The following is a 63,763-nucleotide window of genomic DNA, read 5'->3' on the forward strand; positions in this document are numbered from 1 at the left end:
TCCTCCTGCTTTAGCTTCCCAAGCCACTGGGATTACAGGCATGCGCAACTGCATCTGGCCTGTGAGTCTTTTTATAAAATCCACTGTGGGGAGTTTTAGAAAGTAACTGCCTCTTTAACTTCCTATCTCCCTCAGCAGAAGCTCTGTATTATACATTATGTGATCATAGGCTCACTTATTTTATATAAGCTGGTTTGTCCACTTCCATGTCCTTGGCACCTACAGTGTACCAATGGCATCTGGTACATAGCAAAGAGATGCAGGTATTTATGAAGTAAGAGGAAATCTTAAACCTTGAAAATTGAACAGAGGTTGTACACATAAAAAGCCTCCAATGTTCCTCCAATGTTTACTTCAGAGGGAGAAGTTGTCAAAATGCAAGGGGACAGTACAAGGGACATTGTGTACATCTTATTTACATTGGACTGGAAAGACCTCTCCTTGTCCAAGGATGAGACAGGATGAAATCAACATGATACCGCCAAAAAGACTCTACAAAACCAAAGAAACTTCTGAATAACTTCTGTTAGGTGTCCTAAACAGATGTATATGGAAATACAATCACTATGAAATAAGATGAAAGAAATCCAAGAATGAGTAGATTAAGAGGAAAGGAGAAAAAAAAACACTCAGTGACTGGAATAAGAAAAAAATGCAAAGAAACTCAAAATGTCACACCAGAATTAAAGTACTCCATTGAAGCAGTAAAGATCATAATTAGCTCTGCAGAAAATCAATTGTGATGTAGATGAAACTTGAGTATCTCTTCTAAAATGTAGCATAAAGGTGAAAAAATGCATAAACAAGACTAAAAGAAATTTTCCAATCAATAGATTAACAATATTAGTATCTTCAGTGATTTTTTTCTCTTGTTCTCATATATTTTTTTCTCTATGTACTTGTAAAATCATAATAAGTGGGGAAAAGGAAAGTTAAAACTTTAAATACACACCTTAAGCTGGGTGTTCATATTCTCCATATACCTCTTTCTCTCTGCCCATCAGTCCCCAAACTGTTGTCCCCCTGTAGTCCAGTAATGCTATTCCTCCCCTAAGTACATATCTAACTAATTCAGAAATTCCCAAGGACTATTTTTTTCTTATTTTTTATTAAAGCTTCAAGGTTATACATAGTAGTTGAGTTCATCCTGACAAACTCATACATGAATGGAAACCTATTTCAGTTCCACAAGACTCATTTCATTAGAATTTATTGAAAGATTTGGCCTTTTTAATATGACTAGATTTAAGGAAACCCTCACAACTTTGGGTAAAATTAGGAGCACTGAGAAACAAGCATGAAACCAAGGACACTATTTTCTTCATACTTCTGTACTTCACACAGTGATGAAACACAAATGTTTTTGTCTAAATGCCTGTTAATATGGAAAGTGATCATTTCCACTTAAAAGTTTGCACTTCAAGTAAGGGATAAGAAAACGTTCTTAGGTTGCTGAGCCTATGTGAACATTGAAAGTTCTGGTGGGAAATCTGCCTCACAATCCTAAGCCCTAATGCAGTGGTCTTGCCTGCTTTGGGCATGCTTCCAAGATTATAGTTAGGACTTGTAAACTTCAGTCAGCTTTGCTGGAATATATTGCTTTTTCTTTTCTTCTTTCCACAAATTTGCAAGCTTGTTTCTTCTTAAATCCTCCATGAGATGATGCATGAATGCATTTTATTTCCTCAATGGAAATATAGATGCTGTACAGCTGGAAGACTTGAAATCACCAGGTGGTACTTGGAAGCAGAAACTAAGATGCTGTTGCCGGGGTAACCACACATTCTTCCAGCAGTGAGAAGAGTTGCCATGTTTTCTATGCTCTAGGGAATATATGTTATAAAAGGGTTGGCTTAGTACATATGAATATTTACTATTTAAAAAGACTATACATTTCTTTATAAACCTGTGAAATATATTTTGATTACTCAGAGCCCGTCAAATACATTTTATCTTCTCAGGGCATCAAGTCTCATCTTTCTTTGCCAATAGAATTGTAAATATCCAGTAATAACTATATTTTATGCTACACATAATATGCTGGTACATCTCATTTTACACAGTAGATTCATTTTAAATATGCAATTAGAGCTTACTGTCTAAAGGACCGTTGTGAATTCTGTAAGGAAATACATTTATAGAATGTATTCAATTCATCAGCTATGAAAATCCTCACTTTCATTTCCATGTAAATTTATATGTAAAGGATAATCTTCTGAGAGTCCCAAAGTTGCACTGGAGTTGAGAGATCTTTGGGGTGATTCGGGACTGCACTGGCAAGGAAGAAACAGTCCCACAACACCCAGAACAAAGCAAAAGGACAACGATCACAAATAGCCCTTCCTCCCTTGTTCCTTTTCCTCTTTCTTTCCTTCTTTCATTATCTATTTACTGATCTCTTTCTCTGCCCTAGGAACTATGGCAGCTGCTAAGAGAGTTTCTGTAGGAATTAGACCCAGCAGTAGAGATGCAGGTTACACAGTAGGTTCATCTTCAACTGTACTAAGTTTCATTAAACTGTTTTCCAAAATGGTAGTGCCAGTGGAATTCTCCTATGAGCCATGCATTAAGATTACTTCCTGCTCTATACATCGTCACCAGCACTTGGGTTTTGGTGGACATAAAATCCTACTTTATGACAGTTTTAATTTTGCATTTCCCTAATCATAATGGTCACATGGTTACTGACCATCCAGCTTTTCTTTTCTATCCACTGCCTATTCAAAAATTTCACCTATTTTTCCAATTGTGTTTTCTTTTATTATTGCTTTATATAGATTCTTTATATACTGTGTTGAAATTTTTGTATGTTTATGCTTCTTATTCATGCATCTGTTCAGTTGTTTGGGTGCCTTTTAATTACAGATATTTCTAATTTGAATGTAGTCAAGTGTATTAATCCACCTTTTATAGTTTATGTTTCTTGAGTATTATCTAAGAAATTCCTACCTATCCCAAGGTCATAAAATATTTTCTTTTAGATGTTTAAAAGCTGTGTTTTCATATTTAGATCTTCACTCTACTTACAACTGATTTTTATGTGTGGTAAAATATAAGGATATGCTTTTGCTTTTATCCCATATAAAATAACTCATTGTACCAGAATCCATTATTGAGTCACCAAACTTTCCCCCTATATTACCCGTCATGTATATCAAGTTTTCATACATTATGAATCTTCTTCCTAACTTCTTTTCTGCTCCATCAGCATATATCTCTGCCTTTGCCATTTCTACACTGCCTCAATTACTACAACTTCATAATACGTCGTATTTTTTACCCTGCACAAAAGTTGACTCAAAATGGATCAAAGACCTAGTTAGACCAGGAAACTATGCAGAAGAAAACACAGGGTCAACACTCTACCATATAGGCACAGATGGCAACATCCTCACTGTGATACCTAAAGCTCAGGAAATAATGCCAATTTAATAAATGAGATGACATCAAATTAAAAAGCTTCTGCACAACAAAATAAACAATTAAGAATGTGAAGACAGAACCTGCATGACGGAAGAAAATCTTTGCTAACCATTCTTCTGACAGATAATTAATATCTAGAATATATAAAGAACTCAAAAAAACTTTTAACAACAGAAAGATGAATAACCAAATTAATAAATGGGCAAATGAACTAAAAGATGCTTCTCAAAAGCAGAAATACAAATATTCAACAAATATATGGGAAAAAAATGGTCAACATCATTAGGGAAACAAAAATCAAAACTACACTGAGATTTCATCTCACTCCAGTCAGAATAGCAGGCATCAAGAACACAAACAAGCTCTTAGTTTTTTTGTTGTTTGTTTGTTTTTTGCCATTGTGGTAAATGTACTTGATTCAGTTCTTTACAATGTTTTTTCACAAGACTTTGATGATCAAGAAATTCCTGGCCAAGAAACAAAAACATTCCCATTCCCCAATGAATTTGAATGAAAACTGGCAATAAAATCAGGTACAACTCCAAGAGGAGACATTAGAGGAGAATCAAGCTGGGTCTATAAGGAATTATACATGAAATGGCACACACATTTATTCTGTTCAAAGTTATGATCACCTTGTCACATCAAGATGAAAATGTCACCACTATCTGGACAGTTGAGAATATTTAATTGAGAATGTGATATTTCCTTAGCCATGAAGATACTATAGTACTCATTTGGGTTGGTTCAATAATAAATTTGTGAAACTTTCGAACTACTTTAAAAAAAAACATACAAACAATAATAAATGCTGGAGAGGATGTGGAGAAAAAGGAACTTTACACTGTTGATGAAATTATAAATTAATAAAACCTCTATGGGAATCAGTGTGGAGGTTCCTCAAAAGACTAGGGATGGAATCACTATGACCCAGGTATACCACTCCTCAGTATTTATCCTGAAAAATTAAAGTCTTACTACAGTGATACATGCACACCCTTTTTATAACAGCAAAATCCATAATACCCAAACAATGGAACCAGACTAAGGTGTCCATCAACAGATGAATGGATAAAGAAAATGCAGTCTATCTACACAATGGAGTTTTATTCAGCCATTTAAAAAAAATATGTCACTTAAAAAAAAATGGTTGTAAGTTGAGAACATTATGTTAGGCAAAATAAGCCAAACTTAGAAGGTCAAAGGTCATATGTGACAGCTAGAGAGGAAAAAAGGAAAGAAAGGTGAGGGTTGGCTCATAAATCCAAATATATATTCAAGTAAAAAGCTATACTTGTCCTTCAAATTATATTTATTTTTGGTCCTTCATTTTTCTAAGTAAAATTTACAATAGGCTTGTTGAACTGTCACTATCATCATGAGTATTTTATACGATAGGTTATGCATCTGGATTTTATACACAAATGTTAATCAGAAAACCTAAAACATTTCCAATTGAGAGCTTGTCTAGTAAGTTGTCTACACAAATAAATTCTAAAAATGCCATATCTTCAAATCATATCAACAATGATTGCTATATGACTTTGGTCGATTATGAACATGGGCAGACTTTGAGTCTTCCCTTGAAGAGAGTTGACCATCTCCCTTTGCTTTGTACAATTCTACCATCAGCAACCAATGGCTAATAATTCTTCACCCTCCTGATCAGTGTCAACAGTTGGCAGCAGCTTCTGAAGTTCCTAAAGACACATGAGGAAGCCCTAACACTAGATAACTGGCTGGTGAGATGCAAAAATGTTCAGCCTCATCTACACTGCTTGCCTAACACCTCCAAGCTGCCAGCCCCTCAGAGTCAACAATAGCCACACTTCTCTGATGGAATTTAAATTAGTCTTTGTTTATCTTCAGGAACTTTAAGGCTGTCACTGCCTCAATAGCAAATGTAACGCTCTTGCAGAGCTGTGATGTTATATACATTTTTGCATTCATCTCACATGCTTACTACATAACAACAATCAAAAGTAGCTTTTTTAAAATTACAATAATTTCAATCCAAAAAAAGCTATTTCTGTCTTCTTCAAATTCTGAACATGAACTTTGAGCATATTTTATGTGTCGAGCATTGTACAAGTTACTTTGCATACATTATTTGAGATGATTCTATGGCAATATGGCAAAGTAGACAACGTAACACCAAACTTGAAGGTGATGAGAACAAAGACCAGGGAAGTTTTGTAGATTTCCTAAGGAAGGTGTACAACCATCAGGAAGTGGTAGAGTGAAGAAGATTCAAGCCTAGATCTTTTCAGATTCCAAAGTCCTTGCTCCATCTATAATACCATGTGGATGACTATGTACAAATTGCCTTTGTCCATACAGTGAAAAATTCAGTCATTTATTTGAAATGTATTAAATGCATGTGATATTCCAGGTGCTAGATATTGTTTTGGGGGAGATTGGGGGATACCAGAGATTGAACTCAGGGGCACTCAGTCACTGAGCCACATCCTCAGCCCTATTTTGTATTTTATTTAGAGACAGGGTCTCACTGAATTGCTTAGCACCTCACTTTTGCTGAGGCTAGCTTTGAACTCATGATTCTGTGCCTCAGCCTCCCAGGCTAGATATTCTTAAAAGCAGCTTGAAATTAAACTGAGTGTCAACATCCACTGGGGGAAAAACAAAATGTTTTTAGAAAAAGTTAAAACATCAGATTAACTGGGGCTCATGAGAAGTAAAACCAGAAATTCAAGGTTCTCTGACTACTTTGAAACGTTGCATATATGCTAACTACCCCAAGTTTTGCCCAAGGATTGTTAATTCTATATCTGTGTGTATGTGTGTATGTGTGCCTGTCTAGTAAGCTGAAATCATTCCAAAAGAGGCTCTACGTTAGTTAAGACAAATTCACAGGTAGATAATAATACAGCTAATTTCCTAAGTTAGGCCATACCACTATGCTACACATAATTGAGCAAAAGATATTTTAAGATTTTAGCAATGGTTAACCCCATGGAAAATGCAGGAACATCTCTCTTTATTTTAATCAACACAGGATGAAAAATCCAGTTCTCTTCCAATTATATCCTTTGGGTAGAACAACATATGAATTTCTGAGCTTTAATTTTCCAATTTGTAAAAACAAAAAGTTTTTAACAGCCATCTTAAAATATTTTGATGATGAAATGTAATAATACATTTGAAAAAGTGTTTTAGAAACTAATGTGTTAAGTGTGTGTTTCTGGAGATATGCTTACGCCATAAGTAAAATGAGAAACAGGGTTCCTACCCATTTCAGAATGGAGAAGACTCAGGGCAGGAGATGGGAATCAAAATGAAAGTTTTCTAAATGAAAAGGGATAAAAATAGAACAGTAGAATAGATCATTTCAGTGTCCCTAGGAATGAAAGCACGTGTATTTAAAACAAGTCCTTCTCTGTATCTTCCTACAGGTAGCATTCTTTCTGTGTGGGACGATTCCCTGACCTGCATCTTCCAAAGTTCAGGAGCACTGACACTCTAATAGAAGAACCTTGGGAGGTAATATCAAAGAATCAAGACTTTCTGCTATGCTTGGTTGAAGCCCAAACTTTAATGTGATTTTAATCTATTGCATGTCCAATGAAGAATTTAACTGTGATAATACTGAAAAGAAATGTTTGATGAGAAACAAGAGAAGCCAAAACCCACAAATCTCATGAGGACACTCCTAACATGATTCTGTCAATAGACTGACTGGTGTTTAGCCAGGGCCTTTTCCAGAGCCCTCATTCTTTCAGTTACAGCTTACAAACCATTGGAAATAAAATGCACCATTTTAAATCATTAAGAGTGTGTAGGAAAAAAAGCAGTAATGGCTTTGCAAAAAAATATGACCTATAGCTATAAGGATCTAATATTCTGGTGTCTTTCTCCTTGATTGTAGACTTAAATAAGATTCAGCAGGACCTTAACCCTAAATTAAGTGATTGAATAAAACCTCCCATAGAAAACTATCTTGGGCTGTCAACAAAATGCTTGGGGATTGTTTTAAGTAATAATGAGTAATAACCATGGGGTTCAATGATAAAATACTCAACAATCTCTTCACCCTATTGAGCTATTTAAGCAGACTAAGATTGAACAGAAGGAACAACATAACTTTCTAGCTGAATCATATGAAGCAAAATACAAAAGCCTCTTTTCATGGCTACCACATTCAAAGTGTGGTTTGTTTACTGAACTAAGTCCTCCATGGAGAGGTGGTGAGGCTGAAATCTAACCTGTACCCCACTCGTCAAGCCTGGTTCTAGGATGGGGCTGTGGGAACCAGGAGGGAGGTGGGCCTTCTAAGCAAAGTCCACATAAGCCTGAAGGGCTGCAAGAGCACCAGGCTGACTGTCACCAAACTTGTATACTCTAGTGGGTTAGACCTGGCTGGCTCAGGGGTGACTTTCTAAATCACTCAAAGAAAATCACTGTTTTCGGTCCCTCCAAAGAAAGCCCTTCACCCTGTTAAACTACAAATGCTTGACAATCTACACACAGATTATAGTCCATCTCATGCTGATCAGTAGCACCAAGGGTCTCCATCTCCCATCATGAATAATGAAGAAATTGTTATACAGCAAGGTCCAGTCCCAGTTTGGATTCAGTGGCATTCGCACATCCCCATACTTTCTTCACTCTCTTCTCTTCCAGCCTTACCCCAGTTGGACTAAAACACCTACAAAACGTTCCCCAAGAGTGGATTAATCCCAAAGATGTTTTTTCTTTCACTGGGTACATATTGCTTAAGCTGCCACTCATTGTTCGCAAGTTTCTGATATGGAAAAGACAAAATTGGAGATTTTTTGCTTATGTAAGCTAAGACTTATATGGTGCTAAATGCATGCCAGGAATGGATCTAAGTGCTTTCTTTTCAAGTATGGATTCATTAAACCCTCGGAGTTATTATCCATCCTTTACAGTGGTGACACTAAAGCACACAGCTAGTCAAACACAGAGGCAGGCATCAAGCTGGGCAGTCCACAGCTAGCATTCCGCACACCTAGACTGCCTTGCTATAGGGGCTCTTCCATTTGCAACATAACAGGTACCACTGAAGAATGTTTTCTAATATTCCCACCCAGCATCCCTGAAGCTAGATATAAAATCAAAATCTTTCTCCTATTTTAACATTATATCAAAGAGCTTACTAAAATACAATATTCTCAACTAAGTAAAGAATAGCTAAGATGTTTTCCATTGTGTTCATCATTGTGAAACAATGTAATTTCAGCAGACAACTCTGATATACTTGGAAGCAAATGAAATGTTCGCCCTCAATTGCTCATCTTTAGGGGCCAAGTGATGCAAACAGCCCATATTCTTAATAATACAAATGATCAGAAAAGGCATTTATCACCTTTTCTCTTCAACTCCTTTTTGTATATTTGGATTACAAAGCTTATGGTGTAGAAAAAAAGTTGAATCTTGGTTTACAAAAGAGCAAGGGAGGTCCTTACCCAGGACTTACCTATGAAGTTTACTCTTAGGAATCACAATGAGTAGTGTTGTAGCTTGAATGCTCAGAGGAAGGAAATTAGACTACTACCTGTTAGAAACATTTTTCTAAATGAAATTTCCAGGACAAAGGAAAACTTAATGATCACTAAAACAGTACTACAAATTAAAACCTAATTATCATCAAAGATATATGTGTAGAATATTTATATACATGTATATATATATATATATTTATATTTATATACATGTTTTATATGGTTATAATCATTACCATCTAACTTGAAGTATATATACAAATTATATATACTGCAAATTATAGTCAACTTAGAATCAACTTTATGAAGTAACTAGGGATGACTAGCTAATTAACTAACTTCTGACTTCCCCAAAATTCTGAAAGTGGATTTTGGCCTAATGGGTTAAAAATGTTAAGTACTAGTTACTTGCTGATAGCACATCTGGAATCACTTTATCCTGGAACTGTTGTATAATGAGGTGCTAACATAGCCAACTACAGCTCGCCCCCCACTGAATGTGTGTGTGTGTGTGTCCTGGACTTCACCCCCTTTCAGTAGCAATTTTAAATACCAGAACAGCTTGTCCAGGGATCATGTTGGCAGGAATGTGCTTGTCTTGGAAACTTAGGGACCAAAATATGCTCATCTTTAAGAAAAGCAGATCCTGCAGATAACAGGAACTGGCCAATCAGTTTTCTCGCAGGTCACAGGACTGCTCATTCTCATATTCTTAACCTCTTTCCAATATCAAGTTCATCCTCTCTTCTGCACTGCCTGTGAAGCAAAAGGCAACAAGCAAGAAGTTGTAACAAATCCTAACAAAACAGAAACAGACCAAGAATTTTGGGGGAAAGGCAATCTAGGAAGCAGAGAGGTGATTTTTCACCATGGCATTGAGGAAGTATATGAATTTATCACAAACCGTATGGGTTTTGACTCACAAGTTTTAGGGTGAAAATAGATATCTCTAATGGTTGAGTAATTTGGTTTACTAATTTCCATAACATGACAGGAGTGGGAATGAGGAGATGGGAGACCGGGGTTCTCTACCACCACTCCTGCCACTAACCAGCAATTCAACCAACAATGAATCATCTGCCTGCCTAGCCTCAGATATGGCCATCCCTAATGAAGTATACTCAGATAATCTCCAAAAACACTTCCAATCTTGAATTCTTAACTCAAAATTGTCACAGTTTTGCAAATTTCTACACTGATTATATCTCTTTCGGTGTGACAGTGGTCAAGAAGAAGAGAGAAAATGAGAGACTAGAGGGTATATGAGATGGGAACTCAGGCCTGTCTTCAGTGAGTATCCCATGTGGCCTGTTTGAGTCAATTTTTTTAACTGATCTCAAATGAATGTATATGTGGCAGAGGGTAGGGGGCAGGGGGTGTAATTAGGTAGACAGGTAATGAGAAAGAGAGAACCCAAACAACCTTCTACAGTTTAAAATAAGCATGAAAATCCAGATGCCATTCTATCTTCTTTAGTTTCCACTTCTTCGTTAGATAGACCACATGGGGCACTCCCCGAAGACACATCTGAATTTCCATTACTTATACCTTGTAGTCCTCTCCTCTTAGCCACTGTCATGGCCAAAGAAGTACAGGACAGTGCAGAGATTTGTAAAACTTCAAAATGATGCCATTCTTGAGTCTTCATTCTTTGATGACATTCTCAGTTTTAAGAAATATAATCGTGTGTGTGTGTGTGTGTGTGTCTTTGTTTTCAGGGGATCAAACTGGGGTCATGTGCATGTTAGGCAAGCGGTCTACCACTGAGCTACATCCCCAGCACTATTTTCATTTTAAAGTATTATTCATGTGAACATATTATCAGTTTATTACTCTTTTAAATGAATCAATGATTTTTTAAAATTTCTCAGTCTTAATTTCTAACATAGTAAATATCAGTAGACACAAAACTTTTTGTGCTCAATAATTTTTTTTAAGAGTACATGAAAGCCAGTCATGGTGGCAAATGCCTATAATCCCAGTGACTCTGCAGGTTGAAGCAGAAGGATCAAAAGAGTGAGGCCAGCCTCAGCAACTTAGTGAGACTCTGTCTAAAAATGTTTAAAAGGGGGAAAAGGCTGGTGATACTGCTCAGTGGTAGAGTGCCCATAGATTCAATTCCCAGTACAAAAAAAAAAAGTGTACAAAGGGTCCTGAGACCAGAGAATTGGAGAGTTAGTAATAGAGTGGTTAGAGGACAAACACTAGAGCCAACTGCCTAAGTTTAATCCTCACTAAATTTAATCCCACTTCAGAGTTGTGTGACATTAGGTACAGTCACTCTGTGCCTCATTTGGGGATAATAACAATAATGTACTTGTCATGAGGCTTAAATGATTGACACAGGTACCGTGCTTAGAACTATTTGCATGTAGCTACCATTCTTTTGGTGTCCCTCCCCCTGATGTCGCTGCCTCCTCCACCTTCACCTCCTTCCACTCCTGTGTGTAAGTGTGTATTTCTCTCTCTCTCTCTCTCTCTCTCTCTCTCTCTCTCTCTCTCTCTCTCTCTCTCTCCTTGTATTTGTTTGGTTTTATTTTATTTGGTATGGTCTAATTACTGCTGTCTGTGTCTTAGACCAGCATTTGCTGACTGACATTGTTTCTAGGGAAGCTACCAAGGTTCCCCTGTAACCAGGACCACCACTTCCCTACCACAGCCCTGTGGCAGCTAGCTGAACTTTGAATTTGCCCTTCACAGAAACTCCATCAGCAAAAGACAACTGGAAAATCAAAGTAAGCAACACTGTTTTTTGAAAAAAACAAGCTATGTCAGAAGAATTCGAATGTGAAGTAGAAACTTTAGCCTTAGGAATAATCAATGAAACAGAAGATGGAAGTACAGAGAAAATGCAAGCAATTACATTCGTTCCTTAAAGGAAAAGGTGGCATTTACCTAGGTGCCCTCCAATTTCAACTGTTTTCTTTCAGTCTTTCATCTCCTTTTTTTAAATCTCTCTCCACCTCCCAGGGCACCCTAGAAACTTCAAGCCATCAACCTTCACTATGTGTATGTGTGTATATGTATATACACACACACATACATATATATGCATATGTATATATATATATATATATATATATATATATATATATATATATATATGCATGTGTGTATCTGTGTGTGTGTGTGTGTGTGTATTGTTTTTAGTGCTGGAGATTGAATCCAGAGCCTCACACATGCTAGACAATCACTCCATCACTAAACTACATCCCTAGCCCCTTCTAAAAATTTTGATGGAACAGATTCTCATCACGTGCATATACTGATAGCCACTTTGACCTTGGTGGGGGAGTGTCTTGGAGTTTTACAATTACTTATAATCATAATCCTTTGAGTCTATATGACTTCTCTAATCTATATCTTCATATAAATTTTTCTTTAATTCTTAGCACTTGGCAGGTGATTACTTCTATTTTATAGTTTAGGAAACTGGGGCTTCAGAGAAGCTACTAAACCTGCCCAAAGTCACAAAACTTAAAAATGACAGAACTGAAACTGGAGAATTTGAAGAGCCTTAGTGGGGAAATGCACTGCCCACAGGGGTGTAGCATGGGAGACTGGAGATGCAAGGAGACTATTTTTGTCAGGGAGTTACCACTTAAGCAAATGTGCTCTACTGTGGAAATAACCTCCACAAACTCCCCGAGTTTCTTGCAGTCTCTTCATTGCTGCCAAAACTCAAGCTACACATTCTCTGTGAATCCCAACATGTGTTTTTAATTTACTTTTCATTTACTAATTTGTTTGTTTATACAATGACTACCTTGGTGATTCTGTGCTATAGAGAATTTTAAAGAAGGTATATGCAGTATGTTTTATATTTGGCCTGCTTCTGAATAGAATGTTTGTAAATTGAGAACTGTCTGTATTGTATGTGTGATGTCATTAAATATATATCTGGTCTGCCCAAAACTATCTGGCATTTGTCCTTTACCAACATTACTGAGTATTTTAGTTTCTCAATCATGCAAGCTTAAAAAGCACAGCCAAATCCAGTGAATGTTAAACTTATGCAATGACTCAAGTCGATTAAAATATTTATTTATTTATTTATTTATTTATTTATTTATTTATTTATTGGTACTGGGGATTGAACTCAAGGGTGCTTAACCAATGAACCACCTCCCAGCCCTTTTTATTTCTTTATTTTGAGGCGGTCTGGCAAAGTGCTGAGGCTGGCTTTGAACTTGTGATCCTCCTGCCTCAATGTCTTGAGCTGCTAAGAAATCACAGGCACCACAGCACCTGGCTAAGTACAGTATTTTTAAAGAGAAAAATTAAGATCCACAAAGGGTCATCTGGGATGAATAGTTACTTTAAAGGAAAATAAATGGGAATCCTTTTGAACCACTGGTTCTGCTAAATATGTTTAAACATGATTTAATTTAAACACCACTGTTAAGGAAGAAAATGTTTATCCTATATGAAACAACAGACATCTGAAATAGAAATTTGATGTTCTTAAAAATGCTACTACTAAGCATTCTCAACTATTTTCAGTAATAATAACATACTTAAACTAACAAAACAATACTTTTACCTATTTTTTGTAACTTATCAGTTCTGTCCAATAAAACTTTTTCCCTTAATGAAAATATCTGTACCAGTGCTATCCAATATAATAGCCACTTGTGACATGATATTGAGCTCTTAAAATGTAGCTAATGCTAGTGAAGAACTTAATCTTTAATTTTATTTAGTTTTTATCCACTTATAGCCATGTGTGGCTATTAATTACATATTGGACACAGCAGTTATAAGGTCTCTGTCAGCAATGAAAAAAATAAAGTCCTGTGATTCTATCATTGTAAAGACCCTAATTTGTAAGACCAGGATTAAGGCTATAGCTAAACCTCTGACCATTCACTGGGTGCTGAAATATAGTTAGCTAACCAGACACAAAAGTTTCAAAGGTTGTTTTTGTTACATAATAAACACCCAAAATTATCATGTGTAAAATATATGGGCAGTGGGATAGATACAGAAGAGACAAATAAAATACATATACCTGATCACAGGCAGTTTATATCTAGCGGTAAAGATGGACAGATGGACAATGGATGAAAAAGTACAAGGAAATGTGAGAAAGAAGTGCTGGTGGAGGTTGTTCAGTATGGACTCTAAGACTGAAGAGGAACAATGTTCATAAGTATATTAGTCTTGCTTTCTGTTAGATCCCAATTCAGTACACCTAACAAGACAAGGCTGACCAATCATGTAAACTGATCCTGTGAACAAGTACTGCTGTTCTCCAAAACTCCCATCACTCTAGGACACATAACCATGCTGAGCTCTAGGGACACACCATGGAGCAGGACAAGAAGCCTGCCCTTCAGGCAAGTACTGCTAGGCAATGAGGAAAATGTGGGAGATAGCACCACAGTAGTAGATCCTGGATATCAGTACACAGGAGAGGCTCCTAATCCAATTTTGGCCTGTTAGGGAAAGTCCCAGAAAGAAAAAAAACAGTAGTATCTTCCAAGTGAATCTCTCTAATATTTATGTGTCTTATGGAAATTTCCTCTCATTTGCCATTACATCATCTATCTACCCTTTCAAGGGTGTTCACTTCCCAAGTACATTCCAATCAATATGTATTTATTGAACACTGAAGATCAAAGAACCTCACTGTCATTCTTCTGTAGTTCACCATGTGCTATGGGCTAACATTATATGAAGCCAAGCACTTCTCCTAAAGAAAACAAATTCCTAGGTCAAATATTTCAATGATCTTCCAAGTAAGAAAAATGCAATATTGCCTTGGAATGCATGATTTCTTCATAGGAGTTCTTTTTTTAAAATTGTGTGGTTTCCTATACAAACTAAATTTAAACAGCTCTCCAAAATAAACTTCATGAAGGTTAAATAAATAAAAGGAAAAAAATCTACCAAAATGTAACTTTAAAATTTCAATATAATTAAATTCAGTAATAGGAAATTCCTATAGCATAGCAACCATTGCATGGGATTCATCTGTCTGGGTTCAAACTCCAGTTCCTCCATTTACAGGCTGGATGGCTTTGGGCAAGTTACCTAACTGTCCTAGTCCTCAATTTCCTCTTTTGTAAAAGGCAGATAACAGGATATGAGTAGATCCTACCTCACAGAGTCTATGAAAGAATAGGCACGTTTTAGGGATTGTAAAACAGTGTCATCCGGAAGCGATATCTAATTGCTATTCTTATTACAGTTTAGCGATATATAATTGCATTCTTATTACTGCTAATTCTAATTACAAAGAAACTATGAGAAAATACACATAGTTTCAGAGAATTTAAAAGAAATGTAGAAAATAGGGGACCCCCAGAAGGTTCAGGGGCTTTCTCCTCTCAGTTCTTTGCCTCAATGTGAAAGGTGGAGGGAGAAAAGAGAAACCTGCCCCCAGGCAAGGCTACGAGGAAAAAAGAACAGAGCAGACCCACAACTCTGTCTTCCTCCCAGGAAAGGGTGTCCATAAACAAAGATTTTAACTTCCAATTCAGGCCAGTGTGTCTTGTCTTTTCTTTTTTTTTTTTTTTTTTTGGGGGGGGGAGTGATGGGTGGGGCGGTGGGAGGGAGGTAATTTGCTTCCAAGACTTTGACGAACAGCTTAAAAGAAAAAAAGGTCAAAATTACTAGAAAGAATCTAAAAGGATATGAGATGAAACGGTTGCAGTATTTTTGCAATAAATGTTTCCTTACAAGAGCTGAGATATGGGCGGGGTGTCTGTGTAATATCCACTGAACAGAGCGGAGAGATAAGAGGAAATCTTTGGTATGCTGATTTCAAAAAGTCTTTATGGGGAATCTTCTAGAAGCAGCTGCCCTCCCAATTCCACGCCTTAGGGATTTCCTCGTGGGTCTGGGGATTTAACCTGACAACTACGAGAGGCTGGGGATTCCTGGACACAGATAATGAGCCAAGGCTGCACCCCTTCCTTCGGGTGCACGCTCCCCACTGTCACACTTCTCCACGTCACCACAATTACCGACAGAGGCCAGCATGGCCTAACCATTTCCCAGACTGCAGTCTCCCAGGCAGGGCATCCCTACACGGCCCGGCCCGTTTGTGAAAACTTAGCCGGACCTGAAGGCCTCCAGGAGGCTTTCCTCAAAGCACCCCAGATTAGCCCTGACGTTTTAGGGCTCTCTAGGTTTTTCGTGTCGTGCTCGTGCAAGCGTGCAAGCAACGCGCCAGCGGTGTGGCTGGCCCGCACTAGGCAGCCTCCTCGCTCACGGAGGCGGGACGGATGGGGAGTGGTGGTCCCCTCCACCGCCACCCCCACCTGCGCGCAGCAGGCTCGAAGCACCCGCCGGGCCACCGCGCTTCGCTTGTCCCCGGGCTCCCACACCTCTCTCCCCATCCTTTCCCCACCCCCTTCTCCTCAGCACCCTCCTCTCTGCCCCCTCCTCCTCCGCTTTTCGGTTCTGGGCTCGGGAGGCGGCGTCTGGTGAATCACTGTCACGTGGCTCCTGGGTGCGCTAGGGCGGGCTGCACCTCGGCGGCGCTGGCGCTCCGAGCCTGAGTGGAAAATTTCCGGAGCCCTACTGGGGCTGCGCGCAGGAGGCCCCGCCCGCCTCCCTCCTTACTCCCCCACCCCGCCTTCCGGCCGCGGCCCCGGCCGCCCCACCACTGCGGAGGCTCCTTTCTCCCCAGAGGATGTGCTGCGCACGCCCCGCCCGCTGCAGCCCCCAGGCTGGCGCCGCCCGCGCCGTTTGCCCTCGGGCCGCCACCCCCCCCCCCGCTTCCTTCTCGCCCCTCCTCGTGGCTCCGACGCGCGAGGCGGCCTTGCCCCCGACCTTGCGTGTAGCCGCCTGGTATCCTGAGAGGCGAGGAGCGGCGTCCTGGCGCCTCCGCCTTGGCCTCTGGGGCGCCGCGGCCCCTCCAGCCCCGCCACCCCAGATCCGCATTGCGCGGGTCCCCCACACCTCCAGGGTAGACGGTAGGACAAAGGGAGGTGGCTGTTGGGTTGGGCATCTCGTAGGCTCCTGAATGCACTGCATCGTCGTTTTAAACAAAGCACATCCACGGCCCAACTGTTTTTTATCCACCCCCACTTAACCACCAGGAGAATAAACAAGTTATTTTCCCCTATCCCATAACATTCCCCACTTGGTTTTCCCAGCCACAAACAAAATTTATTCCTGAGACAGCAATTTTGAGGAGTTTGTTGACCTCATTCATCCCGGGATTACAATATTATTTCACTCAAAAGGGGTGCGTTGGACGCGTAGTTCACCTGAAGAAAACACTTAATAGTTTCAGCAACTGGTTGGTTCTGGGCGGTTGTTTCAGATAGGTGTTGGTGAACATGGAGAGGGCTTGAGAATGGCAGCAGCACCAGGTGTCCCAAAAAGAGATTACTTGGAACCGGATGCCGGCGTCTAGGACACAAACTGCCAAAGATCTCAGCCAAAACAGTGGGAGTAAAGATCTCAAAACCAAGCCCATATATTAAGTACTTTCCCTCTAAGAACCAGAATTGCAGGTATGCTAATTTTAATAAATCCTTACTTCAGTATCTTGGCCCAGAGCAAAGAAAGATCCGGAAATTGAGAGAAGGCCAGGAATGTGGGTCCATTATGGCCAAAGAGTGTTTGGGCAGAATACATTGACTTAGTTGCTATCATTTGTCTCTGGACAAGATAGGATTGCTAACGATTAAGTTGTAAAAATAAAGATATTTTTAAGTTGTCCTATTTTGAAAAATTGTAAGGATCTAGGATTTTAATTTTCAAAACTATGGAACATAATGTAATATTCTATAAAACATATACATCTTTCTTTGAAAAGCTTATACACACCTTGTTTTCTGATCTAATCCTTGATTATCAGTGCAACCTTAGTGCATTCTGAATAATCTGAAAGCATGTATGTGAACTCACACCTGGGATTTTGCTTTCAAATTTCACTTTCCAACCGATTTGCTGCTAATTAGCAGGTGTGTGTTCATTCAGTGAAAGAGCCTGGTCAATAAATCCTTCATCTCTCTACTACTGTTTTTTGTTACATTCATTAACACATACTACACCTAGTGGAATGAACCTTTTCAGGGTCTCATGAGAAGGCCAATGGCATCACAGAAAAGCTTTAAGAGTCAAGCCATTCCTACTCCACTTTGATTTGGGGAGGACACAAAGGAAACAGAGTTCTTATACCAGGTCCCTGGAAAGTTTTTCTGTTTAAACAATATTAGTTATATTCATACTAAAAGATCTGTAATACTATCCAAATATTTTCAGAAAAATTTTAAGACTGAGTTTCTATGGGCACTATAATTTTCTTAATTTTGCTGAAAAATGAACAAGCACTCACAAAACACTAGTGCTTACAAATATATAGATTCGCAATATAATGTATTTTTTACACATGACTACATTACCAGATCCTGGCTAGTGTGATACAAGACATTGATAATAGCACTTCCAGTAAATGTTATCTTTCATAATAAAATTGACTCACAGATTTACATATACTCCCCCCACCCCATGAATGCAGCCCTGTCTGCCAATCCTCTGTAGCCAACATATGACCATGATGGGAGACATCCCCAGCATGTTAAAGTTGTCAGAGCTCCTACTCATGGAGGAGACTATCAAAGCCAAGAATTAACCCCAGATCTATCTGCAGACATCCTATTATATGCAATATTGAGTGTAATTATTTAAGCCACTTTTCATTGCATAGCATGTTTACTAAATAAAAAGTTCCTGCTGCTGACAACCTTTCTGGGGAGCCAGACTCCAAGAGGTCTCCCAGGGATTCTAGCTTGCTGGTATTCATGTCTTTGTAGAGTCCCCTTCTATGCTGAATCAGAGCTTGCCTTTATGACTAATAGAATATAGCAGAAGTGATAAAGGGTAACTTTGAAGCCAAGTTCATAAAGGCATTGCAGCTTTTCTGGATCCCTCTTGGATCACTTGCTCTAGGACAAGCCAGCTGCCATGTCATGAGGATGCTCAATCATATTTGTGGATGAGCTTTCCTGAAGAAGAACAGCTGGTCAGCACCAACTTGCCAGCATGTGGAGTGAGTGACACTGGGAAGTGTCAGGTGACTACAGCCCAGCTTACAGCTGGCTGAAACCTCATAAAAGACTCCCAGCCTGAAACCCAACTGAGCAACTCTTGAATTTCTGATTCATAGAAACTTTGAGAGAAAATTAGTTATTGTTGTTTTTTAAATTTTGGAATAATTTGTTACACCGATTCAATTGGTATTAAATAACATATCCTTCAATATCAGAATGGCATACCAAAGTCAGCCAAGTGCTCACAGAAGTACTATTACTTTAGGCTTGGGAGCTGTCTTATAAAGATTAGATACAACTTTTCCTTTATTGAACACCTTTTAAACACGATGTGGGGGAGGGGTGTAGAAAACAATAAGACTGAAAAAGAGTTGAGAGAAGAACTTACTGGCTCCTGGGAAAGATTAACATTAAAAAAAATACAAGGGCTGAGGACTCAGTAGTACAGCACTTGCCCAATGTGTGAGGCCCCCAGTGAGTCCCACCCAAAACAAAACAAAACAAAAAAGAAAGGAAGAAAATATGGAATAGGATAACATGGATAAACCTGGAGGATATTATGCTAAGTAAATTAAGTTAGGCACAGAAAGACAACACCTCATGATCCAACCAACATGATCCAACAAGAACTTACTTGCCAGCACCAACTTGCCAGCATGTAAGTAAATGACCCTGGAAGCAGATCTCCCAGCCCCAGCCCTCGTCAAACCACTTCCCTGTGGAATCTGAAATGATTTAAATTCATAGAAGTAGAGAATGGATTGGTGGGTACCAGAGCCTGGGAAAGCAGGGGTCTGAGGAAATGATAGTTAAAGAATATAAAATTCAGTCAGATGGAAGGAAAAAGTTCAAGATATAGTGTATGTACATCATGGGGACTATAATTTATAACAACATATTGTGTTTTGAAAATTCAAAGAGAATAGATTTTAAGTATTCTTATCACAAAAATAAGTATGTAAAGTAATGCATATGTTAGGTCAACTAAGCTATTTCACAACGTGTACGCAGTGTACGTATTTCAAAATATCACACATTTTTATTTGTTAATTTTAAAATTAAATTAAAAAGAAGGTATGGAACTCATGAGAATAAGGAGAAGTGTATGGTATGGAGGAAACAGGAGGAAAAGTAATTTTATTATTTCTCTATAATGCCAGTGTTCAAGCTTGAATTTTGAATGACACCTTCTTGGAACAGGAGAATCTGGCTGTTTGCATAGCAAAGGGTCATTTGATTAGGTGGAACAAAGTCATTAGAAAGCAAATCTAGGGATTCTTTCTTATCCTATGGCTTACAGAGGACTGAGTTTAAGAGGAGGAAAAAAAAAAAACTGTTCCACCATCAAACTTTTGCAATGGACATTTTTTTCAGTTTATTTTCTAGGCACTAAGAAAGAAAGTTAAATATGTTAATTCAACAAACAAGTTGTCATTGTCCTATGTATCAGGCGTGTTCTAGGCACTGAAGATTCAATGATAAGCAAAACAAGAGTCTTTTCCTCAGAGTTAATTGTAGAAAGGGATTTTGGAGGAAAGATGCAGAAAGAAAAGATCATAAACAATTAAACAATATGTTTTGATTTCATGTAGTCATGCGATAAAAATTAAATGGGACAGTGGGGAACTAGAGTTTGAGTACAAGTGTTAACTTTTGCCAGAATAGTCAAGGAAGATTTTTTTGAGGCAGTGACATTGAAGCTGAGATTTAAATAATGAGAAAGTAGGTAGAAGGAACAACAAATGCAAAGCTCCAAAAGGAAATAACTTAGTGTATTTTAGGGAGAGAGAGAAAATCAATGTGGCTTATACATAGTGAAAAGGGAAAAGGAATGGTAGGAGATGAGGTTGAGGATGCATTCAAGGGCATAACCAGGTAAGGCCCCGCTGAGTGAGGAACATAGATCTTATTTTGATTGCAATTAGAACTCACTGGAAGGTTTTAAGTAAGAGAAATGATCTATCCCTTTATACAACAAATTTATGTTGTGAGAAGATCTTTCTGACTCTGCCACTGGGTAGAGAATGGACGAGGAGCACCAAGAATGGAAACCCACAAAAGTGAGTCGGCTGTGATCCCAAAGAGAAGGGATGGTCACTGAGACTAGGACCAGAGCAATGCAACTGGTAAGAAGAGGAAGGATTCTGCATATACCTAGAGAAGGAGCCCTGAGACTTGCTGATGGATCTGATATTTGAAAGAAAGTAGGATTCAGGATGAGAATTCAAGATGACTCCATGGTTTGGACCTGAGCTCCCTTATGAATCATGGTCTTATTCTTCCACATTAGAAAGATTAGAAAAGAAACAGTTTTGATAGAGAAATCAAGGGTTCTATTTGGCCAGTAAAAAATAAGATAGGTGCCTTTCAGGTGTATTTGATAATAGGTTTCTCTTGATTCTAGAGAAACTCAAAACCATTTACTCTCTCATTTATTCATCAGAAAAAAATCTGTTATCTGCAGTGCCTGACTGTGATCAAAACAGACTGAATCCCTGCTCTTCTGGGCTTACATTCTAGTGAAGATATAAATAATAAACAAGTAAATAAATAAATAAATTTTAATGACTTTAGGTAGTGATGGGTACTAAAAAAAAAAAAAAAAAAAAGCATATTTAATTCATCCATATACACAAAAAGGACCTTCTTTTTACAAGTGACCTAGCTGGGTGTGCCAGAGTCTACTAATACAAACAAAGATACTAATAAAACTTCAGTGCATAAACAACACAAAAAGGTGTGTCATAAAAAAAGATATTTGTAAAGCCTTAAGTTGAAAGAAGAATGGGATCAGTTTCAAATGGGCTCATCAATTTAAAAGTTAATAAAAGGATTGGGCTGGAGATGTGGCTCAAGCCGTAGCGCGTTTGCCTGGCATGCGTGCGGCCCGGGTTCAATCCTCAGCACCACATACAAACAAAGATGTTGTGTCTGCTGAATACTAAAAAATAAATACTAAAAAAAAAAAAATTAAAAAAAAAAAGTTAATAAAAGGAGTGGAATTTAAGTTTGGTCTCAAAGGAAAGAGAATTTAGATATAAAGGAACTGTGGGGAAATGGAGGCATAAAGAATATTTCAAGCAGTTGGAATGATTAAAATGAAAAATGGTTTGCATTGAGAACACTGAACAATATATTTTGGCAAAAATATTGAGTATACAAAGGGAAAAAAGTTAATAATGTATTGATAAATAATAAACTGTGACAAAACTTAGTAACTTAAAACAATAAACAAATGAGCACGGTGGTACACTGCTGTAATCCCAACAACTCCGGAGGCTGAGGCATAAGGATTGCAAATTTGAGGCCAGCTTCAACAACTTAGTGAGACTCTAAGCAATTTAGCAAGACCTTGTCTCAAAATAAAAAATGGTAGGAATGTGGCTCAGTGGTTAAAATCCCCTGGGTTCAATCCTCAGTACCAAAAGAACAAAATAAAATACACATTTATCATCATGTGTTTAAGTGGGTCAGGAATCCAGGTGGGGCTTACCCCAGTCCCTGTTAAAGGTACTACTTGGGACTTCAGTCATCTAAAGGTTCAACTGGGCAGGATCTTCTTCAAAGCTTCCTCATGTGACAATTGGCAGGCCTCCCTAATTGTTGCCAGAGACATCAGCTCCTTGCCACGTGGGCCTCTCATAGGACAATTCACAAGATAGTAGCCAGTTGCTCTCAAAGCAGATGCAGGAGAGAGCAAGAAAGAGAGGACCAGAGAGAACAAGATGGAAGACACAGTCTTTTTGTGACCTAGTCTTAGAAGTGACATGCCATCGTTTCTGCCAAATGGAAGGCCAACCCATATTCAAGAGAGGGGATTATAAAAAATGATATGAATAGGTGGGATTCACAGGGGTTATCTTAGAAGCTGCCTACACAGGAATAAGGGAAGATAAGGTTGGAATTACACGTGGAACTAGATTTCAAAGAAAGCCATGGAAATGAACCAGAGAGGGAAACCATTCAATTGGAAAGTACATTTAACATTTAAGCCATTTTAGTCAAACTGAAGTGTTGGATAAATAGAAATCTGAGTGCCATCCTAAAAGCCAGCTGTTTAACAAGTTGGAAGGATTAACTAATTATAGTGCCAAAAAAAAAAAGCTCTCTATTTTATCAGGTAATGATGATCAAATAATTATATAGAAGATAGCTATCTGCCCTAACAACCTATCTTTTTTTTTTTTTAAAGAGAGAGTGAGAGAGGAGAGAGAGAGAGAGAGAGAGAGAGAATTTTTAATATTTATTTTTTAGTTCTCGGCGGACACAACATCTTCGTTGGTATGTGGTGCTGAGGAACGAACCCGGGCCGCACGCATGCCAGGCGAGCGCGCTATCGCTTGAGCCACATCCCCAGCCCTAACAACCTATCTTGACAATGCACTCATGAAAATCCAGAATGGCCAACTAATATTTGCGACTGGTTGTCTGTCTTAGGATAGGCTATAAGATACACTTTCAGTAGCTTTCAAAACTCTTTTGTCCCAAACCCACAGCAAGAAATACATTTTACATCACAAATTAGAAGAATACATATACACATTTATACATAATCAAAATAGAAGTTTAATAGAATATAGTGCTACTATATATGGCACATTGATTTTTTTCCATATCCTATTTCATTAAAGAAGAAAATAAACTGGTAATAATTCACTGAATTCTTCACTTTCCACCACTTGGTTACATTATGGAACAACTTGAAAAATACTGCTGTTCTAGAACATTAGCTTAGAAATCAAACAATATGGTAATGTTTTGAACATTAGGTATTTAGGAATATAGTTTTCCCAGTAATTGAACTAGAACAGTGTCCTATGCATTCTAATCAAAGCATAACAACAAAATCTCAAAGCACATCAGGCCTTGTGTTAGCATATGTTCCTCGGATTGACTCTTGAGAAAATGAATTAAATTAGTAATTGAAAAGCACCTTTTTGTTTTTGTTTTTTATTTGCTATTCAGAGCCTGACTATATATACAGCCATCAAATCAAAATTACACACTCCCAACAACACACCCTACCACACACAATTTGTTCTGCATTTTACACAAGTATTGCACTTATCTTAAATATATATTGTAATAGGAACCATCAAACATTAGAACATCCAAAGGATAAGAGTTCTGGTTGTGGCCACAAATCACCAACCATAATCATTAACCCTGAGGATTTCCTTAACACCTCAGTCTAGGCAGAAGAATGACCTGAGCTTTACCTAGAATGAAAAAGTGTTTTGAGACCTTTTGATTTTTTATCATTTGAAATCAGATATAAAGGCATTTCCCAGGACTTTCTTTAATCCACCATCAGATTGTTCTTCTGACAAAAGGAGTTGATTGACTTTACTAGGGAATGTATATAGAAGGAAGATAATCAAGATTTTTCAGCCCTGATTTTATGCCAAACTCCAAACCTGCAATGGAGCTCACAATCTCCTTGGGGAAAGGACTGTTAACAAATATGGACAATTTTGAGTACTGTGCAAGACAGAACAGGTTTAATTAAAAAAAAAAAAAAAAAAAGTCCTGCACCGCTTGGTTTAGAAAACAGTACCTGCGAAAAGAGGTCTGTGAAGGAAGGGCTTAAGGCAGGGCAGATCCAGGCTTTGCTAGGGCTCAATGACTAAGCCTTGACTGATGGTGGCATTTGAGAGGGGTGAGGGGAGGTTGGGCACTAATGCAAAAAAGACTATTGTTTAAGTCCGACTGGTCTGACCAGAATAGAAGGTTTGGGGTGGGGAATACAGGAGTTTAAAGGGGAAATCAGGTCCTCCCCTATCAATCACCGACACTGGTGCAGGCTGAAGGCACCCGAAGTCTCACGTGCAGCGGAAATAGGCAGCTGTACAAATTTCCTCAGGAAAACATTGAAAGCAAAAATTGTGATCACACCCAACCCTTTCCTCTATGCCCTGCCCAATCTCTCCCACGTCTCCAAAAGGAAGGGAGCAGTAGGTCAAACTCGTTTGTTTATTACTTTATTCAACTAACATTTCTCTCTCCTGAGGGGTCTTTGTTTCCAGCAAGGGAAGGACTCTTGCCTTTCCGGCAGCACCAAGTATTCCACAGCGAAGGGGCCCCTTAGTTGCCAGGCTCAGCAAGACCACATCACCACTGAAGGAAAGGACAAGGCTAGGGAGAAAGCTTCTCAGACCAGCATTCCAACACTGGCAGCGCCTTTGTAAAGGGGAGGAGGGAGAGAAGAGCTCTCAAATTGCGGATGGGGTGGTGAAATAATGAAATGTTCAGCCAAGGGAAAACTGGGGATTCCTAAACGTCCTCAGATCAGCTGAGGCCCCCCAACAGAGGCCCCTCTGGCTTGCTGGTCAAAATGTAACTTTTCCCTAGCAGGATTTTCCATGTCCGTACAAAAGGTATATCCCAAAACGATGCTGCCAACCGACCTAACCAGGATAGTTTGTAAAAGTGAAACCTGATCTAGGTGGAAAAGAAAGAACGAGAACAGAAACCCACCATGAAGGCAACCTTGCTGTGTTGGACCAAGTTTGCGAGCGAAATTTGTGAGCGCAAATCCCAAAATAAGTCTCAAAATTCACTGGCAAGAAAGGGTTTGGTGGGCCGGATGTGTTCCCCCAAAAGCTAAGACTGGTGGTGACTGGGACGGTAGGGAATTTGAAAGAGAAGGCTCCTCAAAGACCCGGGATTAGGGCTGAAAAGAACAAGCGCAGAGAAGCACGCGGGGGACCTTTCCTGACTGTCCAGGAAGCTAAGAGTCGCTTTTTGCACTAGGGTCTGGGGCGCCGCGGGTTCCTGGCGGCCGCTGGGGGAAGCGCGCGGGCACCGGGGGGCGAGGGTGGAGTCTCGGAGCTGGGCGGGCCGGGGGCGGAGCCCAGGTGGTGTTGATATACAAAGGCAGGCACCCCAGCGGCTGCGCCCCGCCCACTGACGTGTCCACGGGTTCCGCTATAACCCGCGGCTCGCAGGGTTGCTCTAGAGCCTTGCCACGCCGCCGCCGCCCCGAGCGCCTTTGCCCACACCGACGTCCGCAGCCGACCACGCGATCCCGCACACTCCAGCCTTTCCCTTGACACGGCGGACGCCGGAGGATTGGGGCGGCAATTTGCCATTTCCTTTTTAAATTAAAATTCTTTTTTCCTGCCTGTTATCGGATTTGGGGGTATTTTTTTTTATTTCCTGGTTTTCTTTTATTTTTTTACGATTTTTGTTTGACTGAGACAAACCCGCCGAAGACGTTTGCGTGAGGTTTGCGGACCCAGGAGCGGAGACCACCGAGGTACAGCGCGCGGGGAGAGTCTGTGCTAAAGGGCGCGGGGCCCCGAGCGGGGTGGGGGAGGGGCGCCCGGGAGGGGCCGCGGCGGGAAGGCGGCGCGGGGGCAGTTCCCTCTGGGCTGGAGCGGGCTTCTTCACTCAGCTGGGTCTGCCGCCCGTGAGTCGCTAACCTCAGGGCAGTCAAGGAAGGGGCGAGAGGCCAGGGCCGCGTGCCCGCCCCGCGCGGAGCCGCATCTTCCCGTTAGGGGGATGGGAGCCCTCCGGGCCCGCGGCTCCGCTGCGGCAAGTCTGGTGACTGATTTGCAGTCATAAAAATAATTAAGTCCAGGGGTCCAAGAATCCAGGGCTGGCGGAAGTAGGCTCGGGCTTTTATTATATCAGGAGCCAAGGTTGGGGAAGAAGGACCGGGAACGTTTGACAATCGAGGATCGATATTGCATCAGTTCCTTTCCGGGCATAGGAGGGGCAGGGCCGGGCGAAGCGCCGGCGGGCCGAGTGCCTGTGAACGGGTGTGCTGGAGGGCACGGTGTGCGCGTGTAAACAAACCCTCCGCGCGTCCGGGGCTGGGCCTTCGCCCCTTTTTGTGAGAGGAGAATCAGTGTCAGCCCTGAACGCTGCCTTTGGGAAGCTTGCTAGCTGCCACAGAAACATTACCCTCTCTGGGGGTCTCGGGTCTGTAAGGGACGGATTACGTGGTATTGTTGTTCCACATGCTGAAAAGGGAGCCGAGCGCCAGGGTTGGCAGCACGTTAGGCAGTGCCTGGGCGGAATGAGTGTATGCCTGTGCAAACTGGGGCGGCTGGAGGAAAGCAAACAGACCCCCTCGCCACCCTCGCCCCGGCTTAGACTCGTGACAGTGGAGAAGGTGAAATACTAAAATCTGCTAGCGAAGGGGCCTCTGCGGGTGCAGTGCTGTAGTGGGATCATCTTTGTTCTCGGCGGCTCCGCCGTCTGTACTTTTCCGCCCCTCGGCGCGCCCCCGCCCCTCGCGCTCGGCTGGTACTTTTCCACTCGCCTGGACTGGGATGAATCAGCCGCGCTGCACCGCCCGGCGGCGTCACGTGATCGGGTGGCGGGCGGGCGCTGCAGTGTTGACGCGCCGCCTTTACCTTCTCAGGCAGCCTTGCGGGGCCGGTGCACCGCCAAGGACAAAAGGAACCCAGAGCTGCTCTGCGCACCCGATTCCTCCTGATGCTCACCATGAAGAAAGCCGAAATGGGAAGGTTCAATATTTCCCCGGATGAAGACAGCAGCAGCTACAGTTCCAACAGCGATTTCAACTACTCCTATCCCACCAAGCAAGCTGCTCTGAAAAGGTGGGAGAAGTTGTGCACTTAAAAAAAAAAAAAACAGGTCTGGGAGTTACCTCGGACTCTGCTTTTGTTGCATTAATTTACTGTAGCATTTGGAGAGTGCAGAAACTCATATGAGTTACCCAGTTGCCTTATCGAAATGACAGTATCCTGTGAAAGTCCTATCTTGTGTTCGTCTCCCTATTAATGTTTATGTATTAAGGCGTTCTGGCAAAAGGAGGGCAACTACTTTATATTAAAGCAGACTGGTGTATAATTTATATGTCTTACATTTATGTATGCATATTTTTTTTTTGCAGTCATTACGCAGATGTAGATCCTGAAAACCAGAACTTTTTACTTGAATCAAATCTGGGGAAGAAGAAGTATGAAACAGACTTTGTAAGTTAAAAAATAATTTATCTGTGGCTTAATGGAGTAAAAGAATAGTTTTAGATTTCAAATCTAACTTGCCCAAACCTGGTTTTCTCCATTTAATTATTGTTATATGTTTGGTTATCGTTTTCCCTTTATGTAGCATCCAGGTACTACTTCCTTTGGAATGTCAGTATTTAATCTGAGCAATGCGATTGTGGGCAGTGGAATCCTTGGGCTTTCTTATGCCATGGCTAATACTGGAATTGCTCTTTTTATGTAAGTATGTGTAAGTAGTGAATCTGCCATACAGGGCAGTTAATACGATAATAAGACATGTTTTGGCTCCAGAAATCAAATTTACAGTTTAAATAATTGACTTAAAAATTAGTTCTTTCAAGTTAAAAGTATGTAAAATCATAAAATCTTTATTCTACATATTGCACAAAACCAAGAAAGCCTTTTAGGTAGAAAAAAAATAGGGCACCCCTCTCAAACTGACAAATTTAGCATAAAGTTTAGCATATACTGGATAATAAAAAAGAATTGATAAATCCAGAGTGGCTGCAATTTCTGTTCTGGTAAAAAGAGAAGTCAAAAATATAAATAAGTGTCTCCATATCAGCTTGAAAAATGGACAAGGTCTCCCCAAGGACTTGGGGCCCCTTAAATGCATAAGGAAAAAGAAAATTCTAAACATGTAAGGTGTGGTGATATTTACCTGGCCTGCAGCATGTTTGTTTTAGGATAAGTGAGTCATAATCTTCTGGTTGCTGAAAAGCGATTCATATGTGTGGAGGGGTTTTTTCTCCTTTTTTCAATGTTTGTTTTTCCAGATCTTTACCATTGCATGCTATGGCAAAAATGAACACATATACCTGTTTTTAAATAGTTTTCCTCCCTAATTACCCAGTTAGAATTGGTCAGTCTTATGCTTTTCACCATAGATCCCTGGATAGAATTTTGGAGGTACAGAAAACTTTATAGAGAAGACCATTATTTAGGCATCTTTACCCTGGAAATATGGTAGAAAAATATGGACTGTATTTCCAGGAAAATACCTGACTAACGTACATGCAAGTTTGAGCATGTATTTTTCAATGTTTGGTTCATAACCATTAAGTATCTGTGGACTCCTAGCTAAAGCAGTTGCTATGGAGGAGCCCACTACTTAATATTTTCATTGTATTAGGTATACATACATACATGCATAACATGCAACTATTCCTTTGTGACAAATATGTTTTAGTTAACTAACTGGTACCTTACACTCACGTTCTTATTTTCCCCAGCATGATGGAATGTTCGTGAAAAGAAAAGCAGACTTTTGCAAAGCTCTGCTTTGTGAAACTCCATAGTGTGGTTAAACTGGTTTTGGGAACTGGAAGCTAGGATTCATAGGACATGCTTTATTAGAACAAGACATTAAAGATCTCCTGCTAAGGTGAAGGACCAGGAATTTACATAGACGGGATCCTATAATTTCAAAGTTTTTAGTGGGAAACTTGAATAGTTAAATATCTGAAACCCTTCCTAGCTCTTGGTATTAAACTGGAAGCAATTTTAAAATGCTACTGACGTTGGTTATAGTGCAAAAAAATTAAATGAGATAAAATGGCAACTCTTTCCGAAGTGAAAGGAAAAGTCTGATGTTACCCTTGCACTTTTGGATTGCTCCTATTTCAATAGAAGTTTACATGTTTGATTAACCTTTATAATAAGTGGCTAAATTATATCAAGATTGCTTGAGTTTTTACTTGCCAGTATTTCCATCATATTCAGTGGTATAGAGGTAAGTGGGCCAAAAGCCACAAGGTGGTTCACTTAACTCTATAGCTGACCTTTTTAACTGGAATCAGTCTTGAAGTTGAATATGACCTCTAAGGAGATGAAGTCCTTTTATCTTTCATTGTTACTTTGTTTTGTTTTTAACTAAACCAACATCTTTTCTCCAGTTAGAAGTGAAGCTAGTAGTGTCACCTTAAATTTCTGGTGTTAGAATTGCCATTTCCTACATTTAATTCCTAGACATCAATTTCTTTGCCAGCACCTTACATCTGCATCATACTGTGTGCAGTTTGCCCATACAGAACAAAATTCACATGACCATTGTCTTTGCAGGGTTTTCTATGAGTTTCCTTGATTTTTGTTGTTGTTATTGTTGTTCATTTGTTTCTTAAAAATAAAAATCCTATCTGGCTTGGGTGAAAGGATAGTGTAGCTGGGATGAGAGAAAACTTGTATTCTATTTTTTTTTTCCCTCATCAAAGTGAAAAGTTTAAGGGAAAGTATAGTTTAGACTGTCAAACTTGATGGCCTGCTTGTTCTAGCATAGGCATAGCTTGTATTCCTCACCTTGAGGTACAGTTTATTATATCTTCATGGTCATTAGTTCTCTGATTCGTGCCCAGTTGTTAGTAAAGTTTGTAGTGCCTGACACTTAAAATGTTAGTTTCATTTCCCCTTTCCCATTCCTCTCCTTATCTACACAGTCCATGTGGTCTCAAGACCTTTCCTGAACCTGTCTCAATTGGATTTCACCAAAAAAAAAAAAAAAAAAAACTTATGGGTGGGGCTTAATGACAAATTTTACTGACATTTTATAGAAAAAGGGAACCATTAAGACACAGACGTGGCAGACATCTAATTTTTATAGTGCCAAAATCAGAATGCTCCACTGGGAAGTTTTTCCAGCATCTCCTGCTGCAATTGGTACAGGGTGTACATCCTTGCTCTTAACCATAGTTACTATGGAACTAGCATCTGAAGCATCTTGTTATGAATTTTTATTGTCTGTCAAGAGGTGAAATTGATATTCCGGTTAGCAGAAAAGGGGATGCCAATTCTTGGGAACATATTGGCACAAACAAGATATGCTCCATATTTAAAAAAACGAAAAGCATTATCTTTAAGATAGCCCTGCTTGTTTATAACCTTGTACCTTCTCCTTATTTCAACAGAATTCTTTTGACATTTGTGTCAATATTTTCCCTATATTCTGTTCATCTCCTTTTGAAGACTGCCAATGAAGGAGGTAAGGAAATATCCCTTGATTTTTTTTCCCCCCTAAAATAATTTATTCCTATCATGATTTTCTTTTTAAAAGGGGCTTGCTCATGATCCATACTGTTTTATTCAAATTGTAGGGTCTTTGTTATATGAACAGTTGGGACAGAAGGCATTTGGACTGGTTGGAAAGCTTGCAGCCTCTGGGTCAATTACAATGCAGAACATTGGAGGTAAGTTTTAAAAGGTGATATGGATAGACGTTTTGCTCATTGTGTAGCACAGTGGTGACACATGAGTTTTCGTGTCACATGCCACATTTTGCACTTGTAATGGTATAATTTTGTTTTCCTCCAGCTATGTCAAGCTACCTCTTCATAGTGAAATATGAGTTACCTTTGGTGATCCAGGCATTAATGAACATTGAAGATACAACTGGGTAGGTGCTAAGTAAGGTTACTCCTAAGAAATAATTATAGTCTAAAATGGCTAAACAATTACATTCTAAAATGGTTAGATACATTTGATCCAAGTTGGATATAAAATGATTATTAGTAAATTGGCCATAAAATGCTCCTGATGAAACTGATCAAGAAGCCCCCTATAAACTGATTTGAACTTTCGAAAATGAAAGGCCAAAGATAGTAGCTAGTTTTGTAATTCTGGATACCTATATCTAATCTGTGTGTAAAAACAGGTTTTCTAGAAGTTTCTCTTTATATTCACATTTGAGAAGTTATCATTATATAATATGGACCCCAGCTTTGAATTACATTAAAAGTCAGTCTTAAACCTTACTGTTTAAAGCGGGATATCAAAAAATATACGATCACATAGTAGGAATCTTTTTTCTTCTTACAAGGTTATTCATCCCAGTGAATTAGCAGGTTTTTACCTGAAGTAAACACAGAAAGGCTCATTTACTTCCCAACTTAAAGGCAGCATATTACCTCAAAATAGAGAGGCATGGTTATCTTTGGTGTGGCTTTAGAAATGTAATGTGATAAACTGATCTTTAAATATTAGTTGTCTGTGGGGTCCTTGTTGCCAAAGTGAGAAGAATGGAATTTATAAGCAGTTAAGAGTTTGAAAATAGTGATTTAAAGAAAGGTATAGTTCTTAATTAACTAAAAAGGAAAAAACATAATTGTAGAAGTCTTAGGGATATACGTAAAACTTTTTTGTGTCCTGTAAGTTCAGAAAGGATCTTTTGACTACTTTGGGAGTCAGGGTGGGTCAAGGTGTTAACAACACATTGATAATCTGGAACAAGTACTGGTTTGGATAATTAGATTTGGGCCTCCCCCACCCCCTCTTGTTTTAGGTTTTGGCTTGGCTTGTGGTTTTGCCTGTGCATTTTAATCTAAGTATAAAAACCTTGTTGAAATGTTGAATAAGTGTATTTGCTAACAAATGTCTTTTAAAAAAAAATACAGCTTGTTGTAAAATGTACTTGTTTCCAGCATTAGAAATTACAGGCTAAAGCTATAACAAAGTTGGTGTACAGTTTTTCTAAAAGTGCTTAAAGATTAGCTTACTGGCTTCACAAAGCAGCTTTGTTCCCTATGTTAGTATCAAGCCTTCAAGAAGCATTTTATATTATGAATCAACTGGCAGCCTTCCTAGAGCAAATAGAGGGACAAAAGTTAGACTGTTTTATACCCTATTTCTAACCTGAGTGAATATTCATCTAGCATACAAAGTTAAAAAATTATTCCTGTCTTTAATAAGGGATACTTTTTCCAAAACTTTTTTTTTCCTGTGTTTATTTTTAAGGTATTTCTGTAGAGTCCTCTGACAAGATGTGTACATTCTGTAGCTGGTTTTGACCTTGCTTCTCTTTTCTTTAATTCAGATTGTGGTATCTGAATGGTGACTATTTGGTTCTGCTGGTGTCATTGGTGCTCATTCTTCCTTTGTCACTGCTAAGAAATTTAGGTGAGCAAATCTGTTTCTAAATAAAATTGAAATGGTTTTCTTTGCTAGAATTTATGAAAGCTGAAAGGCCCTGAACCCCTATATTAATTGTAGCATGCATGACCTATAGTTATTTAAAATCTTAGTAGGATGGCTCCCAAAGAATCAGAATATTTCATTGACATAACATGTCTTGTCCCTTATAAGCAGTAATGCACAATAATTGTTTAATGATTTTTATTATAACAAGTATGTGTCTTAGTATATTAGAATTAAAAATTTAATACTGTTATCTACTACACTTTTTAGTGTCTCAAGTCTTCCCATAAGAATTGACTTACATTTGCCCTGCAGAGCCCTATTTTATTAAACTAGGTTTTTAGGGTTTTTTTCTTATCTCTTACAGGATATTTGGGATATACCAGTGGCCTTTCCTTATTGTGTATGATGTTCTTTCTGATTGTGGTAGGTATGGTTTTTCTTCAGAGAATATTAGTTATAACCTCTGTCTCATTGTTCAGCTTAACAAAGGCAAAATAATATATTTTCAGGTGATTTGCAAGAAATTTCAGATTCCTTGTCCTATGGAAGCTGCTTTGATAATTAATGAAACAGTAAACAGCACCCTAACAGAGCCAACAACTTTCATACCTAATTTGATGTTTAACATGACTGAAGTTGACTCTTGCAGACCACACTATTTTATCTTCAACTCACAGGTAACTTAATTCCTAAAGTAAAGGAAGGGTGGGAAATTAGTCCTTCTTAGAAAGCATTCAATTAGCTACTGAGTTGTGAAGAAAATATGGGTTTATATCTTAATAGATTAAGAAATGAAATAATTGTGTGGTGCTAAATAATGGGGAGATTTAGAAGTTAGGATATTGTCCACACTGGATAGGTAGGCAGTCTCACATGAGGATATTAAATAAGCTTTTACATCTTTTCCAGACTGTATATGCTGTGCCAATTCTGACATTTTCATTTGTCTGTCATCCTGCTGTTCTTCCCATCTATGAAGAGCTGAAAGGGTGAGTCCTTTGCTTTTATATAAATTTACTGTGAAAATATTAAACAATGGTTTGTAACTGTTGCTAAAATACACATTTGCATTTTCTTTTAAATTTACATAGCCGCAGCCGGAGAAGAATGATGAATGTGTCCAAGATTTCATTTTTTGCTATGTTTCTTATGTATCTGCTTGCTGCCCTCTTTGGATACCTGACATTTTATGGTAAATAATGCCTACCTTGAGGGGAAAAGACTAATTTATTGTACTAAGCTGATACTTTTCTGTGTGTAGTTTTATCACTTAAAAAGTTCAGACTGGTTTGTAATCTTTCATAGTTGAGATGAAAGTTGAATTTAGAGTTTAGAATTTCCTATAGTGTATTACAGTAATTTTTAGAATCCAGGTTTGAACAACATTAGTCATTTTTATGGCAGGTTTTTATGATATTCTTACCTGCTGTCTGCTTCTTCTCCCGTCACCTTTAAACTGTATAACAGACAAACTAAGCCAAACCATGGGATTTAGCTATTTAGCTCCTGTTGTTTTTAATGCAGATCATGTGGCTAAATCTCTACTTGGTATTTAGAAAAACTCTCCTTCAATGTTGTTTTAATTGCATTAGCCATAATTCCAAATTAATCTTATTAGCCTCTTATTCGTTTTGTGAGTAGCTAATAATTTTAGTACAGATTTCACCATAAGTTAGGTTTTCTACTTGATCTTCAGAGAAAACAGCACACTAAAAGCTTTTTTGATCTTTCCCCACAGAACATGTGGAGTCAGAATTGCTTCATACCTATTCTACTGTTATGGGAACTGATATTCTTCTTCTCATTGTTCGTTTGGCTGTGCTGGTGGCCGTCACCCTGACTGTACCAGTAGTTATTTTCCCAGTAAGTAATCAATTGCCTTTTGAGTAGGCATGTATTTTTAGACAGGAACATTTGTAAGATGTTCAGATATATTCACTATTACTTGGGATTTTTTATTTTTGCATTAATTAAAGCTGGATTTTAAAATAGTATATATTATTTTTTTTTTTCAGATCCGGAGTTCTGTAACACACTTGTTATGTGCAACAAAAGATTTCAGTTGGTGGCGTCATAGCCTTATTACAGTGTCTATCTTGGCATTTACCAATTTGCTTGTTATCTTTGTCCCAACTATTAGGGATATCTTTGGTTTTATTGGTAAGTATTTTAAAGTATCAAAGTTGATTCAAATGGAATTTGAATTTAACATCCCTGAAGGGATGTTAAGACTTTAAAAATATGACTCATTGAATTCTCAAGAAATGGTAAATATTCTTTTACAGGTGCGTCTGCAGCTGCTATGTTGATTTTTATTCTTCCATCTGCCTTCTATATCAAGTTGGTGAAGAAAGAATCTATGAAGTCTGTACAAAAGATTGGGGTGAGTGAAAGATGATAGCTGTAAAAACTAACAACTTTTTAACATCAGAGATTCCCCCAGTTGATTTTAACTTTACTTTCTCAGCCATCATAGTTATTTCTAGTAAGCATTTCAGTAAATAATACAACTTGACAGAAGTTTGGGGAGGGGAGTAAAAAGATAATTTGCCATCTCACAGATACTCAATTTGATTAGAAGAGAGTTATTAGACATTTTAGAGATAGGAATAAAGAATAGCGTAAAGACACTCAATTTTTAGCACCCATTCACCAGTGATTGTTGTGTGATGGGTGCTTAAAGGGACCTTGAGTATATAAAGAGAAAAGGCCGAGGTGTTTAGTTGAATGAAACTAACCGTCCTTAAAGCAAAGCTCAGTAGGGCCAAAGTGTTGACCATTGTATACTTGAGATATAGTGATAACTGACTACCAAGAGCATGACAGGTATTGTGGTTCTGGAGCTAGAATCCTGGTCTGTTTAGGGAAAAAAAATTGCTTCTCAATATTTTCCATTACCATTCTGGTCTGGAATTGTTTATGCACCAACAACTGTCAGCTTGTTTTATTTAAAATTGGATAGTGACAATAGTGAGATTGAGTAGACTTAACTCATCTCTTGAAAGATTTCTGTCTTTGACTTAGGCTGCATCTATATGAAGTATTTTATTCAGCAGTAAAATGTCCTTTTTGTTGAGACAAAAAAATGAAAAAGGAAGCTTTATAAGTATAGTCATTTTATACTAAAAATAACCCCTTGATCACAGGAAATAGTTTATATTTAACAAAGCAAAACTAGTATAGAACATTATACAGATGTAACTTTAGTAAGCATGAACCTAAATTAAAGGTAAGGAATGTTTAGCATATGTGTTGCTTGCTGATTAGTTTTCTCTGCTCATTGCAGGCTCTGTTTTTCCTGATCAGTGGCGTAGTGGTGATGATCGGAAGCATGGTCTTGATTGTTTTGGATTGGGTACACAATGCTCCTGGAGGTGGCCATTAATTGATACCACTTAAACTCGAATAGTCCATCTGAAGCCAGTGTTGAGTCAACTCAACTACTATGAAATTTCACCTGATGTTTTCAGTTTCACTTCCTTTTTAAGTGCAGATTCCTCGCTGGTTCTTCTGAATGCAGAATAAGTGAACTTTTTTTCTTTACTTTTTCTTTTTCTATTTTAAAGAAACTTAATCTGTATGTTAGGAATGGATATTAACAACAAAACCACGAGTCTCGGGTTAAGGGAAGTGACAATTTTATTCCATTCCAGAGAATGGACGAACTCTTAACTTTTATCAAGCCACATGTTTGGCTGTGTCATTGTTTAACTTGGATATTTTATGATTTTACTTGAATGTGCCTAATGGAACCATTCGATGTGAGAAACAATTATTTACAGCAAAGTATTGAAAATAACCATTGAGAAAACACTATTATTTTTTGTACCAAAAATACTTAAAGACCTCAGAAGCACTATTTTACTTTTAAGGAATTGCTTTTTTTTTAAACTTTATCCAGAAACAGTTGTCAATGAATTCCGTAAAATAATTTCATTGGTATTTAAAAATTAATATTAGTATTATGAAATGATTTGCCTTTTTTGTAGGCATTATAAGCCAAATACTTTTTTACCCAAAATAATTTTTAAGAGTAAATGATGTTATGAAAAATTGTACCATGAATTAGGAAGCATTGTTTTTTCCATTCAAACTTCACCTTACATATAGGATGATTGATTGATTGTTGCTACACCAAATCAGATGAACCCTGTTCATCATTTTTCTTCTCTCCCAAATAATATGGTTCATTCAGACTTAAATTTTTAAGTCTTCAGCCTATTAGAATGGAAGATAATGTAGATATTTCTATGGGAAATAAAATAGTTAATTTTGAGGTACCAAATAGTGCAATTGGGTAAAACAGGGTTTATTCAGTTGCATCTGTCTCCAGAGTTGTATTGACAGCTCTGGGTCTCTTTTTGGGCCAGCCCTTTTTTGACATTGCTTCCAGCAGTGAAAAATGGGCACTTGATGGCAATAGGCCAGAACTATTCTATCCAGAGAGTACAACTTTTCAAAATGCTCATCTACTGGAAGTGTGATTTACTTGACTTTGTATGGCTTAGTTGTATTCATGTTTTGTCTTGTAGTAGAGGTCTAATCCGTAGGTTACACCGATATTTGATATGATATAAGTTCTCTTCATATAGGCCACTGGGTTTCTCATGCAGTAAGCTTTTTAAAAATTTGTTTGCACTGGATTGTCATCTCAATCTTATATAATGTAAAATTACTTGTTTACATCCAAAACATGATTAGCTAGGAAAAACAGTGCAACCTAATTGTACTTAGTTGTTTTGGTCCAACTGCATGTTCACCCTTCCATTTCAATTCCAGTTAGAGGTGAAAACATTATTTTGTAACTTGGCTTTAAGAGCACATTTATTGTACGATACGGTGTATGGTGAATATATTATTAAATAATGTGGTACTTTGCTCATCAGGCATAATGTCTAAAATCTAATATACATAATTCCATTAAGTGGTTGAGGGAAGCAAATAATGGAATCATCAATTGGTTATCTGGCTCTAAAGTTTTCTTTTGAACTAAACATTTTTTGAGTTTTACACAAGAGCCAGAAATGTGGCAGACATGGTTTTTGTTACATGTTCTTGTATTATATGTGACTAATTTACAGGCAATGTGTCTGTGATTAAAGACCCTCACGGAACTGGAAGACGTCTTGTAGTGCTACGTTGGGTGAAGTCCATTTTTGTTTTCTACAAAGATAAAATAATTAGGGACCATCTAGAAATAGAAAGGCAGTGAGAAGACAAATTGCACAGCACTGCTTTCATTTAATTGGCTTTGGGCACTCCATATGAATTCAGAACCTCAACTGTATTTGAGACCAAGAATTGGCACTTCTGCTTGAGTTCCAAGTACAGAGTTGCTTTCTACGTTCACCACCTTCTGTGTAGAAGAAAGTACCTTGGCATCCCGGAAAGAATGGAAGAAAAGAATCCTTCTCACAGCAGATCAATGTTGGAGAGGTTCCCCCCTAATCCTCATTGGTTAAGGTTCAAAATCAGTTCCTAGGATAAATTCCATTGCATGGTTTTCTTGGAGCTATCTTGTCTGCCTTGAGGTTCCTAAACAGTGAATTCCCATTAATGAGCAGTCTTCAGTATTAAAACCACTGTCTTGTCACCTCATTTTGCATTACTGTCTTCCGTGGATGTTTCAGTTATAACTGCAATGTTATTTATAGAACAGCATTAATCCATTAAAGCTAACCTATTTTTCAATATTTATGATAATCTATGTACATACATTGTCTGTCCATATGTATTTGTAAATAGGTTGTATATAATATGTCAGTATTGGGTCTTGGGTTCACATGTATATATTCCTGTAAGTTTCTTAACTGCATTTTGATGAATTCACATTATGTATAAGTCCCCAAAGTACCTGTACAGAGAATTCAATATAAAAGAAAGATTCAAGTTGTGTACAAATACTAAACATTTAAAATACTTGTTTAAACTGTATTTGCAATAAACTGGTTGGACATCAAATTTTTTTCATGAAAACTTGGTGCAAGTTCAGATCTTTATTTAAATTTTAAATAAAGCCTAAATCTTCAAAATGCAGTAGTTATCAAAATGTGATAGTGTAATGAAATCAAATGTGATCTAGTATAATGAAAGACCTTTGAGAACCTGGGTGCATTGACATTGTATATTAGTGTAAATATCCCCATTGTACTGTTAGAGGCCAACAATTCCAGTGTGGTTTGTTGGCAAGGAGTGCTACACCGTTTCAATGAAACAATGTATGTTTTAACTGAACTAAAATAAATACATGCTTAATCCTGAGTGGTAGTGTTTTTCCTTTGAAGTAATGGGATTAGCAGCATTTTGTAAACACTTAGCAGTTGGTGAGTGTCGTTATGTGTTAGTGATTATAATGAACAGAAAAATGAATTTAAGTTCCAAAGTTTACAAACTAAAAGAATGAAAAGACAAGCTGGGAAGATGCTAAAAGGAATCAAAAGCACCCAGACTTCACCCTGCTGATGGAATAAGTAGGCCAAAAATGCATCAGAAACCATAAGAGTAATTGTTTCCCATATGTGCCTGTATGTTCTGAATGTATAGGTATGGCTGGAGTAAAGCCCAGAACCCAGTTTGTATTCAGTTTCAGGAAGCCCCTAATGCAGGTACAATTAAGGACCACTGAGGCCTGGAAATATTAGTTTGATGAATTGGTCATGAAAGGAAGCATTGATTGACAAGCTGATAGTATCAAGTAACAGCACAGAATTGCAAAGGGTGGCCAAGAAACTATCAGGTGTGGCCTATTGATGGCCTTAAAAGGTTGAGGCTTATAAAATGAAATACTAAAAGAAAATACAGGAAAGCAGGTGTACTTGGAAGTGGATCTGAAGACAAATCTCCAAGAAACTAATTTAGTAATGATGGCAAAGGAGAAGGGGTTGTGATTATAAGGGCAGCAGAATTTGCAACAAATCCGAATAGAAGAGAAAAGGACCTGTGGAGTTTTCAGGTATTCAAGCACCCACCACGTTGGGCAAGCATGCCTGACAGAATCCACTCACTTCAAATTATGCTAATTTTAAGGTACTATTTTAAAATAATACCAAAAACAAACCAGAATGCCAATTTATTAATCCAAAAATAGAAATATATCTGATAGGTAGACCTACTCCAAATGAAAATTTCTCTAGCCAGGAAACCAGCTATTCCCATCAGGTTTCCTTGAAGCCTGAGGAATATTTGAGGAACACGTCTAAATAGAGAACCAAAGCTGTTCGTCTTGATTTGTAAATATTCCTACCTGGAGAGTTGGCTTAAACTTCTGATAACAAAATAAAACCAGTGAAAATTAGCTTAAGTAAATATGGCAGATGGAGAGAACTTAAAATAGAGATTGGAATGCCTCAGAAAATTAAAAGATGAATGGGCTCCCAAAAGTTGAAAACTATTCGCCCTAGAGACCTCAAATATCAAAGCTGTGTGCAGCTTTATTGTAGAGCTGTGCAATTCAATTCTGAGCTTTCAATTTCTTCAGTTCAGTTTCTCCAGATAAACCAATTGGTCAGTAATGAGTCAAGTATTCACCCTGATCTCTTCCGTATAATTACTAAATGAATACATTCTCTTTTATTTCCTACAGAACAGGTGAAAAGAGGCTCACACTTTTAAACAAGAATTTACTAAGTACTTGTGATATAAAAACAGCATGTGATTTAATGGTTTACTCACCTTCTGCAAGAGACCTAAACAGGAAAGTCTTTCTTGCCTCACCTATGTCTGCCTCCGGGTGGCAGAAGCCATCTTTAATCTCAACCACCCAAATGATTTTGTGGCAGTGAAACCCTTCTTTTCAAATCCTAGCCAAATCGCAGTAGGCAGCGCGTCAGTCTCATAATCTGAATGTCCCCCACATTTGTGAGGAAAGAGTTAACACCATAAGTCTGATCGTTAACCCTTGGCCAATTCCTAGGAACATGGCCATCAGAATGTTCTTTATGTTAGTGACTGATGATGTTGTTATATTCACCAGGAGCAATGGACCATGCCATACCAGTTTGTCAGGTTGCTTTACACAAACACCAAGATTAATGTGCACCTGGTTTTATTGTTGGGGTCCTGACTTTTGGTGGCCTAGGATATTTGCATAGCAGGATAAGCCTCTGTGATCAGTTTCCCACCCCCACTCTATAAATAAAGTCTTGGCCTCTAAGACTCATTTGGTCTTCTTTCGGACAGAGGTTTCACCCACGTCTCTGTAGTTCACTACCAGAAAAAGATTTCCTATGTGGTCTCAAGCAAAGAAGATATTGGAATCCTGGGCTGGACACCTTTGGCTTCCACTGTTAATATCTTTTTCCTGTTGCTTTTGTTCTGTGTTATTTCCTATAAAAAGTCTTAGCAGTTGATGTCACCATCACTGAGTCTTGGGATTCCTTCATCAGTAAATGAAATATGTATTTTTGTTCTCTCTCTCTCTCTCTCTCTCTCTCTCTCTCTCTCTCTCTCTCTCTCTCTTTCTCTCTCTTCTCTATAACATCAGTTTACAATATTCATTCTCTTCTTTTCCAGGAAGGATTTTTTTTTTCTCAGTGAAATCCTCAAAGCCTTATGAAATAAACTTTACTCAACAATGTCTGGGGGTTGGGAGGGTAAGACAGCAAAGGTGGGTTTTACATTGCATGCACTATTCATAAAGTCCCATTTGACATGTTCCCCCAGCCATGCAGTGACCTGGAATTTCTACCTGCCCTTTCTCCCATACCACACACAGTCTATTCTCATAAGTAGCCCAAGTTTATCTTCAAACTTGCCTATTCTCAGGAAAACAAAAGCTTTGAAGTTGTCATCAGGATTTACCTTCCTGAGATGATGCTTTACTGTCCATGTGTTTTTATTTCCATTCTGCCCTTGAAGATCTGACTCCTATACCCACCCTTTTTAAGTGACTTCTCTAAGTATCTTTTCTAACCACTTACAATACTTACATTGAAAGGAATTCTGGTAAATTCAATTTTGTCATCTGATTATAATGAACATATCTGAAGTAGATAGAACCCACTCTATAATTTAGATAGAAGCAGAGCTTTACTAGTTGAAATAGGGTCATTGGTGAGGTCTAAAGACTGAGAGCTCAACCTCCCAACCTCCTTCCATAATGGCCCATAGGTGCTGCCTTAACCTAGGGCCCTACCGAATGTGACTTGAAAAACATGTCTCTAAAGAGAATGAACTCCCACGATGACAATTCTACTAGCTGGATGCTATTATGTTCCTATTTTCTGAGAATGGTCTTAACCTCCTGTCTGAACCCAATTATCCTCTCAACCCAACCCAATAACCACAATGTTGACATGAGGTTCACATAGAAGCCAGGTCTCCCTGACTAAGAATGTACTGTTGAGTAGGTACTCAGGTTCTTACAGGTATCTGTGGCAGAGCAGGTGAAGAAATCAGAATGAAACATAGACTCAGATGTCACATAATCTGACAAGTTCCCTAGTCAACATGGTGCCACTGGTGAGCATGGCCTTTGGCTGAAGGAAATCATGGTTTTTTAAAATATGGTGGAAGAGACACCCCCCTCCCAATTTGTTGATGAGTGCAGTGGTGTGTGCGTGTAGTCCTATCTACTCTGGGAGGCTGAGGCAGAGAATTGCTTTAACTTAGGAGTTTGAGACCTGCCTGGGCAACATCAGAAGATCCCATCTCCCAAAAGAAGGAAGGGAGGGAGGGAGAGAGGGAAAGAGAAAGGGAAAGAAAGGAAGAAAGGAAAGAGAGGGAGAAAAATAAAGAAAAAATGGGTATTGACCTCTGGTTAGACCTAGTTTTGCAGATGTGATTATGAATCATAAACTAGTCTTTTGACTCATTCATTTTTCTCAGGAGTTTGGGAATTATTTCAGTTCTACATATATCAATTAAACTTTCAATGTTATCACACCTTCTTACCAAAAATGTAGCAAAATCACACACCAATGTAATTTTTTAAAGTGAGATATCTGATCAATAGGCACGAAAAGGAACAAAACATACTAAGGATGCCTATTTTAAGGATACAATTTCAACAAGCAGTTATTTTTCTCAAGGAGAAATGTGCCTTAAGTTTACTAAGTGATAAATTTTATTCCAGTGTCTCCAACTCATTACAGCTTAGCAGGGAATTGTATTATATTCCAAGCCCAAAATAAACTGTATTTCTTTTTTTTTTAATTTCCTTTCATTTTCTTTGTATTTCCTTCAAAGTGACTGAATTCTCAAAAGAGATGTGGAATTCATGGTTCACAACCCTTCTGCTCCAGATAGAGGAATTGTATTTTTAAACTGATCTCTAAATAGAAAGATCCAAAGAAGGAAATATGTGGAATATGAAAATCTCTTCTCAAAATGCATGAGAGTCTCATAAATTTGGAAACATTCTTCTCTCACAAACTGCTCCAAAAAGAAATGTTTAGTATGTACTGCCCATATTGAAGGCAATGAAGCAGGCGGGAGAACATTCTTTCTTGCTTGTGGGAGAGAGACCAGTGAATTATATTTTTTAGAAAGCACTTTTTGTTCTAGAACAAAACAAAACAAAATCTCATGCAAACAATTCACTTAAAAGACCATGATTGCCAACAAATTATCACAGATTTTACTACAATGTTTGTGAAAGAAGAGTTAATAACTAACAGGGTCAGTAATTGCTCCACACTGGTTTTCAATATGTTGCACTGTTTCTGGAAAGCTCTCCTGGTGTGTGGGAGTGTGACCTTGTAGCCCTGCAAAGATGGGTTCAAGTTCTGGTTTGCCATTATTAGCTATGTGATATCCAGCAAATTCTGAACCTGCCCAAGCCTCAGTTTGCTCTCTATGTAATAAAATCTAGCATAACTCACATGATCCAGTGTTTACTATGTGCCAGGTTCTGCACAAAGAACAATCACTACAATCCCTGGATTGTGTGTACTTCTTAATCCCTTTTTAGTGAAGAAGACACTGAAGCTTATTAGTTGAGCCTCAATTTTAGAAGGTTGAGTGACTCAGCCCAGCTGAGACTCAAGCCCTGATTCTGATCCTATGCTATTCATTCCTTTGAAAGTAAGGATAAGTATAAAACCCCCATATGTAGGGTTGTTTTGGATATTAAACGAAGTAACCCAAGGACCTGTCACTGTGTGTATCACAGAACTGAATACTATGCGGCACTGAAAATAAACTGCAGTTCATTTTTGTAATTAAAAGTTTGAATAAACAAGTCCTAGAATGTCACATGTATTTAGCATTATATCCTTTTTAAAGTTCAAAACAACTAAAATGAAACAATGACTTTATTAGCATACTAATATATTTCCCAACACAATTAAAGAAAGAAGCAAGGGACTGACACATGCAACATTCAAGATCATGGTTAGTTTGGAAAGGGGAGTGTGGGGAAGGGTGCAGAAGCAGATGGAAGTGGCTGTCAATGTTCTAGTTTTCTGGTGTTCAAGGGCAAAGACAGGAGAGTTGATAGAAAAACAGAAGAGGACCCACTTTGACAAAAAATGAGTGTACTGTGACCAGACGGATTATGCCAATGATGTACTTCCAAAGTTCATTTTTAAAAAGGAACTTTTACATAGGTAGAACCATAGCACAATGCTAACTTCCTATCAGTCATTTTTTTCACCTAAAAATGTGAAATTTCCTATAGTTTGATTTAATATATATCAATAAGCATTGGTTTCTTCTAGCCCCCCCTTCTCTAGTTTGCTAGGTGTGATGAGTTTCCCACAGAATCCCACAGCACCCTGAGCTCATCAGCTTCGCCTGTCCCCAAAATGAGGAAGGCAGGTGGTTTCTAATCCAACCCCGATTACTGATTTCCAAATCCTAAAGGCTCTTTCAAATTGACAGGCTCAGATGGGATGCTGAATAATTGTTGAATTTGATTTCTCAAAATCTCAATGTAATTCAATTAGAAGATTGTATTTGGGTACAGAATAGATACAGGAGACTTACGCACATAAAGGTGCATTAGAAAAAAATCTCAGGACCCCAAAAGTCGGCTCCTCCTAGTCTTTCCCCTTGTAATAAGGAGACACATCTCATTGCTTTAAGGTTTCCTCTATGATACTAAAAGTTCTGCAGACCTCCAAGGACCCAGTCTTGGAATCCACTCCCCATGCCCACATCTGCCCCAAGCCTTCCTGCTCAACCTGGCCGTGGACTCTTTCTTTGACCTTTGTTTGAGCTTTCAGTCTCATTTCTGGCATCTGTGCTGTGTCTCCGAGTGACAGGAACCTTTCTGTGGCCCTTCACTTGCAGTTCTCGGATAGTTTTAGGTCACTGGCATTTCTGAGCTCTACCCTGAACTCTAGCTCTGGCCCCCTCCAACTCATTGCCCATACTGTAATCGGACCAATTTTTCCACAGAACAAAAGTAATCATGTCAATCCTCAGAATTGAAAAGACAAGTTATCGGCCCTTATCACACTACAAAATGCCGGATCAGGGGCAGGACAAATGACTTAAGCACTACCATTTGGAAGCTCTCTAATAATTCTAAAACTCTGCTGAGCCAACTTCAGGAGTGCTTCCTACACTGAGATGGGGGGAATTCCTTAATTAAGCTCCAATTCTGCCCCTCTTTCCAGTGGGGACTCCTCAGTCCGTTTATCTCCATAGCTCTTGAACAAGGCTTCTGTAAGATTCTTCTTTTTCTGATATCCTGTCTTAGCTTCATCAGAAGTGGGGATTCTTAAATATGTATTCCTCGGGGTTTAGGAAGATTTCTTAGTCCACTTCTCTGTTCATAGAAGGTTGGGGTCAAGAGTTGCTTTAAATTCTGAGCAGTTTCACTTTTTCTAGACTAGTGGACCCTTAAGCAGTTTAACTCTCTCAAAAATTCAGCAACTTCTCATCTGAGTCAGTTTCAATAGCCACAACCACACTTCTTTTCCATGAGTATTTCTTTGTTTATAGGTATAACTCATATACCATAATTGTGTGGTATATGAATTGAGGTATAATTCATATACCATACAGTTCATACAAAGTGTACAATTCAGTGGGCTTTAGTGTATTCACAGAGTTGTGCAACCATCACCACTGGATACAGAACATTTTAGTCACCCCGAAAACAAACTCTCCTTATACTCATTGGCGGTCACTCCATTTGTCTCTACCTTCCCCCACCCACCACATCAATCCCCCAGGCCTAGGTAACCACCAGTCTACTTTCTGTCTCCATAGATTTTCCTATTTTGGATATTTCGCATGAATGAGTCACACAATATGTGACCTGACTGGCTTCTTTCACTTAGTGTAATGTTTTCAAAGATCATCCATGTTGTTGCATATGTCTGTACTTAATTTTTTAAATATTTATTTATTTAGTTAGTTTTTGGTGGACACATCTTTATTTTATTTTTATGTGGTGCTGAGGATCGAACCCAGCACCCCGCTCATGCCAGGAGAGCGCGCTACTGCTTGAGCCACATCCCCAGCCCTGTACTTAATTTTTTTACTGTTACTATTCCAGTGTATAGCTATAGCTAGAGTACATCCACTCTATCTATCAGTTGATGAACATTGGAGATGTTTCTACAGTTTGGTTATTTTGAATAGCACTTATAAACATTTATGTACAGGATTTTATATGGACATATGTTTTCATTTCTTTTTAGTCATGCTTCATGAATTTGCCATATTTCTTTATTACTTTTCTCTCCTTCTCCTCCCACCCGTTTTTCAGTTGCAGTTGCTTTGGACCTAACGTGAGTGGGAGAACCACATCTTTAGTTTTTCACTCAGAGCTATTTCAACCTATTAAAAAGACAGAGCAGGTCCCATCTTAATTCATACACAGGTTTTAACTATGTGTTCAATGGCTGCACCTGGACTTGATGTTTGCTACAGGGCAGTGTCTTAATCAGACTTTGTGATCAGAACATTTTCCTGTGCTACCTTTTATTATTTGAGGCTCAGAAATGATTGTCTTTTGCAACACTAATAAATTCCCAAATCTGTGGACATTCTCTATTCCTTTGGCTTGCAAACTGGTTGATTCTTTTCTATAGTTCCTCTTTTTTTATGAAACTGGGAATTGAACTCAGGATGCTCTACCACTTCCTCAAAGGGGAGTGAGAAAGAAAAAAATTAGCTTGGACTCTAAAAGTTTGCCCTACCATTCATCAGATTGGAATAAAAGATACAGATAAAGCCAGCTGCAAAGTTAACAGGAAACAATATGTCCCCCCAGGACAGCCTGCAGCTGCAGTGTCATAACCCACTTCTTTAAGTGGCTACTGCATTCTTACTGAGAAGCTTTGTTCTCTAAACCCAGAGAGTATCAGAAATTTAAATGATTGGATTAAAATTGTTTGAAATTACATCGGTAAGAAGGAAACATCCCGCTTTGCCTGGGGAAATCTAAGTTCCTTTGACACAGAGGAGCAGTCTCTGTTTACAACCCAGGTGCACAGTTTCAGATAAGGGTTTCTGTACACAGCATTCCACAGCCGTTTTAACTTTTTTTTTTTTCCAGAGAAGCTCAAACCTGGGTCTTGTATGCAGCCTGGATATGCTATTTACCACTGCACGCAGTCCTGCTTTGCTTTGAGCCTATCAAATCACGGCTTTATTAAAATTTCATCTAAAGTCTATCCATCCCCAGAATTTTATCTATTCTAACTTTGTTGCCTCCTGGTTCCTGTAGTGTGTCTCCTTCATTGCAATGGATCAATGAACCTAATTTTGTCTGACAGACTGTTCACTTTTAGTGGTCTTGGGCTGAATGGGTTAAGACAGGGTATTCAACTCACTGTGAACTTTTGACATTTGAAAATGTGTATTTTATATAATAAAATAATTATAGGTTCTTGTCAGTTCCGCCTTGACCCTAAACTATCCTAGCTTTTTGAAGATTTCTCCTTGCCCAGAAAACTTAAGCCAGATGATCTAAATAATATAAGCTGTCATTCATAAAAAGCTACTGGGTTGAGAAATAACAGTGGCTGAAAGCTGGAGTTCTAAATACTTCAAGGCGATTTAGGTACCAAGCCACCACTAAAGTTTCTGTTGCTATACAACAAAGCTGTCTTTTGAGCCCCTTTCTATCTCTGTCCTTCTAAGACTAATATCCTAGATAGAACTGTGTCCCAAGTAGTTGTCATCTCTCAATAATATTTGAAAAATAAGATAGAAGGGAAAAGAATTGTAAGCATGCCATCTTTTCCCACTCCCCCATCTGATGATGTTAGTCTCTCTGGGGAGAGACTAAGGAAGGACATCAGAAGTGGGTATTGGGAGATGCACCCAAAAACCTTAGGGTCAGAGATACAAAGAAGAGTAGTATATCAGCCATTGTCCCATCAAGAAATAAAGATGGACAGGATGAAAGGAAACTGACAAAGGGTGGTGAAGCATCTGGAACAAGCAATAGCAGTAAGCCATGATCATCCCCTTGGTCTGAAAGGGCACAGGCAGGGAAAGGTAGAGGGCAGGGAGCTAGATGTAAAAGGGGACTGCCTGACAGCAGCTGTGGCACTAGGGGAGTGCTGCTACTGCCAGGATCATAGGGCTGCGACTAAGTGGACGGGAAGACCAGAAGAATAAACACCCAAATCCACCCTCTTTGCTTTCACCCTCCAGTCTGACATGTGGTGCCTCCCTTTGGTCAAACCCCGATAGACTCCAAAAGGTAAGAGAGCCCAGCAGATCTATTGGTGAAGGCCTACCTTCAGAGTCACAGTCCAGGGTGGGGAAAAGGAAAGATAATGGGTTAAATTTGGGAGTGAGGCACGGGAGGACTAATTAGCATTGGTTGGGTTGAAGAAAGAGGGAACATAGAGTTGGGCAAATTCATGAAATAGGAGCTAGCTATTGACCATAGCTGATTTTTACATGGAGGCAACCTCTGTCATATCTGGCCTGGTACTTTGCTGGTTCAGAATGTTTTGGGCAGATTGTCTTAGAACATCCTAAGACTTTTGCATTCTAAGACTTTCCCTGGGTAAGAGGCAAATCCCATTTCTTTGTCTAGCCCATATTCTTCTCCGTGAATCAATTGTCAGAGCTGGAGAGCGTGTCACTCACCAGGAGTCTAGCATATTTTTAAAAATTGATACATAATTCATATATCATAGATTCATCCTTTTAAAGTGTATAGTTAAATGGTTATAAGTATATTTTTAATGTTGTGCAACTATCACCACTATCTAATTTTAGAACATTTTAAAAACATTTTTTAGTTTTTGTTGAACACAATACCTTTATTTTACTTATTTATTTTCATGTGGTGCTATGGAATGAACCCAGGCAAGCACCCCAGCCCTAATTTCAGAACATTTTCATCACACCAAAAACACACCCCATATCCATTAGCAGTCATTTCTCATCCTTCCTTCCCCTTTCCCTAAGCAACCACTAATCTAGAATCTGTCTCTAAGTTTTCCCTATTCTGGACATTTTGTTTAAAAGAAATCAAATCATGTGTGACCTTTTGTTATCAGCTTCTTCCAGTTATCACAGTGTTTTCAATGTCCATCCATGTTGTAACATATTGCAGTACTTCATTTTTAAAAATTTTAAATTGACATATAATAATTGTACCTATTTATGGAGTCTAAGAGACTATTTGATACATGGATAAAACATGTAATCAAATCAGGGTAATTATCATTTCCATTTCTTTACACACGTATCATTTATTTGTATTAAGACTACTTAATTTCTTTCTAAAGTTGAATATTCCTTGTGTGGATATATTATATTTTGTTTGTCCATTCACCAACTGATAGACATTTGGTTGTTTCTACTTGTTGGATATGATGAGTAATGGTGCTGAGAACATTCACATACAAGTTTTTGTGTGCCACATGCTTTCAATTCTTTGGGGTATATGCCTAGCATTAGGATTTCTAGGTCATATGGCAACTCTTTTTCTTTTTTTAATGTTTTGAGAAACTGCCAAACTGTTTTCAAAAGTTTGAATCATTTTATATTTCCACCAGGAATATATGAGCATTTCAATATCTCCATTTCCTCATCAACAGTTGTATTATCCATGTTTTTTTTTTTAAGTACTACTCTTTTGGTGTCTTTTTAAATAACATACATAGGTTTCTACTATCAGATTATTGAGGGCTGGGCTCTAAGATATGACAGGAAAAGAGGTATTGGTGGGTAAAGGCATTGGGCAGGGATTTGATTCAGGATAGTTTCACATAGACTGGGCTATTTGGTTTGGGAAGGTGATGAAGTTGATGACTTCTATACTTTGTTCTTGCAGTTTGGGATTACAGAGGGATATTTGTGTTGGGAGGAGAGTCGAATAGTCTTCCATTTATCTCAGACATTTGTTTTATGCCTTGTGTTCTTTGGACCACTGGATGATATTCAGGAAATTCTCAAGAGTTGTCCATGGTTTTTCCAGATACTGCTTAGGTACTGGAGAAATTTTGATACTGGGGAGTTCAGGAAAGCTGTGGGGGAAGAATGAATAGTAGATGCAGAAGCTTATGCATGGCAGGAGAAGTAGTAACTCATTGGCAAATCCCAGAGCGACTTGGTACTCAGGCTATCCCAGCTGTCTACAAAGTGTCAAGCAACAAACAGGGCTGCTATGCTAGGCCCAGGCTAACATGCTCCGTCAGTCTGTGCGGAGTGGATGGTTACTAGAAGGATTTGAAAGAATTTTTTCAAAACTGGAATGCAAACAGGGCAATCTTGGAGAGATGGAAACTATGAATTAAAAAAAGTGTGCTTTAAAAGCAAAGTAAAAATAGTGAGAAGGGGAGCATGTAGATTTGCTCTCTGGGGGAGGAGTGTGTGTATGTCACTTTGGTGAACTAGAGATATTACAATGGTATGGGAATGGCACTGATTTAAAAAAAAAAAAAAAAAAAAGAAAGTCCACTGTTGTTAGTCCCAGGGTATCAGACATGGGCACAGCATTTCCTTAGGTTCTGACCAGAAGTTAGCCACTAGACAGGTCATCATCAAAAGTGTGCCCACCAGAGAAACTTCAGACTGAGGCAGAAGTTTTAGAACATGCCATGAAGACTTGCAGGAGAGTAGCCATGGGTTCAGATGTCTCTGATCAGGAAAGCATGCAGCTGTCACTGGAGAGTAAACCTCTTTGCCCTTCACTTCCACAGTAGCCCTCAGGCATTGCTGGGCATGGAATTGTTCGGCAATTGTTTGTCAGTTGAAAGGAGGGCTGTTTGCACCCTGGAAGGAATCAGCTCATTTGATTTTAAGAGCTTGTCATGAATTGACTCTGTCTCTTTCTTTTAATTAATTTTTGTTTTATTCTAGAGATTGTGTACCCAAAGGAGCTAGCAATGGATTAGCTCATTGAGTATTATAGTTAATTTCTGACAATAACTGATAATAATACTGCTTGGCAGCCTAAGAAGATTTATGCTATTATTTCTAATCTGTTTTATAGATTAGAATTTATTTTTCTTAATAAGTATAATTAAATATTTGATCCAAATAAGCTCTGTATCTAATTACATGATGTATTTTTTCCCCATATATGTAGTTTACTACGGATAATTAAGAAATGATGCCTAGCTTCAAAATATCAGTTGCCATACCTGTAAGATGAAAAACATTCATAACTTAAACCCTGTAATATTATTTCCGTCTACTTCCTTACTTTAGCACATTGATGACACTGTTCATCTTAATCCTTGAAGAGGAACAATGGGAAAAACAGTCAAAAACTCAAATTTGTTTTCAGAGTGGACTTTTATCACTGTTTCCCTGTTTCTCAATTTCTGGAAGAATTCGTTATTTTAATAAATTGGCCATAGGAAAACAAGACTCACACATACTGGTAGAGAACTGAGGTAGAACTCAGAAGGAGCTTTACTAGGACTCTGTTAGTCAATCTCCTTAATTCTTCATGCCAAATATGTAATGCTGTTTGGCATCACTCTTAATAATAAGAATTCTTCACCCTCTCCAGGAAACTCTAAATGTTCAGAAAGCAAACATTGCCTCAGAAGCTTCCACGGGTGAGAATGAATAGACAGTACAAATGTTTCCATAATCCTCCAAGTGGGTTTGAGCAAATTGGTTGTCAATGTTCCCTGCTTTTCCAGGAAAACTCTAATTCTCAAGGTGAGGATGTTTCCAGAAAAAGTTGGTTTTATGCAAATAACCTTCAGATTATTTGTTAAAATGCTATAGCCCTTCTATGGTGAAAAGATATAAGAAGAAAGTTAGAACAGTTATGTCAGGGCCCATATATGACCAGCCATGTTTATGTTTTTCTTTATTTTTTTTCTAACATCTTCACTGAGATTTAATCAACATAACTAAAAAAATTTCTCCCTTCTAAAGTGTATGATTCAGTGGGTTTTACAATATTTGCAGAGGTTGTGTGTATGTATGTGTGTGTGTGTAAGGGTGGACATAGGCTTCATCTAAAGGGCAAATTTTAAAAATAAAAAGTTATTTAAAAGAATTTTAGTTGTAGGTATTTAATGTTGTTTTAAAAGTATCTCTTTGATTCTCTGACTTCGGGTCCTTTGGGGAAAACTAGTTTTGCGCAACTCAGTCTTGAAAGGTTTTATTTCACCCTTGTTCAAAATAGCCATGTGCTTACTCTGGCCTGGTTGGTAATTATAGGATAAACTCAGGTGAAATAAGCATATTTTTCACTTGCCTATTTCCTACATTTAATTGAAAAATCACTTTCTTTTATAAAATGCATCACAAATTCCCATTTTCTTTTCTATCAATAAAGCAATGCTCTGGGCAAAATTCCCACTCCACATTGCAAAGTGCCCTGGCTGTATTTCACTGATAGAGTCAATTCATCACCAGACAGAATTAGGAAGTGCAAATTCTCTCCCTGTCCCACTGGGACTTCCCAGGATAAGGATAACAACAGGCACTGGTTCTCTGTGGGGGTCAGGCACTGTGTTCTTCTTTACCTGTGCATTTTATTATCAGGAGAGACCCCCAAAGGTAACTTACTATCTCTATTTCATAGATAAAAAAACTGAGACCTAGAGGATGCATAACTTCCCAAAGTCACTAGTGGAGTTCAAATTCAAGTCCAGACATCTCTGAGTTTTAGGTCTGACTCCATTCATAGATGAGGGCAAAGAAACTTATAAGACAATTTGCCAACAGACCCCACCTATTTAGAACTCAGCTACTTGGCAAACTATTTTTCATAAAATACAGTTGAGAGTTGGGGTTGGGGGGAAGGAATTCATAGGTAGTTAAAATAGATTTTAAACTTGATATGCTGAAATTCATACACATGGCTCATAGTATAATTTCTCAAATTCTCACTTGGAGATTTTTCTTTTAATTGTGAAATATATAAAATATAAAATTTATACTTAAGTGTTCAGTCCAATGGTATTGAGCACATTTATATTGTGCAACCATGACCACCATCTCCAAAACTCTTCATCTTAGGAAACCAAAACTCTGTACTGATGAACAATAACTCCACATTCTCCCTATTCCCACCCTGGCAACCACCATTCTATTTTTTTGTCCCTATAATTTTGACTAAGGATCTCATTTAGGTGGAATCATATATTAATTATCATTTTATGACTGATGTAATTTCACTTAGCACAATATCTTCAAGGTTCATCCATATTGTAGAATATTTCAGTACTTCATACCATGAAGTGTATTCCTTTCTAAGTATCTAATATTTTGCTCATCTATTCTTCCACCCATGGACACTTGGGTGGCTTCCATGTTTCAGCTATTGTGAATAATGAATATCAGTGCACAATCTCTTCAAGACTTTCCTTTCAGTTCTTTTGGGCATTCCTCAGAAGAAGAATTGTGGGATCACATGGTAAATCAATTTTTTACTTATCCACTTCATCCAGGTTAGCCACTAAGTTGCTATATAATTACTCATAGTACTCTCTTAAAATTCTTCTTATCAGCTCACTGACTTCTGGCCTCCAGTTTTGAATGAGAAATTTCCTAATAATCTTAGTGACAAGATCTGGCTATGTGACAAGTCAATTCTCTCTTGTTGCTTTCAAATTCTCTTTTGTCTTTCAACAGTTTTATTATAATATATCTTGGTGTATGTGTCTTTGAGTTTATCATATTTGACATTTCTAGGTTTTTGGATGCTCATATTCATATCCAAAGTTAGCCAAATTTGAAAATTTTTTTGGTACTGGGAATTGAACTCAGAGGCACTCAACCACTGAGCCACATCCCCAGCCCTATTTTCCATTTTATTTAGAGACAGGGTCTCACTGAGTTGCTTAGTGCCTCGCTGTTGCTGAGGATGGCTTTGAACTCACGAATCTCCTGTGTCAGCCTCCCCAGCCCCTGGGATTACAGGCGTGCGCCACCACACCTGGTCTCTTCAAGTGTTTTCTCTGTCCCTTTTCCTCTTGTCCTTCCAGGACTCCCCAGTACACATACTGGTCTGCTTGAGTTTGTCCCAGAAGTTCCATACTCTCTATTCATTTTTCTTGGGCATGTTTGTTTCTGTTCCCAAGACTTGACAATTTCCTTTGTCTTATGTTCAAGTCATTGTTTTTTTCTTCTGCCTGCTCAGATCTGTTTTTGAGTCCATTTGGTGAACATTTCATTTTAGTTATTGTTCTTTTCTGCTCAAGAGCTTATTTTTCTTTTTTTTCTCTTCCTTTTATTTACTTTTTTTTTATACTCCCTCCCCTGCACCCAGCCCCATTACTGGGGATTGAACCCAGGGGTGCTCTACCACTGAGCTACATCCCCAGGCCTTTTTATTTTGAGGCAGGATCTCACTAAATTTCCCAGGCTGGCTTTGAACTTGTGATCCTCCCGTCTCAGACTCCCAGAGAGCTGGGATTACAGGCATGCACCATCCCAGTATCCTGCACTTTGGGGTTTCTTTTGAATTTTTCTGTCTATTAATATTTTAATTTTGTTCATATATTGTTTTCTTGACTTTCCACATGTATTTCTTTAATTCTATGAACATTTAGAAGACAAATGTTTTAAAGTCTTTGTGTGGTAGATCCATCATTAAGTTTTTTCTGGAGAGTTTTTATTGAGTTTTTTTTTTTTTTTTAAATGAGACTTACATTCCTGTTTCCTATACGCTTTGTGATTTGTTGTTGTTTGAAAACTGGCATTTGAATTCAATAATGTGGTAACTCTGGAAATCAGATCTCCTTCCTCTAGAATCTGAGTTTTTAAATTTGGTTTGCTTGTTTAGTTGGTTGTAATATCTCTGTGTTGAGCATCCATCTAAGGCATAAATATGAAGTTTTCCCAGGTTTTTTCTGAGCCTACTCCTTTCCCTGGAATGCACTGTGACTTTCTAATTTCTCCTTTATATGTAGCTGCTTTTGAGAGTTCTGGTCTTTAGTATCTGATCCAAAACAGAAAGAAGAGAAAAATAAAGAGGGAAAAAGTGCTGACCCTTTAAATACCCTGGAAACCAGGAGGTGGGAGGGAGGAGGGGGAACTTACTAATGAAGGGAGGTGCAACAAACTGCCTGCTTCTTTGCACCCACGTGAACAGAAGCATCACTCAGCAATCAGATCCCAAATATGTGGAGCACAGGGCTTCTTTGTTATTGTTGTTTTTGCCTCCATGAACCCCTCAAGTTGTATACAAGCTGCTTCAAGATCAAGGGCACAGCTGCCTGCCGTGGGGCTAAGGGTGGGGGGACAGGAACTTCATTATGTTGAGAATTGCAATGATTGAAATTGACTGAAATTTTCTTTCCAAACCTTGTCCTGGAAATTGCAAGCCTTCAGCAGACTCCAGAGTTCCAAAACAGTTACCAGACAGGTTCTGCCAGTGCACTTGTTGTCTAGGTGGGGAAACAGATTTCCTAGTACTTCCTTTGCTGACATCTTCCCAGAATTCTCTCAGATTCTTTTTATTGTTATTTTACAAACAATTCCAACAAGAATGAGTATCTGCTTTCTAAGCCCATGGTAGCAGCAATTCAGAAAGAGGAAAGCAGACAGCATTAGACCAGCCACGGCCTCAATACTGAGCGGTGTCTGTTACAGCACCCTCCCTGACTCAATGTGTCAGTCATTCTTGGTCCAACTGGTGGTGGTTGCTGTGCTGCCCACAAACCAAAGCCTGTCCTACTCACTGTAGATTGGTTCTCACTTTTCAGCTGGTTGGAGACATCAGCTTTTCCTGATTAGCTCTTCCAGCAAAAGGTTGCCACAGCAGAGATGTGCTTTATGTGATAAAGGTCTTCTCCTACTCTATTAGCACTATCTTCACTTTCTAAGACCCCAGAAAAATACCAACTCCTTCCTGGAACCCAGCTGCTGAACCTAAACCACTATCAGAATATATTTTTACCCAAAGAGAATTTTTCCTCAAAGGCTCCTGAAACTTAATGATTTGTTTTTGTTTTTGTGGGAGGTTCTTTCACCGTTAAAATTTTCTACACATCGGAAACCCCATTTTTGACCTGAATTCTAGTTTATTCTGACTGAGTTCTGGCTTAATGTAAATCAGGAGACATATTGGGGTAACTGTCCTGAATATTCCATGGAAGTTAAATTTCTGGAACTTTTTAAGGGAGTTGGTTTGCCCAGATTATGCAGATGACCTCTGGGGGGCAGTGCTTCCTAATTCCACATGCCAACCTATCAGGCTTTGCTCTGATTTAGCAAAAACATTCTTACATCGTTAGTTTTCCACCAAATTAGTGAGCTTGCACGCATACACACACACACACACACACACACACACACTCACACATTAACTTTAATATTCAACCCTGACAATGCTGCAATAAAATTATTGCTTTCAAATATTGATAATGATATTATAATTTGGAAAATATTACAAAAGTGATGTAGCAAATGTACCAAGAATTATGAAAACGCTCACTAACATATTTAGATCTAACTATTGAGACTATATGTAATTCCATCAAATTACATATAGTCTCAATAGATAAATCTAAAATGTGACAAAAACTGTGTCCTGCATTATTTATAATGCTGAAATTATTTAAAAATTAAAGGTCAACAGTAGATTAAAGATAATATAGTAAATTTCTCTGATGGAATTTTATATCAATATTAAAATAACTACTTATAAAGTCTACTTAATGATGTATATATGATACACTAGTCACCATTTAATGAGTGTTTAACTGTGTCCCAACCCATAGACTAAATATGTTATGGACATTACTTAATTTCTGTCTCACAATAACTTTGTTAAAAAAGATACTATCCCTATTTAAGTTTCTTAAAAATGTTCTTCCTTCATGCCTGTGTTGGTCAGATTTCCATTACTATGACAAAATACTTGAGATAAACAATTTAAAAGGAAGAAAGATTTCTTTTGTCTCACCATTTCAGTGGTTTCAGTCCATGGCTGCCTAGCACAATTTGGGCCTTTGGTGAGGCAGAACATCATCTCAAGGAGTTTATGGAGCAGCTATGTTGCTCACCTCTGTGGTGACTGAAAGCAAAAAGAGAGGAAGGGACCAGAACCTCAATATCCCCCTCATGGGCACACCTCCAATGGCATAATTTCCACTGGGCTCTGTCTTCTAAAGTCTCCACCATTTCCCAAGAGCACCACAGACTGGCAAACAAGCCTTTAACACATACAGCTTTGGAGGGTATTGAGCCAAACACAGTAATGCCCCTGCCCATTCTCCACCCAGGTTGGCTTCACTTTCCTAGTCAATAGCTTCCTTAAAGAAGCTCCTAGATGACTCCACGTCCTGACCTAACAAGTACCTTAAACCACCTCCCATTTAATGTGAGGCTAAACAGTCAAAAAGGCATCAGATTACAAAATTCTTTTTGGGGGGGCAGTACTGGGGATTAACTCAGGGACACTGGACCATTGAGCCATACCCCCAGCCCTATTTTATATTTTATTTAGAGACAGGGTCTTACTGAGTTGCTTAGTGCCTTGATGTTGCTGAAGCTGGCTTTGAACTTGCAATCTTCCTGCCTCAGCCTCCCAAACTGCTGGGATTACAGGCATGTGCCTCTGCACCTGGCCACTAAATTCTTATATACACTGAAATTTAAACTTAAAGACACTTCTTCTAAAACAAAACAAAACAACAACAAAACCCTCAGAAATGAAATCACAGAATTGATGACCATTGTCTTAGCACAGTGGAATTTTAAGGGCTGGGGTTGTAGCTCAGTGGTAGAGCATTTGCCTAGCATGCGTGAGGCTCTGGGTTCTATCTTCAGCACCACATATAGATACATAAAATAAAGGACCATCTATAACTAAAAAAAATTTTTTTAAAAAGAACAGTGGAATTTTAAAGGGTTTAATTTCCCCTCAAATTACTTTAAAACCCTAAAGTGAGAATAATTGTGTTCTCAAATGATGGAGTATTCTTTTCTCACTCTAAAACATTATTTATGGTGATTGTGATGTTTCTTTCTCAATTTTAAAATATGCTAGGCTGTGAAAAAATACTATTTATGACATTTATGAAATAATAGTGATTGAGCTTTAAAGCTCTAGCACTTACAGAGAAATAATAATAATCTCACATTAATTCATTAATACTGTATTTTGGAGGTCTCAATTATATGTACATGGGCTCACTTGATCTTTCCAGGGCCTAAAAGGTAGAACTTCAACCATTTGACAGTTGCCCAGCAAGCCAGTTCCCTATAGACTCAGTGTGGCCACCATTTTGCCATGTGCACCACCATTACCATATTTACTGGCAAGTCTACCTGCCCTAGGAAAGAGCAATATCCATCTACTCTTGGAACAGCTGGAAATACAGCTGCACACTGCAGCTGGCTGAGTCCCGGGAATAATCATCCTTGAAAAATGCTGGACAGGAAGGCTCCTCTGAAGATTTCTCCTTCACCAACACCCTTTTATGTCTTTGTAAGCTGACTTCCCTTTTCTACTTAATAGGAGGAACTATTTTATTTACTGTGCTAAATAATTACCAGCCAGTGAAGGATGAGGCACCTCACTTCTTCCCTATGCTGAAGGCTCCCCCAAACCAGCTGGTAATACGGCAACTGCAGAAGTCTTCAGGACTAATCCTGATCCCCTGGGCAAAACACTCAGCAGAAACTGCAGCTTTAATTCAGACCAGAACACTTAGGGAAAATGGAAACTCTGAATGTTGCTTGTCATTGCTTTTTGGGTTTTGTTTCATTTTGGTTTTGGTCTTGGGGATTAAAATCAGGGCACTCTACCAATGACCTACATCCCCCCGTCTTTCTTATCTTTTATTTCAAGACAGGGTCTTGCTAAATTGCCCAGACTGTCCTGGAATTTGCTATCCTCCTGTCTCAGCCTCCTCAGTAGCTGGGTTTATAGGCAGATACCACCATGTTTAGTACTGTTTATCTTTTTTAAAAGTACAAGATTTTTTTTTTCGATTATAAAATTAACACTTAATGTAAGAAAAATTAAAATGTGTTTAAGAAAATAATAAAGAATAAAATAAAATTGACCCAAATCTTTCACCTAGACATAGGCATAACAATTTAAAAAAAAAATTCTGGTCTTTGGAGAGTGTAGTGGCACACACCTGTAATCACAGTTACTTGAAAGTCTGAGGCAGGGAATAGCAAGTTCAAGGCCATTTGGGCAACTTAGCAAAACCCTGTCTCAAAATGAAAAATATAAAAGGAAGGGGATGGTGCTCAGTGGTAAGAGCACCTCTGGGTTCAATCTTCAGTACTGAAAAAAAGAAAAAAATTCTGGCCTTTAAAAGATGAGATACATATATATTTTTTTTTCAAAATGTGCTTATATGCACTTTTAAATTCTTTTATTTGAGAAACATTGGTATATTTGGTTCCTATTTTATTTTCATTTAACATTACTTACACCTTCCCCTTTATTAACTATGCTACAAAAATATCTCAAATGTTTTATGCATGATATCATAACTTCAGGAACCATTCCCCAGCAGTTTTGCTGTAATATTAGCACCATCTGACTCCTCTTCCTGTATTCCTTAACTCCACTGAATCCTCATGGGCATTTAACACTCTCTGGCTTCAATGAGAATTAAGCACAGGAAGAAGAAAAGCAGGCCATCTGTGCAGGAAGGTAAAACCAGTGTAAATTAAATGGGGTGTGAAAAAAAGGCACTTATGCTCTTTAAATACACGCTACTTGAGAGAAAAGCTTACCTATGTACAGAACTAATCACTGGACCCACAGGCTGCAGGTGAATGGCTAGTTCCGAGTATTCCTTGTTCAAAGAGCAAAGGAAATCCTCTATTTCTAAAACAAATTTGTATAGCTCCAAATTGACCCAAGAGATTTTGATTGAACCTTGAACATGTCAAGGATGTTAAGACAAATGCAAAACACACCTTCTTCTTGGTAGCACTGCCACTGTCCTCTGGGCTCTGCTCATTGATGAGCTCAGAGAAATTGTTGATTTTTTTTTATATCCATGCCAGGCTGTCTGCTCACATATTGCCACATCCTTCCCAAGCAATATTTAGTTTCTTACCAATAGGTTTTTTCCCCACTTAGTTTTTTTTTTCCAGTTATATGTATTAGTTATACAGATCTGTGGTTTTCTTTGTGGCATATTTATGCATGCATACAACATACTTTGATCATGTCCATCCACCATTACCTACTCTTTCTCTTTCTCTTCTGACCCTGGTAAGGTTGGGCGAGCATCGGAGGAAGAGACCACCAAGAGACTGTCTCATGCAACAGCAAAGGGTTTATTGGGGGTCCAGCATGCTGGGGCTCAGAGCTCACTTGAAAAGAGCCAAGAGAGCCCCGAGAACAACTTAAGCAGAGCTTATTATACATTCTTTGGAGAGGGCAGGGACTTTACATACATCATAGCAAATCATCACACACCGTGGGAAAATCAAACAACAACTCTAAAACATGATTAGCACATTCACTGGCGGGAACAAGTTGGCTAGGGATGATTGGTCAGTACAAACAAAGGGGTATACATTCGAACTGATTGGTTCAAGCCCTGAGGTGTGTACATGTTGAGCTGCATGGTTTCTGGGAGGGGTTGTTTTTACAGAGCAACCAGAGGGTCAGGGGAGATTTCTCAGCATACATTTAACGGTTTTTCCGGGAATTGTTTTGACATCTACATAAATTTCAGGTTTCAGGAAAACAGAACTTAAACTCAACCAAGAAAACAAAACTTAACCTTTACATTCTTAACCTTTCACCCCAATCCCCTTCCTCTTCATTAATAGTTTCCCTTTAACAATCATGTCATGCCCCACCCCATGCTAGATTTCATATGTGAGAAAATATGTGATGCTTTTCTTCTAAGTCTGGCTTAACATGATTATCTCTAGTTCCATCCATTTTCCTACAAATGACATGATTTCATTCTTTATGGCTAAACAATACACCCTTGTGTACATATACCACATTTTCTTTATGTTTCATCTATTGATGTGGCATGTAGGCTGGTTCCATAACTTAGCTATTGTGAATTGTGCAGAGACCACATGCAGGTATATCTGCTGGGTTTTTACTCTGCCTTTTTCCCCTGTTTCTCCCCCAAACACATCTCCTTGTCTTCATTGGAGTCCCTGTAGTGGAATAGCATGGAGATGAAAAGTGAGGCTTTTGAATTCACACTGAGCCTTTGAATTCTACCTGTGACAACTTCTGCAAGTAATTGATCCACTCTGTCCCTCAGTATTGATCTGACAATTGGCAATGACAGTTTCTACCTTATGAGGATTACCGGCATAAAGTACTCTAGAATCTTACCTAGCACACAGTGCGCATTTCATCATTTCATCAATATTTGCCGCAGTCTGGCTGGGCACAAAATCACGAGCCACTCACAGCCTTGTAGATTCAAACAGCAATTCTTTATTCCCGAACTCTCACCGGCACTCTGCACGCCCGCGCGCGCGCACACACACGTTCTGGGGAAAATCCACACCTCCACTGGGCTCTGCATCCCAAAATACTCTCTGAATCCCGCGAGAACTCAACGGGAACTCAAGGAGTGGGCGGGCCTGAGGCAGCAGGATGCGCCCTGTTCCCAGCAGGATACACCCTAAACCTGGACCCACCCTAATCCAGCAGGATCCTCCCTAAACCGGGATCCACCCTAAACCGGGATCCACCCTAAACCCGGATCCGCCCTAATCCCTGAGCAAGGTCATCTTTCAAATCAAAACTCTCAAACATTCATGCAATGTCACTGCAAATGACCTGAGTCCAAGGCAAGCCCATTTCCACAATGGAGAGTCCTCCCTCTAAGCAACATGGGGTAGGCTGACAAGGAAATTGCCATGCGTCATTCCTACTTGGCTATGGCTCTCAGCAAATATTGCCATTGGTTTAGTATAGGTAGATGGAATGTTGGAACAAAACATCATTTTAAGATTTTTCACTGACAAAGAAACACAGTACAGATGGCTGAGGTGCCTATGATGGTTCAGGCCAGCACTTCTTGGTGGTGTGCAGAGCAGTCACCTGGGAACCTGTTACTACGCAGATTCAGTGGACCTAAGGGCAAAGTCTAAGATTTTACATTTTTAACCAGGTTATAGGTGATGCTGATACCATTGATTTTTGAGTAGCAAGGATTGAGTAGACATTCTCAAGGGAGAAATGGAAGAATTGAGGACCATAGATAGATGTTAATTAATAAAGAGAGGAAAAACAAAAATAATGTACAGAGACAACTTTGGGAAGACCCGAAATTGTAAGGGATTTAAGGTATCAGCTGGACTGGATGCACTTCTCTTTAGACCTAACTCTACTCTGTTCTCTTGTACCTCTCTACCACTTATGACTTGTAACCTCCTAGCACTTTCTGGTCATTCATGTGTTCCATGGTCACCAATATTTTAGAATAATATTTGGGGTTCTTCAGAAGTCAGCAACTTTTACAGGAAGCTGTGGTGGTTTGGACAAGGAGACAAGATATAGGATTAGGAGTCTGAACTGGACACCTGGAGGGAGTTGGGCAGTGGTCCAGAGCCACATCTCTAAACAAAAAACAAATGTTGGGACATGTGGTCTGACAATGCGATGGCCAAAGAGAGCAGACCACATATGAAATTTTAAAGCACAGGACACCTTGTCAACACCCAGGGAATGGTCTAGGGCATGGAAAGTTCTTATGCTGAGGGTAAGCCTGGGTACATTGAAGGGGAGAGAATGCATGAGGAGCTGCTCCCAAAATGGAATGTCTGTCATGTGGCAGAAGATTGAACTGGGTAGAAAGGGAGGGAAGTGGGAAAGAAGAGAGTGAGGATAAACTGAAATAACCTGAAATGAAATAACTAGCCTTAAGAGATGAGACCACTTATCAGGAAGTTATGCTAGGAAACTCTCTTGGGGAGCAGTATGTTCTGGGGGGAAATTCCAGCCCTGCAATGCTGACTCCTGTTTTAGCTGATGCCTGAATTGTCACTGGCCAATCCAATCCATTCAGGGACCTGGTCAAACCTCCTGAGGTTCAATTCCCCACTTACATAAACCCCTTTGCCCTTCCTCTTTTTAATGTGTCCTGGGGCCCCTGTCTTCTCCAGCTAAAGTGTGAAAATTTCTTACAGGACAGGAGTGAAGAAAGACATTTTCTAAACCAAAAAAAGAAGTCCCGCTTTGCTTCAAACTCTGGTAAGGAAGCAGGCAGCTGGCATTGGTCTGTCCCGTGATCCCCGTTCACATAACCTCAGCAGCTCCAGAGAGCAGCAAGCAGGCTGCCACATGCTCACCACCATGAGGCAGATGCTCAGGAGAGGGGGAGGGATGGGGGGATGAAAGCAATAAAGCAGACATTGCTCCTTTCTCCATTAAAAAGAGGAAGACCCCTGTGAGGTTTCATTCCTGAAGTTACCAGTAAATGCCCTGAAGTTCACACTTGAGCAAGGGTTCATTGCCGAAATTCACTGAAACCAGAGAGTGGACACAAGAGAGGCCCTGGGGAGGCAACACAAGGTGAAAGAGGCAGAAGGAAGGAAAGGAGCTGGCAAAAGGTGAGGAGGGCTTTGGGACACCCTTTGTGCAGAGATGGCTATAACCCAGCCTGGGCATTCCTCCTCTCTTAGCTCATCCTTAGATTCTGTTACAAAAGTTGGCACCCTT

General features: G+C 38.8%; 1 protein-coding gene across 1 annotated transcript; it reads left to right on the forward strand.

The window, feature by feature from the left end:
* Positions 1-25,823: 25,823 nt before the first annotated feature.
* On the forward strand, positions 25,824-39,063 carry Slc38a2 (solute carrier family 38 member 2). The gene is made up of 16 exons (XM_026400669.2): positions 25,824-26,177; positions 27,291-27,489; positions 27,786-27,867; positions 28,004-28,119; positions 30,801-30,874; positions 30,987-31,079; positions 31,204-31,285; positions 32,702-32,784; positions 33,170-33,228; positions 33,315-33,482; positions 33,715-33,794; positions 33,897-33,997; positions 34,544-34,668; positions 34,821-34,965; positions 35,091-35,188; positions 36,092-39,063. Exons 2-16 carry the CDS (start codon positions 27,365-27,367, stop codon positions 36,188-36,190), a joined length of 1,530 nt encoding a protein of 509 aa, XP_026256454.2. The 5' UTR covers positions 25,824-26,177; positions 27,291-27,364; the 3' UTR covers positions 36,191-39,063.
* Positions 39,064-63,763: the final 24,700 nt, after the last annotated feature.

Source organism: Urocitellus parryii, chromosome 5 (assembly GCF_045843805.1).
Source record: "Urocitellus parryii isolate mUroPar1 chromosome 5, mUroPar1.hap1, whole genome shotgun sequence".
Classification (NCBI taxonomy): domain Eukaryota; kingdom Metazoa; phylum Chordata; class Mammalia; order Rodentia; family Sciuridae; genus Urocitellus; species Urocitellus parryii.

Excerpts from the sequence above, each read along its gene's own strand:
- Slc38a2 (XM_026400669.2), top strand. The coding sequence starts at position 27,365 with ATGCTCACCATGAAGAAAGCCGAAATGGGAAGGTTCAATATTTCCCCG. Across the intron at positions 31,286-32,701 it reads AACATTGAAGATACAACTGG|ATTGTGGTATCTGAATGGTG; the intron begins GTAGGTGCTAAG and ends TCTTTAATTCAG. Across the intron at positions 33,998-34,543 it reads TGGATACCTGACATTTTATG|AACATGTGGAGTCAGAATTG; the intron begins GTAAATAATGCC and ends CTTTCCCCACAG.